The sequence below is a fragment of the Asterias rubens genome, chromosome 3 (genome assembly GCF_902459465.1).
Source record: "Asterias rubens chromosome 3, eAstRub1.3, whole genome shotgun sequence".
Lineage (NCBI taxonomy): Eukaryota > Metazoa > Echinodermata > Asteroidea > Forcipulatida > Asteriidae > Asterias > Asterias rubens.
This window is the reverse complement of record NC_047064.1, coordinates 4,549,339-4,621,427: the sequence shown is the minus strand read 5'-3', so window position 1 is coordinate 4,621,427 and position 72,089 is coordinate 4,549,339. Positions and strand designations below refer to the sequence as shown.

At 38.3% G+C, this 72,089-nt stretch overlaps 1 protein-coding gene and 1 long non-coding RNA gene across 3 annotated transcripts; one reads left to right on the top strand and one right to left on the bottom strand.

Moving 5' to 3' along the window:
• Positions 1 to 6,309: 6,309 nt before the first annotated feature.
• LOC117287779 lies at positions 6,310 to 8,616 on the bottom strand. Of its 2 annotated transcripts, none has more exons than XR_004518842.1 (3): positions 8,136 to 8,616; positions 7,476 to 7,568; positions 6,310 to 6,553 (listed from the first exon to the last, which is right to left on the bottom strand). It is a non-coding gene; the product is annotated as an uncharacterized LOC117287779 (long non-coding RNA). The 2 variants fall into 2 exon arrangements; XR_004518841.1 differs by having other exon boundaries at positions 8,434 to 8,616.
• Positions 8,617 to 38,710: 30,094 nt separating this feature from the next.
• On the top strand, positions 38,711 to 69,083 carry LOC117288367. Its single transcript, XM_033769205.1, has 3 exons — positions 38,711 to 38,888; positions 41,355 to 41,591; positions 66,521 to 69,083. Exons 1-3 carry the CDS (start codon positions 38,876 to 38,878, stop codon positions 66,616 to 66,618), a joined length of 348 nt encoding a protein of 115 aa, XP_033625096.1. The 5' UTR covers positions 38,711 to 38,875; the 3' UTR covers positions 66,619 to 69,083.
• The last annotated feature ends 3,006 nt before the right edge of the window (positions 69,084 to 72,089 follow it).

Here is a 72,089-nt window from a genome sequence, read left to right as displayed (position 1 = left end):
GCCAAGCTGTTCTCGTGCGGAAAGATGTATTATTAATTCTGAGCGCGCTTTCCGCCACCCCGGGGAACCCACAACAATCGGGCAAACCACGATCGGTCAATGACAACTGGATATGTGTATTCCTGATTTGATATTTCCTAGATGAAGAATGAAGAAATACATAAAACACATCATAAATTTAGTGAGTTGAACACCTGTGTCGCGTCAGTAAGAAGTTGTCACGTAGTTAATTGACTGAATTCTTAAACTGAGTTTATTGACTCTGAACAGTTATGACTCATGATTGTTTTTTCTGTCTCGGTTTACAGTATTATGCTTGTGTGATTTGTGTTCTGTCCGTAGTTCTAGTAAGGGGAAGTTGTGGGTAGTTTCTTTTTCTTTTATTTTCAAGGATTCCCTATTTATAAAGTGTTACCAAATGCAAGACGTAATAGACGATCTTTTTCAGAAGCCTCATCATTTCATTTGAACGAATGTTAACGTTTATATCAAAGCATTATACAACAGTGGACATAACAGACAACAATATTTACAAATAGGAATGTCTTCAGAACACACAACCCAAGTATTAGTATAGTGATAGGACAAAACAAGTCATCTTTTTACTGGATTAACAAATGTGGATGGGCTTAATGGGAGGGTCATTGTGGGGTCTTAGACCCAACAATTTATTTATTTGTTCAACTTGGACCCCATGCATAAAACTAGTTAGAAAAGCAAATAATATAATTTAACGCTACATGCTAAGTGTGGACATAAGAACAAAAGAGGACAACCAAATGTAGGGACTTGAAACTAGGTCCAAACAGTGTTTGTTTTTTTACAGTATTGAAGAATAGCATGTTTCTTCCGGTGTACAGAACAAAGGAGTGGCCACATGATGGCTGAAACACTGATCTCCTCGTGTGTCGGTTCGTGGGCTTACGGGAGTGAGTGTCCTTGTGGGGTCCTTTACATAGTGTAACAATTGCCAATATACCCGCAGGAGAATTATATGTTCATCCTGGACCCCTCAAGTTAGGGAGTTCCTTAAAAAAATTAATACAAAGTATGAAGAACTTGATCAGAAATCTGTAACCCTTTTTTGTTGATTGTGACACTATTACAAAACACAAACCCCTAGTGGCCTCGTCACCAAAGTATCCCTCCGATTGACTTACGACACGCATGTGTGCAACATCACTAATTAAATATCATAAGTGTTGATTTCTCACACGCCACTGCAAAAAAATGAGAATCCATGCAGATGAAAAATGATGGGAAAAATTCCCACAGGTGTGGACGATAGGCGTTGATGAATCAAATACTTGGCGCCAATAATTTACCAACCTGACTGAGGTTTAGACCTGGTTCTGTGGTGGAAGTATTGGGATAAAATCAAACTGATTTCGTTGAATCGAAATCCGAGTTCACGCCATTTTGTGAAGTCAAGTTTTGGACTCCGTAAAATTCTACAGAGGTGAAAGGCAGGGTGAAAGGACAGAACCCACTCTGCATACTTAATTGATGTAAACTATGGTGTTCGATATGTGCCACCTTTATTCAAATTTTTTTTACCGTCGCATAATTTTTTTTTTTCCCGTCGCATTTTTTTTCCGTCGCAATTGTTTTCCGTCGAGGTGACCTGGGTTGTTTTAAGTCAGAGGAAATGGTTCAATGAGCTGTTTATACGTCAGCCTATAAAGGGTCGCTGGTTTCAGCCAAGCGCATGGACCAAGCGAAGTTAGTTCCAAAACCTTTTTAGAACAACAGAGGGCGTACATCATGGAATTGAAAAACTTGACGGCTGAATTCGATGGCATTTTTACGAGTAAGTTGCGTGGTGCTCTAATCAAAACTAGAGGGCGCTAATTATTTGACTCTTCAATTAATGCTAAGACTACACAATTATTATCGCTTTAAAAGAAATCACGGTCACAATTTCATAATTTTCTCGAGTTTAGGGACATGCATTAAGTGAATTTTTAATACTGTGAAGAAACTGTGATGCTATTGAGGACTGCAAAAAATAGTTAAAGGCCTGACGTTTCGACCCTAGCAGAATCTTTCTCGAAGGCTAAATGACAACACAACAAACATGACCAGGTAACTAAGTGCAGTGAAGTGGGGAGGACTGGCCATAAACCATGTGTGGGTTACAAAATGGGTGGGTCCGTTTAGCTTCCCTGGGTCGACCCCGGTGTGTGGCGGTTTTTTTTCCAGGACGAACGTGGGTAATTATCTGCACAAGTTCGTCCTGGAAAAAGAAAACGCCACACACCGGGGTCGACCCGGGAAGCTAATCGAACGCACCAAATGAATAAAGTCTTGTACAATACTCACAAGTTTTGAGTTCATTAAGGTACCGAGACAGTATCTATATCAACGGTTTAAGGTAATCTGTTCTGTTATTGCAACGTCCAGATGAGCAAACCCATATGCCAAACAAGTTAACTCAATATAGTAAATCCAACGTCGATAAATCAGAAATATACAGGTGCCCAGTTTAGGTTTTACTTAGCCTGAACCGCTGACGTCACAATTCGAGGCTCGTGAATAACGCCAGAGACCGGCCTCCAGCGCTGCCGGCGTTTACATGCACCTTTGACCTACAATTATTTCACTGTCACCCCGGTGTGTGGCGGTTGTTTTTTCCAGGACGAACGTGTGAAGATGATTATCCGCGTTCGTCATGTGAAAAAAAAACGCCACGCACCGAGGTCGACCCAGTGAAGCTAAACGAACGCACCCAGTACGCAGTCAAAATTCTATGGCGGACGTAATAGCCTTCTGTTCGGGCATCTATGGGTGCGTTCGTTCGGTGCGGACGCACCCTATATGTAAAGCTCGTCATGTCATTGCACGTTTATCAAAATGATAGATATCATTGTATCCAATGGAGTCACTGGATCTGAATAGCAGGGACCTGTCTTTATCATTGCGGATAAAGACAGGGGCCAAGTCTACGCGAGTACAGATCTGCAAAAAGGAAATGTAGCAGGGCTAAATATCTGCAAGAGGGCGCTGTTACAAATTACAGTGTGGTTTCATCGCCCGCAATTTTGGCAGCCGCAACACACGCCTAAAGACTTTTTAAAGTTTTCAGTATGTAGACTTCGCCAATGAGACGGAATTTTCACTCTTCCTTGATACAGTTCAGTCACAACATCACGTTTTACTTCTCCAGTGTTTATCCTCTATTCAGATTCATAAACATTGGGTGCGTTCGTTTAGCTTCCCAGGGTCGACCCCGTCGTGTGGCGTTTTTTCTTTCCAGGACGAACGTGTGCAGATAATTACCCACGTTCGTCCTGTAAAAAAAACCCCGTTACACACCGGGGTAGACCCAGGGCAGCTAAACGTACGCACCCAATGCCACACTGTCCTTTTTTTCTTCTTTTGGGACAGCACCTGATAGTAACATTCCCTGCAATCGGCAAGAGCGCCCTCTACTGCGTTCGTTGGTCCATCCACCTGATATCATTTCTCAGTTTGGAGTTCAGGTCCGTTATCTACGGTAGGCTATTCACAACCTTGGTAAAACAATGAATCACACAAAGTAACAATAATCCATAGTATATTCCCAAAGTTGTACTGCAATATTGTGAATCGACGAGTGAGTTGGCAGCCAGTACCGTAAATAAGATGCGACTAGTTTCCTGCTTATTTCTGTTAAATTGTGGAGCAAAATTTTCTGATTAAGCAGCTCTATGAAATTTGGCCCATGTGTGAACAGAACTATTTTGAGTTTTGACTTACAATCACCCTTCTACCGCGGTCACAAAAGGTGAATTTTCCAGGTAACAAAAGGCCGTAAGCAACATGGCTCTTCTCCCCCAAAAAATGAAATTTAAAGGCACACGTTGCCTTGGATCGGTCGAGTCGGTCTTTGAAAGGCGTTTGTAACCGTTTGTTATAAATGCATATGGTAAGAAAGAGGTTTTAAAAGTAGAATACAATGATCATGATCCACATACATCTGCCTCGAAATTGCGTGGTTTTTCATTTACTTTGCGAACTAACACAGTCGGCCATTTATGGGATTCAACAATTTGACTCCCATAAATGGCAAACCATGTTTGTCGACGAGGTAAAAGGAAAACCACGCAGTCTCGAGTGATACTTGTGTGGATCAATTTTCTACTTTCTAACCATATGCATTTTATAATAAACGGTTACAAACGCATTTCAAAGACTAACTCGACCGATCCAAGGCAACGTGTTCCTTTAACCTTCCTATGATAATGAATGGCATAAAACCGATCAAACTTTTACACTCAGTTATCTTGAGGCATTATTTTGGACATGAATTGCTTACGCCTTTTTAAAACTGGTAACTATTTGATACTCCCTAGAAAGAAAGATAGATAGATATTTATTTATTTTCCACAATTTGTTTTGGCAAAAGTGTTCAAAACTTTCAACATTTTATAATGTAGGCATAGACCACAATGAACAATGCAATACTTGCATTCAAATATGAAAGTACAATAATGTGACATCAAAATACTACGTCATAATAACAATCAAATGAAACTTAAAGTCAATAAATAATGCTTACTTGACCTTTGCTACAGTATTAGGGCATTTGTACCTGATAAAATACATTAAGTAATACACAAATGACAATACTTTATACTTAAATTTCTAATAATTAAAATCGTTTTGAGCGCTAATGGACAAAATTCACTTTATTTTTATTTTTATAAACACGCTTTCAATTAAATTTTAATTAGGCCTAAACGCGGTTTGAACACTGTGTGGAGAGAGTGAGGTGCATGTTGGTATTAATGGCAATAATTAGTATTAGTATTGTGAGTGATTTTGTGTATGGTTAAAGTGCAAGGAGGGTTAAGAGCACGACGTGAGAGGACGGGAGTGCAGGGGGCTCGATTTCACAAAACACCAAGATTCATCGCAAGATGAGTTGTCACGATTACCAAAGTGATGTGTATTGTGACATCACACTTTGATAAGTATTAAGAATATGATCGATCTTTGCTTCTTGTGAAACCGAGCCCTGGTGTTGGGATTGTGGCCATTGTCTTTGCATTGCAACATCGTGAGTCTTTTCAATTAGATAAATATATGTATTCTGTCTATTTGCGCTCAAGAGAACAGTATTCGAGTTTCCCCAAACGAAATATTTTGGTTACGGGGTCTACTTGTTGATCAATAGTAAAAATTGCATCACTAGAATAGTAGGCTCCTATAGATGAAGGGCCCCTTAAACTTAATAACTGAACAATATACATTTGCAAACATCATTGTATAAATATCATTGATTTTTTGAGAAAAAAATCACTTAGTCAAAGGGCAGGTCCAAAAACTAGTAAGTTATTCTAAAAACCCTTTTTTCCATAACTGAAAATTATTTAAACACTTTATAAAGTTAAAATACATTGACATTTCCTTTGGTGAACTTCTCAGAAAAAATATGGTAATTGTCAAAGACAAGAAGGGAATTCTAAACCCAGAGTTCCATAGTCTTTGACAATAATTGTTTGTACATGTTTTTTTCAGCTTTAGTTTTGCTGAAGACCATGTTTTGTATAGGCATAATACATATTTGTTTCCATTTTTAAAGATTGAGATAAATCTTACTCCATATTTAACTTTTAATCACTTTTTTTTGGTATACCACTCATTTCAAGCCATTTTTCGGCAGCAATACAACAGACTCAAAAATGTCATCTAAAACAATAGGGCCACATTTTTTAGAGCTTTTAAGCATAACAAATTGTGCTCACCAGAATAATGGTTACCTGTTGAAGTACAATTTCAACATGTAACTATTATGGGTATCCAGCTTATTGTTTAGTATCCAGCTTTTTAGCTAAGCAACAAGTTGATAAGCAAAACTAGTTGCATCTGACATTAGGCCAAGTGTTTTGGGTGACCTCATCTTTTGGTTGATTGTTTCTATTCACAAAAGTTGTACCATCTCTGGCTGGTAATCCTGTTTTTATCAAGGCAAACATTTCATGCTATCAGCAAATGTTTGTGCCTCGCAGCGTTATGAAATTGGGCCCAGGATATATGGTACGACTAAACAGAGTAGACTTTCGGTAATTGTCAAAGACCAGTATTCTCACTTGGTGTATCCCATTGCTTAAAATATTACATTATTCTGTGGACATTTTGGCTCAATTTGGTCATCGAAGTTGCAAGTAATTAATTAAAAAACAAGAACACTTTCCCTGCATACAATTTTGAGATTTCGGATGCTCATAGATTTGTTTTTGCGAATCATTTACCCTTCGGTAGAAAATTACATGACTTCAAAAAATATCATTTCTAACACAAAATATAAATCAATAGCTTCATAGTGCCTCCTTTTGTTTACCAAGTGGGTTTTTATGGTCTTTCATTTTTGGAATAACTACCAAAAGTGTACTCTTCATTTAAGTGTTGTAGTTACAAAATCTAGCCCGTATATCTTTACGTCACTTCAACAGTTGAACTTGTAGAGTCGTCTGGCTAGACTTGACACAGTCCTTCAGCTGGTGGTACCAGTCCAAGCGTTGATTATCCTAAAGTTTGGGATGTCATCTCCAAGGTCATCGTCTCAAATCTGTGGTAGAAAAGTAGCAAACCATTTTCAACAGATTGTCATAATAAGTTGTTTTAAAGACACTGTACACTATTGGTAATTGTCAAAAAACAGTCTTTTCACTGGGTTATCTCAACATAAAATAACAAACATGTGAAAATTTGAGCTCAATTGGTCGTCGAAGTTGAGAGATAATAATGAATGAAAAAACAACACGCTTGTCACACGAAGTTGTTGATTTCGAGACCTCAAAATCTAATGCTGAGGTGTTGAAATTAAATTCGTGGAAAATTACTTCTTTCTCGAAAACTACGTTATTTCAGAGGGAGCCGCTTGTCACAATGTTTTATACTATCAACAGCTCCCCATTACTCGTTACCAAGTAAGTTTTTATAATAACAGTTATTTTGACTAATTACCAATAGTGTCCACTGCCTTTAATATTTTGTTCTGAGAAAAGTTTGAATGCTATCATAAGCAAGAAAAATTCTCCTCGAACTCAACAGTTGAATAGAGACGCACCCAAAGCATGACACATCATTCCAGGTTTGTTTGTGTTTTTTTGCGGGTTTATGGAGTTTTTTTCTGAAAAACATGACCATAAATTTATATGAAGCTTTCCACCAGTTGGTTGTATGGTTTGTGTGTGTTGCAAACTAAAGGATGGAGATGAATATTCTTTCATTTAAACGATTTGAAACTGTCAAAGGTGCTGATTCTGTAACATTAACTCCTTTGCTAAATTTGTGGGATGAATCTTTTCGCCAGAAGACGATCAGAGCATGCTGATCGAAACGTCGAGTTGACACAAACGGTTCGTTTGAGAACCACCCAACTCATAGAGAAAATCATTACATGGTGTTACCGCAAACCTTTCCATGTTATATGGGATGAATCTCCTTATATCAAAGAAAAAGGCTCAGATTGTTTTGTTCAAACTTACCAAGCGATCTGTTGTTTGCTCTTTGCATCCTGTATCCTCAATCACCGACTCACATCGCAGCGGGTCCGGTTGAAGTCACAACGGCGCAAGAAACTGTGGAATAGAATAGTAAGGCACAGAACAATAATTTTTCAAACTGAACTCATACAATTTGTTTTACAAAATGTTGCACTGCAACAGTCGACTTCTATTGCTTCAGGGAGGATTGCAAATTTGATTGATTGCGTGCAAGCATCTTTTATGACGGGTTGTAGATTCGGATTTGTTTTACCTCGGTGGTTGGCAGGTCGTTCATGCTAATTATAGACTTGCTGTTGTGAATCTCAAATAGTGTTTTGGCTGCATGTTACAACTGTTTCGTCTTCTAAGGATATATTTTGTTTGAAAATTTAAACACCTGGATTTGTGACAACTGGAGTATCCACATGCATGAGGGGCATGGAGATCCGGAGACAACTCAGTCGTAACATCATAGACCGAGGACACCACTCGAAATATATGAAGACTGTTGATGAATGTGTATTTTTTTGTCTCCTCAATATGGATAAACTAACGTTTAGAGTAGATGACGATCCTCCCAAGTTTATTGATCGAGTTGTTGACCCAATACGGTACAGTTTCTTCACCTAAAACGTAAATCTTACACAGGCGAACCATTACCAAATATTTCCAAGACCACTGTCCCTGTTCATAGACATCAATATCAGCTCAGCGAAGATTTTAGAACAACCTTCTTCGTCATCTTCAAGAAGAAAACTTGATCTGCATTTTGGAAGAAAACTATCATCTAGAAGAAAGGTTACCATTTTGGGTCACAGCAATTAGCCAAAGTCTAGACTTGACTCAAATCCCTGTCCAGTGCTATCAAATATGCTTAGGGACCTCTCGCAAGAGAACGGGACTCGAGTCAAGTCTAGCCAAAGTAAGGTTCACCATACCGGTACAACTCCAATTTTACCATTGTTGTTATCTACGGTGTCCCAGTGCTGCCATCCATGTCTAAGTCGCCTGACACAACATCAGTTTGAGACAGAACAATTTTCTGTTGGAAAACATATGCAAGGTTAGCATGTGGTGGGAAAAGTTTGTTTTCTTTCAAAATAAAAAATTAACAAAAAGTGTTGTTTATGCCATAATACACTTTCGGTACAGACAAAACAAAGTTCACAGATTTACAAATAATTTACAGGGTTTACAGAAGGTAATGGTGAAAGACTTCTCTTGAAATATTGGTCCATGAAATACTTTACTTTTTGAGAAAACATTAAAACAATATCAATTCTCGATAGCGAGAATTACGGATTTATTTTAAACACATGTCATGACACGGCGAAACGTGCAAAAACAAGAGTGGGTTTTCCCGTTATTTTCCCCCGACTCCGATGACCGATTGAGCCTAAATTTTCATCAGTTGTTATTTTATATATAAGTTGTGATACACGAAGTGTGGGACTTGGACAATACTGTTTACCGAAAGTGTACAATGGCTTTAAATGGAGAGAATATTTTTTACACAAAAACCAGGGAGGGGAAAAGTAACTTTTCGTTCGCATACTTTTGCCTCACATTTCTACCAAAATACGTAACCTTTCATAAAGAGCAGGTTACCAGACTCTGAAAACAAACACAACAAGGAACTTGTTGAAGAGAAATGTTTTACAAAAAAGCGGAGATGGAAAAGTAAGTTTTCTTTCAGACTTTGCCCTCACATACTTGACCCAATACTTAACCTTCATCAGAGAGCAAGTTACCATGCATACATGGTAGTCTGGAAAACAAACACACAAAAGGAGACTTGTTGAGAGATTTTCTTTTACAAAAAAACCGGGGATGGAAAAGTAAGTTTTCTTTCAGACTTTTCTCACAAACTTTACCCAATACTTAACCTTTCATAAAGAGCAGGTTACTGTGCATAGTCTGGAAAACAAACACACAAAAGGAGACTTGTTATACATGAGGAGAAATGTTTTACAAAAAACCGGGGATGGAAAAGTAAGTTTTTCAGACTTTGCCCTCACAAACTTAACCCAATACCAAACCTTTCATAAACAGCAGTTTTTCAGAATCTGGAAAACAAACACAAAAAAGGACTTGTTAAATGGAGAGAAATATTGCGAAATAGAGAGAAAGAGCTTTTGCTGTAAAAGCTCAACCTCATTAGTTTATGTTGTAAGGAACAGATAAAAAGTAGCCTGAAGAGGCTAGGGTAGGCTGTGGAAAAAATGGTGGTTATTTAATGATGTATGTCTCACTTACCCCTGAGACTTGACCTGATATACTTGACCTTTGGATGCAAATACTTGACCTCACTTAACCTCCAGTCACTCATCGGTGACATCAAAGGGGGAGCATCTTCATCGTCTATTCGGGTTCTGGCTTTACTGGTGACGGCGTAGTTCTTAGTTTTGTTTCAAGACATTATCTTTTATACATTTATGAACTTGTTTCTACGGTCCTTAGAGTTGTAAAGTAAACATGCCATCCAAACGGACATGCGATTGAGCATCCTTGAAACAAGACTAAGTAGTACGCCAGTCACGCCATACTTTACCCATTGCCAGCTTAAAGAGTGGTTATATAGTCTTATCTCTATAGGCCAACACTAATACTCTAGGCCTTTACTGTCTTACCACCCATACATACCAAGACGACACTGATGTCACTCCTCCAAGAAAATACTGATCTTGTTCTCCTTTCTTCCTCCTTTTTCTTGTCTTTTTTTTTCTTTTCTTCTTCTTGTGTATAGACCATCCGAAGCGCACTGGGCACCGCGCGCCATTTGCTGCGGTGTCTTTTCAGTGCCTAGTGTATGCACAAAAAGACACCACAGCTGTTACAATTTCACCAGAGGGCGCTACCGATTTTGTTTCCTCGGGTTGGTCGATTTTTTATTTTTATTTATTTTTTTTATTTTTTTGGGGGGGAGCTTTTTGTTTATTTTACTTTGATTTAAAACGAGCAAGTTGGTTCTTTGTATAGCTATTATTTTCCATAACTCATTTGAAAAATGCCTGTATTCAGGGTTGATGTGTTGCTGATACTAGGAATATATATTTAGCAATTTAGCCGATTTAAATTATCTATTAACAACTCCCAAATCAACCTTCATCATACGAAGAGCTTTGTTCTTTATTAACTAACTGTTGATAGTCATACTACAAAAACAATAATTAGTTGAAGATGGCAACATTAAATATAGAGTAATGCTGATATTAGGAATGTGTAAATATTATTTAGCAGATCTAAATTGTATATTTACTACTAACTCCTAAATCAATCATTAATCATAACAATTATTATACAGTCAAATCTGATTTAATATCAATTTTTTACTTTAAAACACTTCTGTGCGTAGACTTTTGTTAAAACTCAGAATCTATGTTGCTGTGTTGTGATAAGATTTTGCTCTAAGCAAATTCTTGAAAGAAATATTGAAGTTTAATTTGACCTTAATTTTTAAGATGTATCTAAAACTACCTACATTCAGAATTGATGTAATGCTGATATTTGGAGTTTGTAAATATTAATTTAGTTGATCTAAATTATTTATTTACTAGTCCCAAATCAAACATTAATCATCAAATGAATGGTGACTCTGCACTGTTAAATTTGGCTACATAATTTACTTCATAAAGACTGATATTCGTAGGTTAAAGGTCATCATTAAAAAGTAAAGGGGGAAATATTGGAAATGTATTTAGTTGTTATTTGTTTTTCTCAAAAAAAATTATTTGTATTTTTAGAGGATTGTATACTCTTCATTTGTAAACATTACGATATTAGGAAACAATACAAACTTATGACAATAAAATATAAACGACTTGAAGTATCAATCCTGACAGAAATTTCCAGTAAGACCAGTCTCCTAATAAAAAAGCATCATTGGCTTCGACCAATATGCAGCTCAAGAAATGCCAAGAAAGTGGTGACGTCACCTGGAAAGCTGCACAAGCAAGGACAACATCAACAAGATCGTAGAGCATCTTTAAGGGGAAAGGGGTGGTACGAGGGGTGGGACTCTGCAAGAGAACGGGTTAGATCTTCTCTTACACTTCGAAGTCTTCGTCTTGTCTTGATCTTGATTTTAGGACAACTTGCGTTATCCGACCTCCACTATTGTACTTTACAAAGGAGTTATCTTCATTGTATCTTCATTTTAAATTTTGTACTCTAGCAGTAATCTTTCGATTTTTTATGTTTGTTTTCAAGAAAGGTGAATAATAGTCGAAAGATTTACAAAAAGGAGAACATGAAGGAAATTAGTATGAAGTAACATCAAGTACTGAAAAGAACTGACTAGATTTTTAACTAATTCGGGGGATTTCTCAGTTCTGAAAAGAACTGTCCTGATTTTTACATAATTCGGGAGACTTCTTAGTTAAAAAAAAAAAAAAAAAACAGTTCTTCTTTCTAACTAACTCTGGGGACTTGCAAGTTCTCAAAAGAACTGTTCTGATTTTTAACTAATTCGGGAGACTTCTCAGTTCTGAAAAGATTTTTTTCTACTTTCTACCCAGTTCTAAAAAGAACTGCCCTGCTTTTGAAATCAGTTCTCAAAAGAACTGTTCTACTTATATAACTTCTGAAAAGAACTGCTTTTTAACTAACTCGGGAGACTTCTCGGTTCTGAAAAGAACCATTCTGCTTTTCAACTCAGTTCTGAAAAGAACTGCAGCTCTGCTTTTTAACTATATTCGGGAAACTTCTCAGTTCTGAAAAGAACTGTTCTACTTATATAACTTCTGAAAAGAACTGCCCTTCTTTTTAACTAACTCGGGAGACTTCTCGGTTCTGAAAAGAACTGCCCTGCTTTTTAACTAACTCGGGAGACTTCTCAGTTCTGAAAAGAAACATTCTGCTTTTCAACTCAGTTCTGAAAAGAACTGCAGCTCTGCTTTTTAACTATATTCGGGAGACTTTTCAGTTCTGAAAAGAACTGTTCTACTTATATAAGTTTTAAAACAACTGCCCTGCTTTCTAACTAACTCGGGAGACTTCTCAGTTCTGAAAAGAAACATTCTGCTTTTCAACTCAGTTCTGAAAAGAACTGCAGCTCTGCTTTTGTACCAATTCGGGAGATTCTCAGTTCTAAAAAAAACTGTTCTGCTTTTCAACTCAGTTCTGAAAAGAACTGCAGCTCTGCTTTTGAACTAACTCTCGAACCTTCTCAGTTCTGAAAAGAACCATTCTGCTTTTCAACTCAGTTCTGAAAAGAACTGTTCTACTTATATAACTTCTAAAAAGAACTGCCCTGCTTTTTTACTAACTCGGGAGACTTCTCGGTTCTGAAAAGAACTGCCCTGCTTTTAAACTAATTCGGGAGACGTCTCGGTTTTTATAGATTTTTTCTACTTATAAACTCAGTTCTGAAAAGAACTGCAGCTCTGTTTTTGAACTAATTCGGGAGATTTCTCAGTTCTAAAAAGAACTGATCTGCTTCTTAACTCAGTTCTGAAAAGAACTGTTCTACTCATAAACTAAGTTCTGAAAAGAACTGCCCTGCTTTTAAACTAATCTCTTTTGCTGTAGTGGATTTAGGGGACTTCAAGGGGGAAATATAGTCCACAATTCAACTAGTTGAATCCGCAGGAGGGAACTTTTAAAGTGGAACGGATGCTGCCAAGTTTTCCTTACCTGAATCCGGCGATGACTCCAGCGATGACTCCAATGTTCGTCCACAAACCACATATCCATAGACATTCAACATTTCCATAGACATCCTGCAGCTCCCATCCGTCTAGTCGCATTTCTTAAGAGCAGCACAAAGCTGCTCCATCGTCCTGCATCTCACGCAACAGTCACATGGTGCAATGATGAGGGGTGATAGATGATTCAACGTAACTTTGGGGCCTGAAAATATAGAAAATAGCACATTAGAAATAATATGTTTATAATAAAGAACAATATAATGTTTAAACACCTTAAACGGACTGAAAACACAAAATCAATGATGGCCGAAACAAACTCCGGAAAAATACCTTAAAAAGAAACAAATCCTAAAAATTATTGCAATTGCATAAATTTCCACCCCCCCCCCCCCAACTCCTGATTGACATAAATTAATCCAGGAGCGAGATATCACCAAGGGTGCTTGGAAAGACAACAACAAATAACACGCACCATGCAGGGAACACATTCAAAAAAAAGTGAACATTTTGTGGAACAAAAATTTAATTTACCAGATCAATGTTGACCCCCCCCCCCGATTGAACAACTGTCACATCAGCGAGGTATAATCAATTTTGTTACGAACAAAAATTAAACCAACGACCAACTCCGCTAATAATTAGTGTGAGCTTTGCTACTTTGCCAACAATGAACTATTCGCGAGTAAGTAAGAGTTGATTTATGTGTGGCATAATTACTTTCATGCCAACAAATTACGTCTGAACTCGAATTCCTCAGCTTATAAGATGCAGTTGCCTGTCACATGATTCTGGGGCAAGTGTTTTGCGTAGTTACGTAAGAGATGACAAACACCCATTCACAAATCTGAATGAATGTTTCAAGACACACAATGGTACCAGGGTTTGCTCATCTTGTGGCTTTATACAAAAGCTTGACCCGAACCATTTGACCTAGTAACTGTCACAATAGTCCGAGCTGTGGAATTCAACTCCTAATCCCGTAACTTGGGCAAAGCAAGTCATTGTATCAGATTCTAAACAAATCTAACTCGCAAAAGGCTTATTTGAAGTAGAGTTTAGCCAACAATGCCATCGTGCAACCAAACATTTGAATCATATCTAAATGGCGGTTTTGTCCATGGTCTATTTTCTATTTTGTCCAATTACGCAAGATGAAATAACTGTCGCCAGAACAGAACACATTGAGGCCCCCTGGTATATTGCAATACAGTTTTGCAAAACTTTTTTATCTTGTAATAATAAATATTCAATTAATACTGGGGTTGCCGTTGGTTTCGCATTTTGTGGAAAGCCAGTAGTCTGGTTGTCACCCATTGAAAAATAAATAATAAATTAATCAAATTTACAATGAAACCGTGTGTAATGGTGAGGCCTGATGACAGACTCTTATAGTACTTCATGGCATGACGAGTTGGAACCTGTCATGTTTATCAAAAGTAAAGTTTCAACCTCTAAATGCGGGCTAAAAACACAAAATCTAAGATGGTCGCCTGTATATGGCGGTTCTTTTGAATTCCCACAATGCACTTATCACCAACACGTGGGACACATGATAAATGGGCTATAAACCGAAAACAAGTGCTTTAAGACAGGATTTTTTTTAAACATTGAAATCATTTGACCAATGGTAACCATTAAAAGCCGACACCAGATACTCACGACTTTTTTGTTAATAATGATTCCGAGTCAGATAAAAAATGGTATTAGGAAAGTCAGAAAATTTTGTTGTGATCGGATATTTTACAAAAACAAAGAACCATAAAAAGGCGCAGAATTGTGCCCCCACACCGGTCCTAACAGGGTTGAGGCCCCAATTCTAGAGTAGTGTCAGACCAACTAGACCACCGAGATTTCCCGGTAGAATTGCAAAGGTTGTGGGTTCGAAACCCACCTGAGTGATGCGTCTGTTATTTTTCTTTTACAGAGCTCGGATTAAAGTCACGAGTATACAGTGCTAACACACATCGGTGTATATGGGTAAAAACCAAACTGAATATTCTTTATTCCCGATGCAAACTGAACATCTATTAAAATTATATACTGTTCCAAAGTCTTACCTGACGCCGTTGAAGAGATGTCTTCGGCTTTGGTCGTGAAGTGTAACAGCGCAACATCTTTTTGTAAGCCTATTTCAAGTTGTTGGCAAAGCATTCGGTTCTAAAAAATTTAAAAGTTACCGTCGAATTATCTCTGAATGCACATCATTATGTACAAAATAATGGCAATTTTGTGAGTTTTTTTTACCAGTAAAAGTTCATCCGAAAACGCGACTTCGAGATCCCACGTTGAAGCGGAGCGGTCGGCTATGGCTGCCATCCCAGTCAACGACGAGGTCTAGAATGAATGAAGGCTGGTTATTGGCTGGTTATTGACCACAACTGGTATTTTAAAAACATGTGCAAAAGGCGAACAACTTGGTATAACCATGATTTAAGTAGGTACAACTTGGTATATAACCTATACGTCTAATGGGAAAGGGTATGTAGTTACACATATCAAGTTGTGTACAGCCTTCCTCCCTGCGGAATGGGAAAAGGCAAACAACTTGGTATAACCATGATTTAAGTAGGTACAACTTGGTATATAACCTATACGTCTAATGGGAAAGGGTATGTAGTTACACATATCAAGTTGTGTACAGCCTCCCTACCCCCTCTTTGGGAAAAGACGGACAATTCTGCATAAACCATAATTGACTTAGGTATAACTTGGTATATAGGCTACACGTCTGTGGAAAGGGTGTGTAGTAAACAAATCAAGTTGTGTACGGCTTCTCTCCCTCCGGAATGGGAAAAGGCGAACAATTTGGTGTAACCATGATTTAAGTAGGTACAACTTGGTATATAGCCTATACGTCATATCAAGTTGTGTACAGCCTTCCTCCCTCCGGAATGGGAAAAGGCAAACAACTTGGTGTAACCATGACTTAAGTAGGCCTATACGTCTAATGGGAAAGGGTATGTAGTTACACATATCAAGTTGTGTACAGCCTCCCTACCCCCTCTTTGGGAAAAGGCGGACAATTCTGCATAAACTATAATTGAGTTAGGTATAACTTGGTTAATAGGCTACACGTCTGTGGAAAAGGTATGTAGTAAACAAATCAAGTTGTGTACAGCCTTCCTCCCTCCGGAATGGGAAAAGGCGAACAACTTGGTGTAACCATGATTTAAGTAGGTACAACTTGGTATATAACCTATACGTCATATCAAGTTGTGTACAGCCTTCCTCCCTCCGGAATGGGAAAAGGCAAACAACTTGGTATAACCATGATTTAAGTAGGTACAACTTGGTATATAACCTATACGTCTAATGGGAAAGGGTATGTAGTTACACATATCAAGTTGTGTACAGCCTTCCTCCCTCCGGAATGGGAAAAGGCGAACAACTTGGTGTAACCATGATTTAAGTATGTACAACTTGGTATATAACCTATACGTCTAATGGGAAAGGGTATGTAGTTACACATATCAAGTTGTGTACAGCCTTCCTCCCTCCGGAATGGGAAAAGGCGAACAACTTGGTGTAACCATGATTTAAGTATGTACAACTTGGTATACAGCCTATACGTCTAATGGGAAAGGGTATGTAGTTACACATATCAAGTTGTGTACAGCCTTCCTCTGTCCGGAATGGGAAAAGGCGAACAACTTGGTGTAACCATGATTTAAGTAGGTACAACTTGGTATATAACCTATACGTCTAATGGGAAAGGGTATGTAGTTACACATATCAAGTTGTGTACAGCCTTCCTCCCTGCGGAATGGGAAAAGGCGAACAACTTGGTGTAACCATGATTTAAGTAGGTACAACTTGGTATATAACCTATACGTCTAATGGGAAAGGGTATGTAGTTACACATATCAAGTTGTGTACAGCCTCCCCTCATTGGGAAAAGGCGGACAATTCTGCATAAACTATAATTGAGTTAGGTATAACTTGGTTTATAGGCTACACGTCTGTGGAAAGGGTATGTAGTAAACAAATCAAGTTGTGTACGTCTTCTCTCCCTCCGGAATGGGAAAAGGCGAACAATTTGGTGTAACCATGATTTAAGTAGGCCTATACGTCTAATGGGAAAGGGTATGTAGTTACACATATCAAGTTGTGTACAGCCTTCCTCCCTGCGGAATGGGAAAAGGCGAACAACTTGGTGTAACCATGATTTAAGTAAGTACAACTTGGTATATAGCCTATACGTCATATCAAGTTGTGTACAGCCTTCCTCCCTCCGGAATGGCAAAAGGCGAACAATTTGGTGTAACCATGATTTAAGTAGGTACAACTTGGTATATAGCCTATACGTCTGATGGGAAAGGGTATGTAGTTACACATATCAAGTTGTGTACAGCCTTCCTCCCTGCGGAATGGGAAAAGGCAAACAACTTGGTATAACCATGATTTAAGTATGTACAATTTGGTATATAACCTATACGTCTAATGGGAAAGGGTATGTAGTTACACATATCAAGTTGTGTACAGCCTTCCTCCCTCCGGAATGGGAAAAGGCGAACAACTTGGTGTAACCATGATTTAAGTATGTACAACTTGGTATATAGCCTATACGTCATATCAAGTTGTGTACAGCCTTCCTCTGTCCGGAATGGGAAAAGGCGAACAACTTGGTGTAACCATGATTTAAGTAGGTACAACTTGGTATATAACCTTTACGTCTAATGGGAAAGGGTATGTAGTTACACATATCAAGTTGTGTACAGCCTTCCTCCCTGCGGAATGGGAAAAGGCGAACAACTTGGTGTAACCATGATTCAAGTATGTACAACTTGGTATATAGCCTATACGTCATATCAAGTTGTGTACAGCCTTCCTCTGTCCGGAATGGGAAAAGGCGAACAACTTGGTGTAACCATGATTTAAGTAGGTACAACTTGGTATATAACCTATACGTCTAATGGGAAAGGGTATGTAGTTACACATATCAAGTTGTGTACAGCCTTCCTCCCTGCGGAATGGGAAAAGGCAAACAACTTGGTATAACCATGATTTAAGTAGGTACAACTTGGTATATAACCTATACGTCTAATGGGAAAGGGTATGTAGTTACACATATCAAGTTGTGTACAGCCTTCCTCCCTGCGGAATGGGAAAAGGCAAACAACTTGGTATAACCATGATTTAAGTAGGTACAACTTGGTATATAGCCCATACGTCATATCATTGTGTACAGCCTTCCTCCCTCCGGAATGGGAAAGGGCGAACAACTTGGCGTAACCATGATTTAAGTAGGTACAACTTGGTATATAACCTATACGTCTAATGGGAAAGGGTATGTAGATGGGAAAAGGCGAACAACTTGGTGTAACCATGACTTAAGTAGGCCTATACGTCTAATGGGAAAGGGTATGTAGTTACACATATCAAGTTGTGTACAGCCTCCGTACCCCCTCTTTGGGAAAAGGCGGACAATTCTGCATAAACTATAATTGAGTTAGGTATAACTTGGTTTATAGGCTACACGTCTGTGGAAAAGGTATGTAGTAAACAAATCAAGTTGTGTACAGCCTTCCTCCCTCCGGAATGGGAAAAGGCGAACAACTTGGTGTAACCATGATTTAAGTATGTACAACTTGGTATATAGCCTATACGTCATATCAAGTTGTGTACAGCCTTCCTCTGTCCGGAATGGGAAAAGGCGAACAACTTGGTGTAACCATGATTTAAGTAGGTACAACTTGGTATATAACCTATACGTCTAATGGGAAAGGGTATGTAGTTACACATATCAAGTTGTGTACAGCCTTCCTCCCTGCGGAATGGGAAAAGGCGAACAACTTGGTGTAACCATGATTCAAGTATGTACAACTTGGTATATAGCCTATACGTCATATCAAGTTGTGTACAGCCTTCCTCTGTCCGGAATGGGAAAAGGCGAACAACTTGGTGTAACCATGATTTAAGTAGGTACAACTTGGTATATAACCTATACGTCTAATGGGAAAGGGTATGTAGTTACACATATCAAGTTGTGTACAGCCTTCCTCCCTGCGGAATGGGAAAAGGCAAACAACTTGGTATAACCATGATTTAAGTAGGTACAACTTGGTATATAACCTATACGTCTAATGGGAAAGGGTATGTAGTTACACATATCAAGTTGTGTACAGCCTTCCTCCCTGCGGAATGGGAAAAGGCAAACAACTTGGTATAACCATGATTTAAGTAGGTACAACTTGGTATATAGCCCATACTTCATATCATTGTGTACAGCCTTCCTCCCTCCGGAATGGGAAAGGGCGAACAACTTGGCGTAACCATGATTTAAGTAGGTACAACTTGGTATATAACCTATACGTCTAATGGGAAAGGGTATGTAGATGGGAAAAGGCGAACAACTTGGTGTAACCATGACTTAAGTAGGCCTATACGTCTAATGGGAAAGGGTATGTAGTTACACATATCAAGTTGTGTACAGCCTCCCTACCCCCTCTTTGGGAAAAGGCGGACAATTCTGCATAAACTATAATTGAGTTAGGTATAACTTGGTTTATAGGCTACACGTCTGTGGAAAAGGTATGTAGTAAACAAATCAAGTTGTGTACAGCCTTCCTCTGTCCGGAATGGGAAAAGGCGAACAACTTGGTGTAACCATGATTTAAGTAGGTACAACTTGGTATATAACCTATACGTCTAATGGGAAAGGGTATGTAGTTACACATGTCAAGTTGTGTACAGCCTTCCTCCCTGCGGAATGGGAAAAGGCGAACAACTTGGTGTAACCATGATTTAAGTAGGTACAACTTGGTATATAACCTATACGTCATATCAAGTTGTGTACAGCCTTCCTCCCTCCGGAATGGGAAAAGGCAAACAACTTGGTGTTACCATGATTTAAGTATGTACAACTTGGTATATAACCTATACGTCTAATGGGAAAGGGTATGTAGTTACACATATCAAGTTGTGTACAGCCTTCCTCCCTCCGGAATGGGAAAAGGCGAACAACTTGGTGTAACCATGATTTAAGTATGTACAACTTGGTATATAGCCTATATGTCATATCAAGTTGTGTACAGCCTTCCTCTGTCCGGAATGGGAAAAGGCGAACAACTTGGTGTAACCATGATTTAAGTAGGTACAACTTGGTATATAACCTATACGTCTAATGGGAAAGGGTATGTAGTTACACATGTCAAGTTGTGTACAGCCTTCCTCCCTGCGGAATGGGAAAAGGCGAACAACTTGGTGTAACCATGATTTAAGTAGGTACAACTTGGTATATAACCTATACGTCTAATGGGAAAGGGTATGTAGTTACACATATCAAGTTGTGTACAGCCTCCCCTCATTGGGAAAAGGCGGACAATTCTGCATAAACTATAATTGAGTTAGGTATAACTTGGTTTATAGGCTACACGTCTGTGGAAAGGGTATGTAGTAAACAAATCAAGTTGTGTACGTCTTCTCTCCCTCCGGAATGGGAAAAGGCGAACAATTTGGTGTAACCATGATTTAAGTAGGCCTATACGTCTAATGGGAAAGGGTATGTAGTTACACATATCAAGTTGTGTACAGCCTTCCTCCCTGCGGAATGGGAAAAGGCGAACAACTTGGTGTTACCATGATTTAAGTAGGTACAACTTGGTATATAACCTATACGTCTAATGGGAAAGGGTATGTAGTTACACATATCACGTTGTGTACAGCCTTCCTCCCTCCGGAATGGGAAAAGGCAAACAACTTGGTGTAACCATGATTTAAGTAGGTACAACTTGGTATATAGCCCATACGTCATATCATTGTGTACAGCCTTCCTCCCTCCGGAATGGGAAAGGGCGAACAACTTGGCGTAACCATGATTTAAGTAGGTACAACTTGGTATATAACCTATACGTCTAATGGGAAAGGGTATGTAGATGGGAAAAGGCGAACAACTTGGTGTAACCATGACTTAAGTAGGCCTATACGTCTAATGGGAAAGGGTATGTAGTTACACATATCAAGTTGTGTACAGCCTTCCTCCCTGCGGAATGGGAAAAGGCGAACAACTTGGTGTAACCATGATTTAAGTAGGTACAACTTGGTATATAGCCTATACGTCTGATGGGAAAGGGTATGTAGTTACACATATCAAGTTGTGTACAGCCTTCCTCCCTGCGGAATGGGAAAAGGCGAACAACTTGGTGTAACCATGATTTAAGTAGGTACAACTTGGTATATAGCCTATACGTCATATCAAGTTGTGTACAGCCTTCCTCTGTCCGGAATGGGAAAAGGCGAACAACTTGGTGTAACCATGATTTAAGTAGGTACAACTTAGTATATAACCTATACGTCTAATGGGAAAGGGTATGTAGTTACACATATCAAGTTGTGTACAGCCTTCCTCCCTGCGGAATGGGAAAAGGCGAACAACTTGGTGTAACCATGATTTAAGTATGTACAACTTGGTATATAGCCTATACGTCATATCAAGTTGTGTACAGCCTTCCTCTGTCCGGAATGGGAAAAGGCGAACAACTTGGTGTAACCATGATTTAAGTAGGTACAACTTGGTATATTATAACCTATACGTCTAATGGGAAAGGGTATGTAGTTACACATATCAAGTTGTGTACAGCCTTCCTCCCTGCGGAATGGCAAAAGGCGAACAACTTGGTGTAACCATTATTTAAGTAGGTACAACTTGGTATATAACCTATACGTCTAATGGGAAAGGGTATGTAGTTACACATATCAAGTTGTGTACAGCCTCCCCTCATTGGGAAAAGGCGGACAATTCTGCATAAACTATAATTGAGTTAGGTATAACTTGGTTTATAGGCTACACGTCTGTGGAAAGGGTATGTAGTAAACAAATCAAGTTGTGTACAGCCTCCCCTCATTGGGAAAAGGCGGACAATTCTGCATAAACTATAATTGAGTTAGGTATAACTTGGTTTATAGGCTACACGTCTGTGGAAAGGGTATGTAGTAAACAAATCAAATTGTGTACGTCTTCTCTCCCTCCGGAATGGGAAAAGGCGAACAATTTGGTGTAACCATGATTTAAGTAGGCCTATACGTCTAATGGGAAAGGGTATGTAGTTACACATATCAAGTTGTGTACAGCCTTCCTCCCTGCGGAATGGGAAAAGGCGAACAACTTGGTGTAACCATGATTTAAGTAGGTACAACTTGGTATATAGCCTATACGTCTGATGGGAAAGGGTATGTAGTTACACATATCAAGTTGTGTACAGCCTTCCTCCCTGCGGAATGGGAAAAGGCGAACAACTTGGTGTTACCATGATTTAAGTAGGTACAACTTGGTATATAACCTATACGTCTAATGGGAAAGGGTATGTAGTTACACATATCACGTTGTGTACAGCCTTCCTCCCTCCGGAATGGGAAAAGGCAAACAACTTGGTGTAACCATGATTTAAGTAGGTACAACTTGGTATATAGCCCATACGTCATATCATTGTGTACAGCCTTCCTCCCTCCGGAATGGGAAAGGGCGAACAACTTGGCGTAACCATGATTTAAGTAGGTACAACTTGGTATATAACCTATACGTCTAATGGGAAAGGGTATGTAGATGGGAAAAGGCGAACAATTTGGTGTAACCATGATTTAAGTAGGCCTATACGTCTAATGGGAAAGGGTATGTAGTTACACATATCAAGTTGTGTACAGCCTTCCTCCCTGCGGAATGGGAAAAGGCGAACAACTTGGTGTAACCATGATTTAAGTAGGTACAACTTGGTATATAACCTATACGTCATATCGAGTTGTGTACAGCCTTCCTCCCTCCGGAATGGGAAAAGGCGAACAATTTGGTGTAACCATGATTTAAGTAGGTACAACTTGGTATATAGCCTATACGTCTAATGGGAAAGGGTATGTAGTTACACATATCACGTTGTGTACAGCCTTCCTCCCTCCGGAATGGGAAAAGGCAAACAACTTGGTGTAACCATGATTTAAGTAGGTACAACTTGGTATATAGCCCATACGTCATATCATTGTGTACAGCCTTCCTCCCTCCGGAATGGGAAAGGGCGAACAACTTGGCGTAACCATGATTTAAGTAGGTACAACTTGGTATATAACCTATACGTCTAATGGGAAAGGGTATGTAGATGGGAAAAGGCGAACAACTTGGTGTAACCATGACTTAAGTAGGCCTATACGTCTAATGGGAAAGGGTATGTAGTTACACATATCAAGTTGTGTACAGCCTTCCTCCCTCCGGAATGGGAAAAGGCAAACAACTTGGTATAACCATGATTTAAGTAGGTACAACTTGGTATATAACCTATACGTCATATCAAGTTGTGTACAGCCTTCCTCTGTCCGGAATGGGAAAAGGCGAACAACTTGGTGTAACCATGATTTAAGTAGGTACAACTTGGTATATAACCTATACGTCTAATGGGAAAGGGTATGTAGTTACACATATCAAGTTGTGTACAGCCTTCCTCCCTCCGGAATGGGAAAAGGCGAACAACTTGGTGTAACCATGATTTAAGTATGTACAACTTGGTATATAACCTATACGTCTAATGGGAAAGGGTATGTAGTTACACATATCAAGTTGTGTACAGCCTTCCTCCCTCCGGAATGGGAAAAGGTGAACAACTTGGTGTAACCATGATTTAAGTATGTACAACTTGGTATATAGCCTATATGTCATATCAAGTTGTGTACAGCCTTCCTCTGTCCGGAATGGGAAAAGGCGAACAACTTGGTGTAACCATGATTTAAGTAGGTACAACTTGGTATATAACCTATACGTCTAATGGGAAAGGGTATGTAGTTACACATGTCAAGTTGTGTACAGCCTTCCTCCCTGCGGAATGGGAAAAGGCGAACAACTTGGTGTAACCATGATTTAAGTAGGTACAACTTGGTATATAACCTATACGTCTAATGGGAAAGGGTATGTAGTTACACATATCAAGTTGTGTACAGCCTCCCCTCATTGGGAAAAGGCGGACAATTCTGCATAAACTATAATTGAGTTAGGTATAACTTGGTTTATAGGCTACACGTCTGTGGAAAGGGTATGTAGTAAACAAATCAAGTTGTGTACAGCCTCCCCTCATTGGGAAAAGGCGGACAATTCTGCATAAACTATAATTGAGTTAGGTATAACTTGGTTTATAGGCTACACGTCTGTGGAAAGGGTATGTAGTAAACAAATCAAGTTGTGTACGTCTTCTCTCCCTCCGGAATGGGAAAAGGCGAACAATTTGGTGTAACCATGATTTAAGTAGGCCTATACGTCTAATGGGAAGGGTATGTAGTTACACATATCAAATTGTGTACAGCCTTCCTCCCTGCGGAATGGGAAAAGGCGAACAACTTGGTGTAACCATGATTTAAGTAAGTACAACTTGGTATATAGCCTATACGTCATATCGAGTTGTGTACAGCCTTCCTCCCTCCGGAATGGGAAAAGGCAAACAATTTGGTGTAACCATGATTTAAGTAGGTACAACTTGGTATACAGCCTATACGTCTGATGGGAAAGGGTATGTAGTTACACATATCAAGTTGTGTACAGCCTTCCTCCCTGCGGAATGGGAAAAGGCGAACAACTTGGTGTAACCATGATTTAAGTAGGTACAACTTGGTATATAACCTATACGTCTAATGGGAAAGGGTATGTAGTTACACATATCACGTTGTGTACAGCCTTCCTCCCTCCGGAATGGGAAAAGGCAAACAACTTGGTGTAACCATGATTTAAGTAGGTACAACTTGGTATATAACCTATACGTCTAATGGGAAAGGGTATGTAGATGGGAAAAGGCGAACAACTTGGTGTAACCATGACTTAAGTAGGCCTATACGTCTAATGGGAAAGGGTATGTAGTTACACATATCAAGTTGTGTACAGCCTCCCTACCCCCTCTTTGGGAAAAGGCGGACAATTCTGCATAAACCATAATTGAGTTAGGTATAACTTGGTTTATAGGCTACACGTCTGTGGAAAAGGTATGTAGTAAACAAATCAAGTTGTGTACAGCCTTCCTCCCTCCGGAATGGGAAAAGGCGAACAACTTGGTGTAACCATGATTTAAGTAGGTACAACTTGGTATATAACCTATACGTCTAATTGGAAAGGGTATGTAGTTACACATATCAAGTTGTGTACAGCCTTCCTCCCTCCGGAATGGGAAAAGGCAAACAACTTGGTATAACCATGATTTAAGTAGGTACAACTTGGTATATAACCTATACGTCATATCAAGTTGTGTACAACCTTCCTCTGTCCGGAATGGGAAAAGGCGAACAACTTGGTGTAACCATGATTTAAGTAGGTACAACTTGGTATATAACCTATACGTCTAATGGGAAAGGGTATGTAGTTACACATATCAAGTTGTGTACAGCCTCCCTACCCCCTCTTTGGGAAAAGGCGGACAATTCTGCATAAACCATAATTGAGTTAGGTATAACTTGGTATATAGGCTACACGTCTGTGGAAAGGGTATGTAGTAAACAAATCAAGTTGTGTACGGCTTCTCTCCCTCCGGAATGGGAAAAGGCGAACAATTTGGTGTAACCATGATTTAAGTAGGTACAACTTGGTATTAGCCTATACGTCTAATGGCAAAGTGTATGTAGTTATACGAATCAAGTTGTGTACAGCCTCCCTACCCCTCTTTGGGAAAAGGCGAACAATTTGGTTTTACCATGATTTAATTAGGTTCAACTTGACTTTTTAGCCTATACGTCATGGGAAAGGGTATGTAGTCATACACATCAAGTTGTGTACAGCCTCCCTACCCCCTCTTTGGGAAAAGGCGAACAACCTGGTATAACCATGATTGAGTTAGGTACAACTTGGTGTATAGCCTATACGTCATGGGAAAGGGTATGTAGTTATACAAATCAAGTTGTGCACAGCCTTCCTCCCTGCGGAATGGGAAAAGGCGAACAACTTGGTATAACCATGATTTAAGTAGGTACAACTTGGTATATAGACTATACGTCTAATGGGAAAGGGTATGTAGTTATACAAATCAAACTGTGTACAGCCTCACTACCCCCTCTTTGGGGAAAAGCGGACAACTTTGCATAACCATGATTGAGTTAGGTACAACTTGGTATATTGCTATACAACAATGGAGACATGGCACACGATAGATGCATTCCGCTACGGGTCTGTACACACAAAGTACAATGACGCCACATGAAACTGCATGATAGGCTTACGTGCCCAAATATTATTCATTGAAATATTGGTTAACAGTTGTCTATTATTTATTATTATATCTACTATAATTTTTACTAGTCATTATCTTTATCTTCTTCTGCTCCTTATTTTAAAAACGGATGTATAGTTTTTGTAAAAATTGATCATTAAGATATCAAACAGTACGCTCCCTGTTCGTACGCAAAATAAACCGGTCAACTCGTAGGTCTCAGAGTTGCCACTTCAACATTACAACCATGGAAAGATCACAACCGGCACGGCACGCAGTCGTTTCAGATTAAACCGATACAAAATCAGATTCCAGACACATGAATCACGCACTTTAATTAAATTAGAAGCTCCGCAATAGGAGACTTTCCAACGCTAGGCGGCAGCAGACATACCGGGTAAATTTCCATTGTTTACGTAGTTCTGAACATGCGCATAATTCTGAGAACAATGGATTTACCCGGTAAGTCTGCTGCCCTCTATCGTCCCAGAAAGTCTCCCATTGACACTACACACAAGTGGCGTGCGCATCATGTTCGACGCTCACGCCCGTGTACGTCATAGATGGCTTCAGCCAATGGGAACCGGTAATCTGTAGCGGCCAGGCAGCACGTGACTCAAGGTTGTGCGCAGTGAGAGTTACGTCGTGTGATGTCATCGTGTGTAGCTTTTCTGTGAAAAGGAAGGGGTATGAGGTGGTGCTGGTGGGTGTGTGTGTGTGGGGGGGGGGGGGGGGGTCTGCGTAATGCCGAAGGGAAAACACAACTGGTGTTGGACATCACCAAACACATACACGTCATGTCATCATAACGGCACATAGTCTGTATCAGAAATACATGAAAGACATAAATCCCTGTCGTTTGTGTAGGCATCTGATGGCACTTCCGTTGTCACTAGCAGCAGGAACTTCAAATGATCAAGCTCTATAAGCCAGAGTCGCCTGATTAATTTATCCTTGCTTTCAAGACGGACACAAGTACTGTCTTATCTCTCGAAAAAATGGGTGAGGAGACGGGGAAAACACTTTTATTTTTCAGCTACGACACAGCGAGGCTATCATGACTCTTTTAATATAAATATTACAGTTGTAATCGAATTACACTAGATTTGAGAAGTCTCCTTTAAAGCCATTATACACTTTCGGAACAGAAACAAAATCTATAAAAAAAAAACACAGATTTACAAATAACTTACAGGGTTTACAGAAGGTAATGGTGAAAGACTTCTCTTGAAATATTATTCCATGAAATGCTTTACTTAATGAAAAAACAATTATCAATTCTCGATAGCGAGAACTACGGATTTGTTTAAAACACATGTCATGACACGGCGAAACGTGCGGAAACAAGGGTGGGTTTTCCCGTTATTTTCTCCCGACTCCGATGACCGATTGAGCCTAAATTTTCACAGGTTTGTTATTTCATATATAAGTTGTGATACACGAAATGTGGGCCTTTGGACTAAACTGTTTACCGAAAGTGTCTATTAAGTGAGTGTTATCCTCATTATTTTGTATAGGAGATCGTCGTTCTAGCCTTTTTGCGAGTCTCCCAAAAATATTGGAACACCCGCAACGCTTAATGGTCTTTATGGTTTAACATACAACAACTTTGAAGAATGTTGCGAGGCGTCCAATAGTTACACATAATAGGACGCCAATATACAAATTGTGAAGCGTTGCTGTATTGCAAATCGAAATGATGACATAAGACATGTGTTCCTTATAGCAACATCTACAATGATCCGTTCGTGTGTTATAAATGAAAAATAACAATTTTCGGTCTGAATTTTCTTTGTACAGTAGTGATCTGAGATGTAAGTGGGGAATAACACGATGTAATAGGCCCATAGAATATGAAAGATGAAGAAAACAAAAACAAATTCAGGATAAAACACGGTCCATTCTTTGTTGTTTTCGCTCGATCTTAATAACTTAATTTGACGAGAATTTCCACTGAAGGTTTGCTTATTCTCCACCAGCAAGTGCTGCGTCTTTTAGTCAGTTAGAGAGGAACTTTGTGAACTTGACCGCCTTTCGATTTATCATGCGGTTTTATTTATTGAGCACTCGGTCAAAATCTGTGAAAACAAGATTTGTGAAGAAAGGTAATTTCCCCAAGTGCCGTGATTTGCTTTTTATGAGACTAATTTTCGACAATAACGTCTCGAAAATCCGTAAGAGTTACCGGATTTTGCCATGCGTTTGCATAAACGCAAGAACAGTACAGTACATTCAAACAGGATAGAAAACAGACAGCAAAACTTTTTTGTGGCTCAGACCACAAAAAACAAGTTCTACTAATTAACGCTAGTTTCGGCGCTCTGTCACACTGGATATTTTAGTACAGTCAACTTGGAGGCAACTTAAAGTGCATCTAGATCAGTATAAAATTCAGTAGCTGTTGTATAAAACATTGCAAGAAACGGCTCCATCTGAAGTGCCGTAGTTTTCGAGAAAGAAGTAATCTTCCACGAATGTGAATTCGAAACCTCAGAATTAGATTTTGAGGTCCCGAAATCAAGCATCTGAAAGCACACAACTTCGTGTGACAAAGGTGTTTTTTTCTTCCATTATTATCTCGCAACTTCGGCGACCGACTGAACTCAAATTTGTACAGGTTTGTTATTGTATGCGTGTGTTGGGATACACCAAGTGGGAAGACTGGTCTTTGAGAATTATCGAAGGTGTCCACTGCCTTGAATACATTTAGCAATGTCAGTTTCTCGACTTTCCATATATCGGATGTGATGTTTTCTGAAACTCGTGAATCGAACACTACACTGAGTTTAAAGGATCACATTGCCTTGGATCGGGCTAGTTGGTCTTTGAAAGGCGTTTAAAACCGTTTGTTGTTTAATGCATATGGGTAGAAAGATGTTGTAAAAGTAGAATACAATGATCCACACAAACATGCCTCGAAATTGCATGATTTTTCTTTTACCTCGTCGACAATGGCAGACCGTGTTAGTTCCGCAAAGTCAACGGAAAACCACGCAATTTCGAGGCAAATTTGTGTCTACCATTGTATTCTTTTTTAAAACATCTTTCCAACCATGTGCATTTTATAACAAATGGTTGCAAACGCTTTTTTTTGTTAGAACAACTCGTTCGATTCAAGGCAACGTGTTCCTTTAATGTACACTTTTAAAAGATATAGTGTCATTGCGAAATCGAAGAGATTTTTTTGTAGGAAAAACCTTACATAAATTGTTTTTGTTTAATATCATTTATATATTTTTTTTCATTATTTTTAAGTGGGTATCGATTCATCAATGACAAAGCTAGCTCGGTCGTGGGTAAAGAGAAAAGGAAAAAAAAACAAAAACACACACACACACTTTTTGGAAGTCCTTGTCTACCATTTGAACAGCTGCCAGAAATAATGGCACTTCCGACCAGTAATTTCAGTTTACAGAAAGGGGGAAAAAACAGTTCTTAAAGGAAACTGCAAACTAAATCAGTAGTCGTGTGAGTTAAAAAGAACACACTCGAAGTTTAAATAAACACAATAAAAAGATCATTCTCTGTATATTTTTGACTCCCATAAAAGGCCGACCGTGTTAGTTCGCAAAGTAAAGGGAAAACAACGCAATTTCGAGGAAAATTTGTGTGGATCATTGTATTCCTCTTTCTACCCATATATGCATTTTATAACAAACGGTTGAAAACGCCATTCAAAGACCAACTCGACCGATCCAAGGCAACGTGTTCCTTTCAACCCAACTGAAAGTGATATTGAGACAGATGAAGAAGAGGGACGAATGAACCCCGGTCAAGTCAGAAAACAACCTTTTAGGTCTTCATGAAACGTCAGATTGTGGGCGTCAAAGTACCCCGTAGCGACAGTACATACAAAGGACACACACACAAACACAAAATACAGCTTGATAAATATTATAGTCAGTCACGAAGTCAACGATTTCCTTTTCTCTTTCATTCCAAAGGACATCACAAAACGATCTGGAGAGTGGGAATTTATTGTATTTTAGTTACAAAAATTGTAAATGTACTTCTGTTATCTGAATAATAAGCATACGTGACGACAGGCATCGGCAATTAATTATCCTTTGTGTGTTGAATCTTGCATTGTTGACAGTAATTCTAAGAAAGTGATTTGCGGCTTTCTCACGACAATTAAAATTCTTATGCAACGAAATGTAATTAAATTATATGATATTACGTGTACAAAGGCACTCTGTAAAAACTGTGCAGGGGTCAACAATCTGAGATTTGAAGAATTATATAAAACAAGGTCAGAAGTTGCATTCAAGTTAAAAAATACATAATGTGTCTTCCGTGGAAACGTACACGGGTACCCCCCCCCCCCCCCCAAATTACGAAACACTGACGGTTTTCAATGTTGAGGGCGTTTAGTCCCCCGCTGGGGTAGAGGTTTTGACAAAAGGCCCTTTTCGAAACCACGAGCTTCGGCTCCAGCTTCGCCTCAGGCTAGCTTGGCCCCGCGGTTGTTTTGACAACTTGCGTGTGCTTTGCGTACGCGCTCAGCAGGGCTTCAGACGAGAGAGCGGAGGCTGAAGCCGAGAATCCAAACCCAAAGCCGTGGATTCGGAACCAAGCCATAGACACCTGTACTTTATCCACAAAATTGATCGCAGTATTCAATGGGTTTAATAAGAAAATCTGAAATAGTAAGCTTCAGAACTGCCATTTATCACATTTTTTAAACAATTCTTAGTAAGTCAATTAGATAAATTAATTACAATTAATGTACATTGTGTGATTACCACCGTATTCGATTTTATCGCATATCTGGTATGATTGACATTTTGAGAAACGTAACTGTCAGTAACACTTTAACTGATTTTTTTTTTTTAATTCCATTACCACATTAGTTCAAAGTGCTGATTCTCGAAATGTTTTATAACAAAAGCTGCTGTATTTCTAATCATTGGTAAGTTTTATTTCCATTAACTTTACGAGTGGTCCAGAAACGGATACCTTCCATCTAGTAGCTCAATGAACTAAAACAAATAAACCCCGATTTACGTTCAGTGTATTAGGATACAAGCTGTTAAAATCTATTAGATAGTTCGAGAAGGGTGGTTTGAATAGATGAGTGTTTACTTTCCTCGGTGGATAAGAGGGGCTCGAACTAAATGTAAGCGATAGTTAACCTGTACTTTCCCCACACAAAAGAAATTCAATAGCTCAGCTCATTATTGGTTGTGAATCCATGCCCTTTACAAACTCAGCTAATACCGCTGAAAATTAGAGCAGGAAAAGACATCCATACATAAAGTAAAATTCCTTTGTCAATACGCTGATGCTGTGATGCAAATACCCCACCCGGATACTGCACATCACGAAATGAATAGGTGGACCTGTATACAGTAGCCTGTTAGCAAAAAGCAAGATTGTGTGTTTGTCACACACTGGAAATCTAAAATAGGGCTACGAAAAAAGGGGATGGGTAGTTGAGAATTAAGGACCTGTTTTTAATCAGTGTTTGATTGTCGGTGTCTTCTTTGTCTTCAATCAGGTATTGACGTTTAGAGGGAACTGAAAATGAAACAAAAAGGGCTCTCCAAATGTCAATGGGAAAGGTGAAGGAAGTGAGATAACATTTAAAAGAAGGGTTTCACATTATATGAACAAGTTAAATAATAAAACAAATGCTGGGTTGAACTTAAGATCTGTAGTCTGTAAGACAACACCCACCTCCCCTCTCTGGGTGACGAATTCTCAATATGTTATGTAAATTGATTGTGATATTTTTTTTTTTTTTTGAAAGAGCACATTCCGCAATTAGTTTGAATCATCCAGTTGTCTTAAAAAAATATGCCATATTTGGTCATGTCTTCATTTTCCTCGGTGGTCTTGGGTTGGTGAAAACAATGACTAACGACTGAAGAGATTCAACAGATGCGTACTTTATGTGATCGCTGTAAATTAATAAGCAACGATGACTTTGAGGTTTGTTCAGACGCAGTTTGTCTCGATCTCACTGATTGATTGTTGGTTATTGGTATGAAGATAAAAATAAATGGGCTCTCAGACTTGAGGCTGCATGGCCGGATTTTCGCCGAAAGAATAATTACTTCAATAGAGAGATGTTTCTTTTTTTTTTTTTTTTTTCCCCTCTCTCTGAACGCGTTTCGTCAAATTGTGTTGTATAAAAAATAAAAAATAAATCGCACAGTTTACGGACAATGTACATCAAATCTATTGGGCCAAAGTTTTTATTTAAAGAAAATTATGGTTAAGGCGATTTTGTCGACATACCTTTATTGACTCCCGATCTACAGCCTCTGGGGCTTTTTCAGACGAAAACATTTTAGGGGATTCAAACTACCATTACCATTTTATCAAGTAAGCTTCTGCCCCTTCCCATGTTGTATTGTAAATGTGTATGTGATCCATGGCTATCACGTCAATAAACGGTTGTAGAGCTTTAAATAGCACCCGAACAGATACACTGGCTGGTAGGGAGACCGCTGATACCATAGGGGCTAGAAACCTCTGTCGGTAGAGCACCGGCACGTTAAACCGTTGGTCGTTGGTTAACATCCCGTTCTAGTCAATTTGTCTTTGTTCAACCCTAAAATAAAATAACATGCCAGCTTCTTTGGTTTCATTACAAAAGTGTAATGTAAAAAATAATATGAAATTGTATTAACCATTGCAAACTGCTCACCAACCAAAGGACCTATGGTATAAATGCAATCAATAATTATTGGTCTGACGTTTCGACCCTATTAGAGTCTTTCTCGACCCCAGCAGAATCATTTCATATAAAGACTCTGCTAGGGTAGAAACGTCAGGCCATTAACTATTTGTTTTAGATAACATGTAGCATTTATTGACAACTAAGATATGACGATTATCACCGCATCAGTCACTACACCCCCTCTCCCCCCTCTTACTATCCAACCAACCCACGTGAAACGGCTGAGTAACTTCCGCAAATCGATGAGAGCCAGCACTTCGCCCACTCGCTCTGATGTGAAGAAGCTTTCCCCACACATTCCAGTTTGGCAAAATGAATGCTTGAAATTGATACATCGGGGTTTAGGGAATGTCAATTTACACAAACCTTGCCATTGCTAACTAATATACCATCAATTTCTCTATCAGGCATATTAATTATTTATGACACTTTTTTTCAAAACGCACTGCAAGCGTTTTAAAAAACCGTCGGACACAGTAGGTCAGCCATAAATGTTTGTCGGACACATTGAGTTTGTATCAATGATGGTTTTCGAACAGAGTGGTTCGGCAACAATGGTTTTGTCGTACACATTGGATCACCAATGATGGTTTTCGATCCCAGTGAGTCAGCCATGATGTTTTGTCGGACACATTGGATGAGCAGTGATGGTTGTCGATCACAGTTGGTCAGCCATCATGTTTTTTTTTTTTTTTTTTTTTTTTTTTGGGGGGGGGGCGTAATGAGTCAGCAATGTCAGTTTTTCGGATACAGTGCAGGGTCAGCAAATTGGTTTGCTAGACAAGATAGCTGTCGGACACAGTGGGTCGACCATGAATTTGTCGGTCACAGTGGGTTAGCTATGATTATTTGTCGGAAACGGTCGATCGTTCATTATGTTTTTGTTGACTAAATGGGACTGACATATTACTGTCTAGACGTATTGCACAATACAGATGGTCTTAATATGCATAAACAGACGAAATTAAGTGCATATGAAAGTTGTCGTGGTAAATTGTATACTCACCAAATTAACACGGACCGGTTAGTTGTACAACATGTCGAGTCTGAGCAATTCATTTTACTTTTAAAATCATCACTATTATGAATGTTCATTGCTTTAAAAGAAAGTTTATTATATTCGGTACCTCCTAAGGCAAAAAGAAATGGTTACTCAACCCGTATAATTGAAAAAGAATTGTGATTTTTCTTTTCTGGGACCGCACGGGAGAAAGATTCGTGATTACATCAGACAATCTACGACTAAATTTGCAAATTATGGCTTCCTTTTAAAACTAACAAAAGAACAATAAAGACCCCCGTTAAAAACAAAACGGTAACTCTTGTATGTTGTTCGCAGAGAGGGGGTTGACCTAACCTGAAGGTACCGCTGGTCCGGCAAAGTCGGCTCCGTTCGACCTCGAGCTCCGGGGGGAGAGTACGGGGACGCCACATTTTAACCCTTCGGCAAGGAAGAAACCCCCGATAACAAAACCGAGAAAGGGGGCCTCTTCCGTAATGAAGCCCTTTCTGTATTGATGACCAAACCATCGTTTACCTTCTGAAAGGACTCGTGGTTATGATTCAACCGGACACCTGCAAAGGTGGCCGCGTTGGTCCGGCCGTCACAGCCAGGCATTCCACGGTATCCCGGCACGATTTACCCAGTAATTTATTGACATTGTGTTTTTGTCTTGAGTGACTCCGGGGCTTGGTTCCCAGCTTCAACATCTAAATTGTAGCGTTCTGATTTGGCCAGAGCGGAATTCGGTTACACATTAAAGATAATTGAAACAATTTCTCGGGCTATACGCGGAGTGGATTGTATTACGTTATGAAAGTGTTGCTTTAAATTTAAAGAGGTGTAGTATAGTTGGTTTACGGAAAAGCAAAGGTTAAACTGTTTCGAAATTGCACTGACTTCGTTGGCAACACAATCTGATTAGGCCTGGGTCTTGTTTTCGATACATCAGTTGAGATAAAAGTAATTGTTAATTTAAGCATCAATAGTAGTGCAAATTATCGCTATCAGAAGCTTGAAGTAATGTATTAATCTTTAACTCACCGTCGTTAAAGATATTCATTGGAACACTGCTGATGTGCTGTGTTAGGAAAAGACTCTTCAAATATTATATGAATCAATAAAGATGTTCACATACGTTGGAAAGTTAGTATTACAAAAAGAGTAAATTATTACCTATCACTTTGCATTTCAAGGATTGCAGATAATTAAAAGAAAATAGACTTGCTTATATAGTCTGTTTAAAAATTTGGTTGAGGTTTTCACATCGATGGGTTAGACTAGTCGTGATTTAAGTGATATCAATAAGAGAGAAACATGAGTTTTATAAAGGAGTGATTACCTATTTAGATAGGCTAGTCGAGACCAGAAAAACGGCATCAGAAATACTTCAAATTGTGAGATTTGTTCCCGCCAACTCTTAAACTCATTTCACAGAATCTCGATCTTGCAGATCGATGCAGGCATAGTAAGTTTACAACATCGAATCTTGATAAATACGATTTACATCCTGACTCAATTCAATAACATCTGGCTATTTTGTTATCGAGTTTGATTATGTGACAATACCCAAGTTTTTTGTTCTTCTTCTTTTTAAAACAACTACAGTCGGGGGTAACCATGATACAGGATTGGGGTACATTTTTGGGACAGGAACCAGGCTACATTTAGGGACAGGATTGGGGTTACGTTTAGGGACAGGGTTGGGGATACATTCAGGGACAAGAACGGGGCTACATTTTGGGACAGGAACCAGGCTACATTTAGGGACAGGATTGGGGTTACGTTTAGGGGACAGGGTTTGGGCTACATTTAAAAACTTACATCTATTTAAATAAAAACAATAATGTGTAGTAAAATTAATTGCTCGTCCATAAACGAATCATGAATTATTCCTCTCCAGTTAAACACACAACGTGTTTGGTCAACGAACACAAGAAGTAGCGAGTGAGATGTCCTTTTTCGATGTGTCATGACACTTAGTTTTGAGCCAAAATGTAGAATGCTACAAAGGTATGGGTAGGCTACGGAATAGCTTATGTAGTAGCATTCTAATAGGTCATGTTACCATAATGTTGTCAGCTAGACAAGCGTGCATATAGAGAGGGGCATACCGCATCCTTATTCATTTATGACCTAACTCCAAAACTCCCAAGTTGCCGGTGAAAAATGTGTGGCTTTTTGTTGTTGGCGTGTGTTTTACACAAATCGACTGTAGTGTAATAACGGCTTGCTGAGAGCTCTCGAGAGCCTATCAAACAGCGACTCGAGTGGCGGGGCCTCGTTCAAAAGGTCAATCCACTCCCGGTATATACAGTGTACTTCGATTTGGCCCGCGGGAATATTGGACAAAATCAGCGAGCAATTTCCACCAGGAAAGCTGTGTGTAACTCTTGGCTATACATTGGACCTCAATTTAGTGGCTTTGGCGAGTTATTTGCAGTAGAGGGATAACGGTTTGGGTTTCTCTGGGATTTAGTTTGTTTCCTAAAATTATTTACTCTAAGGGTATATATATTTTAACTAGTTGATTGAACAAACACGTTTGTACACCGGTGTGCCGTGGTCTGGTCTGGTCTTACATTTACATGTAGATAATTCTGCAATTTTACAAATTAAAATGTCACAATAAGTTTTAGTTACATTCCTGCAACTATTATGTTGGGTAAGTAGGTCCTAAACACGTACGTCACTTAATGAAAATGAAAATTTTAGTTTGCCTGCAGGGCGCTGGTGTACAAAACAATGCATATGTGAGACCTATGCGATAGGTCACTTCGTCAAATAAGCTTCATATCAATAGGTCGAACGTAATAGTTATAGGTCACTTTGTGTAAACGCAGAATGCGTACACGAGCGCTTGAATTATGTTTTGTGTGTCATTAATATAGTGACAGATTAATGCGATTAATATAGGTCACTTCATGGAAACATCAAAATGGCAAATATAATACGTCGTTTATACTAAGGTGTAATTACCAAACTATGGCTTGTGCTCTGGCTTTGGCTCTGTCTTACGATCTGGTTTCTGGATTTGGCTTGATTAGTTCTTTTGTAAACGTGGGCTTTCGGTAGAGCGCGTAAATACGTGGGCGGAGCCTAAGCTAGAGTCAAAAGCCGTAAAGAGGTTCTCGTAATGAAACATTGTGCATGGAAGATAGGGCCAAGTTATTTCCTTTGTCCCATATGTATCATGTTTTTCTATTTTGTTTTGGTTTTTTGTCAGCATTGTTTTTTTTCCCGAACCACGTGATTCCCGAGTCACGCTAAATTGTAGATATTTGTATATATAATATTAATAGAGGTATTCATTTAACTATTTAATTATTTTGTTTATTATTATTATTATTGTTATTTTCTGAGCTTCTGTTGCGTACTGTGCCTGTGATATAATTATTAGAAGTATTTACTGGAGTGTCGTTTGATAGTGTGTTTATTTGATTTATGCCTTTGCTGATGAATGTTGAATAAACGAATTAATATAACTCCACATCAAGAGACAAAAAAATATAAATACATGGACAAAAGAGGGACAAAACTAACAAATATACATACAAGGACACCACGTCAAGGCGGCCAAGAAAGAGATAGAGGGCGTTATTTACACGCATAGCAGAAGATTTTCACAACCATTATGTGAGACTTTCACTACTTAAAAAAATAAATAAAATCAAGATGGCCAAGAGAGGAAGAGGGTTTATCGCAATATTTTCAACACATTTAGTTGCACCTCTTGAGAAAACATGCATAAAAACTACAGTTTGAGCTGGCTTTAAGTGCCCTTTTCAGAATTAACTGTGTACCCCTCCTGTACCCCTTAAATGTTACAGATGCATGTCATGTTTGGCTTATTTCAATTGTGGCACCTGTATAAATAGGCAATATTGTTTCCACTGGCTGACGGGGTGGGGTGCTAAGATATTATTTCCTTGGCTTTGTCACCACTAATTTTCAGTCGGAACTGATCTGGTGTGACTTTTCTAAAATAGGTTAGATTTTAGATTTCAAAGAAGAACATTAAACTCACTTCCCTTCAGGACCTTGTTTTGATGTCTGCTTTTAATTTGTAACAGTTTGTCGTTATTAAATAATCTCGATCGCGCCAATTTATTTGCCGATCAATCACGTGACACGGGACAGGTTGCTCCTGTTTGCTCCTGTTTAATTGAGTTCGTGCTTCCGTGTTAGTTTGTTTTGGGGGTGTATTCACGAGCGATTGCTGGAAATTTACCAACCTAATTTTTCTTAAAACATTCACGCTTTTCCGTTTTGACATGTAGTAATCCGTCAACTGATTATAGAGAAAATATATTTAAAAACCTAACCAAAATTAGTGATAAATACCAAAAGTACTACTCTATTCCCCACGATGTTCTAAAAAATTGCGCTAAATGTTTTGATTGATTCATCTAGTTCAACTCGTCCGCCCTATTTTCTCTCCCAAAGTCAACAACCAGAAAGTGAGAAAACCACAAGCAAGCCATAACCTCTTTCCATTTATGTACAATCAATTAATCAAACGTCAGTCGTTGAGTAGGCGGAAGAGACAACAAACAAACAGGAGAAATATTGAAATCAAAGACTGAGAAAGATCAATGAACAAAATTCCAACCAATTAGATGACTAGGATTGCGTACACACCGACGCAAAATTCTTCCGCAGATGTAGACTGGTTTTACGATCCGTGACGCGCAGTGGATATTCAAGTCTGCGAGCAAAACCTTTATATTAGAGCAAGACAGCGCAACTGCGGTTATAAGCGAGTACGGGTGCGTGTTTAGAGGACGGCGAAGTATAACGTGTTTTATTTTTTACTCAAGAGCGTATTTTAGTTGTCTGTGTGTGTATATCGACAAGAGGAGTGCATTCTGATAGAGGTGTCCAGGCCCCGGGTTGAAGTCATCATGGAAAGAACAGGTATGTGGTGGAAGAGTAAAGTCGTTCAGCTTATAGGAAACAATAGTTATAAGTACTATTTGAATAAATGATAGTATTGACTACATCGCAGGGAGTCTGACTGGTACTACTAAATGGCTTTTGAATTCTAAGTGCTATACGTGGAACTAATGATGTAAAGATAATTCATTTTATGTCAAGATGTTATAAGTTATTCTGGAAGGACATACACGTTTCTGAAAGTAATTACTGACTGCTACGGGTGTGTATCGTTTTGTCACTCGAAAAAAATCAAATAGATTATTAGGATCCTTTGTGATGCCTTAAGTTTCATACCAACTGTTTCATATCGACAATGTTGTAGTGAATACACCAACCGTCAATCTTCTTTTGACTTGAAGCTAAGATTCGACTTGAAGAACAAACCAAATAATGGGGGATTAGACTGACTTAATGAGCTTCGGAAATTTCATCCAATATTAAAATCAATATTGGATGCTGTAATTGGGGCAAATATTCGCCATTATAAAAAAAACTGCATTGTTTGCCTTGCTCTGGCCATTTGCTATCGTGTTTTATAGTTTGTTCGATATGTTGGGCTTCGGGAGACCGTGTCTCTTATGAATGCTTTTTTTGGTGAATATTGCTGGTATTTCTCAAACGAACAGTTGTTACCTTAAAAGTGTATGTAAAGTTCGACATTTGTTCTGAGATAAGAGTCACTTACAAAATAGTTGCAATTATTTTATTAATATTGACGAGAACCTGTCTAGTGAATACGAAGTAGTGTGATATATTTGTCCTTGTTGCTTCAGAGATATTGAAAAAAGAAAGGAAAAAAATACAAAAAAAAACATTCGCGTTGTATTGTTTATATTTTCGTTTTCGTTGCTACTCACTCCGTGTGAAAGTGCACAATGCAAACGATCTTTCCTCTTTATCTCTTTTCTCCCTCGTTCCGCGGCACTCTAAAGTCGGATTGTCTTTGCCAGCAAGAGTGTAAAACGATATGTCTTGTTATGGCACTGTACGTAATGGAACCTTTTTATCGGTTCCGTGTATATAATATGCCAATATTGAACTTGACTTGTTGGTTCAGCTTCACCGATGGTTGGCAGTCCCTTTTCGTGGAGGATAAATGGGGTTTCCACGGCCGAATGGAAGTCTGTGTAAACACCCTGCAAGGATCATGGCCCGTGTTATTTGCTTGATTGTGTGTAACTCATTTGATCGTAATTGAAATGTTTCCGATTGGATCACAAAAGCTTTTATACACCGTTTTTTTTCAGCTCACTCTGTTTTACCTTTTTCCTTTTGAGAGAGAGAGGGGGAAGTACTTTCCACCCTGAGTTCGATGTTCAGAGGAATTCTATAGTGTCCTAAACATTGCCAAGTTTAGTTAATGGCCGAATTTTCGCATTATTTGTTGTGCATTCTAAATCCTTTAATATAATTGAGTAAAAAAAAAAAATTATCTCTTTTTTTTTACTTCCTTAATAACCAAACCTTTCTTATTTAGTGAGATTTCTTCCCAACTACTCCCAAATAGAAAATACATAAATTCCTTTGAAGTCTTTTAACAACTGAAACTGATTACGAAACTATACCGTAAAATTGCCTTTCACGTTTGAGTTAAAACAATAGCCTTTTTTTCAAGCACGCAGACAAAGACCAGTATCCACACTCTGCGCGTGTCACGCATACATAAGGCGATAAGCTTGTACAAAATTAAAGAAAAAATAAGTCTTCATAAAATAAATATTATCGCATTTCAAGCATTCCTTTTTCGATAAAAACAAAGCTTTTCGCCAGGACCAATCTGCATATCATGTAAGTTCGTCGCTTATCTGTAAATAATATAAATTTCCTGGTTTATCATTTTTGACTATTTTCATTCTGATGACTTGCACCCCTAACTTTTACTAATAGACTTGATCAAAACTTGTGAACAATCCTTTTTGAGAGGTGTATTGGTCCTAAAAAAAAAAAACCTGTCTAAATATATGTTTTGTCTGGGATTCTGCGCACGTTCATACTCAATCTTATTTCGATTGCTGCGATCGAAATCGGCAACGATGATCAATCTTTGGGGGTCTTCAGACGCTAGTTGGTCGACCTCAGACGATAGTTCCGAAGAAACATATTATTTGAATTGAGTTATTTCTAATGCTTTTTTGTTTTGTTTTTATCTCGCCCAATTCAGGAATTTTGTTTTGTTCTTCTGTCCCTACTGACTATAGTCTCAATTCGCACGTGTATATAATTTATATTTGAATATCTAGTAGTGAACTCAAACTTCATTTGCACGACAATAAAAAGCAGTAAAACGTTCAATAAACATTCAAACAGTACTTGTAAATGTTGACTAAATTTGTGCTACATAGTTTGATCTAGCCTGTTTCAAGAGAAATTAAAAGTCCAGTTTTCCGTATGTTTCTCCTTTTGCTTTTAATAACATTTGTCTTTCTTTTATCTCGCCCTATCCAGGAATTTATTGTGTTCTTCTGTCGCTACTCGTCATAGTCACAATTCACACGTGTATAGCACAGAAACCAGACCTTATAATACGTTATGGCAAATCCTTCCCCTCGCGGCCAAGGCAAATGCCGCGATCTCCCTTCTATGCCAAACGGAATGAGGTGTTTCTCCAATCAGGCAACAATGACTTCCCATCGGACTTTGCTAGAGATGAGCAAATGGACACAGACAAGGCAGCAATTGATGGTAAGTCAGTTTGGATAACAACCCCTTGGGGGACGTTAAAGGCACTGGACACCTGCGGTAATAATTGGCATTCTCACGTGGTGTATCCCAATACATACGTTAAATAAGATATCTGTGGAAATTTTGACTCAATTGGTCATCGAAGTTGCAAGAGAATAGTGATAGGAAAAAAACACCATTGTTGCACAAAAACGTGTGCTTTCAGATGCAGGAGTCGTTTCTCAATATGTCATACTATCAACAACCCTCCATTGCTTCTTGCCTAACGATAATGCTAAATTTTATGTTGAGTATTTTACCAAGAGTGTCCAGTGGCTTTAGAAGGGGATATGCCATACAAAAACATTACAACTCCTTTTATATGATTACACAAAACCAGGCTAATTACTTAAGTTTCCTTGAGATGGTGTACACAAATAAACATTGTCATTAATTATGTTTCAATACTGGATTTTGCAATCAATGTTCAAAGTCATCACCACAGTTTGCTAGTCATATAGTTAAAGGGAAGGTACACGTTTGATAACCACTCTTAAAATCAATGGCAACAAAAACCTTTCATAGAATAAATCATATTGAACCAATTCAACTCGAAATAATGTAAACATATAACGGTTTTTAATCCGAGAAGCGTTATCGCGTCCATGTTCATGCAGACATATGGGAGGTTCAGCTGCACATTCTGCTTGAACGTGAACGTGAACGTGAACGTCAGAAAATTGCGTTGCTGGAATCCCACGTTTTTAGCAGACGTGAAGTTACCCTTTCTCACGTCAGGTACGTGTATGTGCATACGCCATAGGTGAGCATGAAATAAGCCCAACGTGGCGACGCGTCATCTAGAAACAACACAATTATTTTGACGTTCACGTTCACGTTCACGTTCACGTTCACGTTCACGTTCACCACGTGTTTGCTCGCGTACCGTGCAGCTAAACCTCGCTATTATTCACTCAGGATTAACGGCGATATCTCTTAAACGCGACCACATTTTGAAATGAATTTCCCAGATAAGGTTATGAATCTACATTTATAAAAGCAAACCGGACGGTTTAAAAAGCCATGGTTAAGACTTTGCCTTTATAGGTTTAAAGGCAACGATTTGGTTTGGCCGAGTTTTGTCTGCCACACTCATGCAGTCGATGAACTGCAGCTTTTGAGAGTTCCGTTCGACAACAAAAAGCCCCTCTGCACGCCCATGCAGCTTTTTTGACCAAGTAAACAAAAGAATTATCTTTGTGCCACTGTTAGTTTTATACAGTGCTAGCCTGAACATCTGACGTGACACTTCGAGGCTCGTGAATAACGCCAGAGACCGGTGTCGCATGCAAATATGTCCTCTATGCAATACTATCCGGAGGAAATTTTTGCATATGCAATAATGTCCGCCGGACGGTTTTCCATATGCAATCGTGTCCGCCGGGACGCTGCTGCATTTCGCAATTGTGTCCGCCAAGACACATCTGCATATCATGTGCATGTCATGAATGACATATTCGACCGTTGGGTATTCGCTTCAATCATAATTAATAGGTGAATATTCATGCTGCATATACGTAGGTTGAGTGCATGCACGCTCGCTTACGCGCGCACATACATAAACAGTCATGTACATGTCCACCCATGTACATGTCCATTCATGTACATGTCCACCTATGTACATGTCCACCGGACGGTTTTTGCATAGCCCCGGACCCGATTGCATATGCAAAAGTGTCCGGAGCGGACAGTATTGCATGGCAGACAAAATTGCATCTGACACCGGTATCAAAAACTGGCGTTTGGTTTAACCTTTGACCTCAGTCATGTCGCATAGAGATACGCAGTCAAATTCTATTGCGGACTTGAAAGCAAGTGTACTGTTTGGGCATATTGAGTGCACGTTTTCCCAATATCATTGTATCTAATGGAATCACTGGATCTGAGAAGCTGGGACAGGGGCCCAGTCTAATACAGTGCCAACAAAGAGTTACGTCGGAAGATTCAAAATAAGTAAATAAAATACACGAAAGCTACAGGCAAGGATGTCTTCACTTTGTCGGCCCACCTAGATTTTGTTTAAGTCCTCTGTTTCAATGGGAAGCTAAACCATGAAGTTGTGATTAACCAACTGGAGTATTTTAATGGATCGCCAGGACAAAATATCAGCTCTCAAAACAATTTCTAATGGAAAATGGAAACGCTTTTAAAGCGAATGTAATTTTTTTCTTATGTATACACTGAGCCGTGAAACGACCGTGGCGATAATGTAGGATTGTTACAGCGGAGTACTGACGTTAACCGCCATGTGTTTACAAGGTTACTTCCATTGGTGTGTACATCCATTTTCTTAGAACTTCCTTCTTCATTATTTCATCTGAAATCTGACTCTGTTTTACGTTGTGTCTTATTAAACTCTGTCAGGTGGTTAGAGAAGAAACAGAGCTCTGTTGTTTTCTTAAAAGGTGGAATTGTTATCATTTTAAACAAAGTCCGGGAATCCGGTTCCTATGTTTCAGTTGTCACCAACGTTGCTGAAGCAAATGTGTGGAAAATTTTCTACAAATGTGGAAATGTCACAATTTAAAACTAAATCCCAAAATCCAGATCTTAGTTTCAGAGACTTTTGTTGGTAGTTATCACCAACGGTTCTCATCCCTGTGATATGCAAGCTCACTTACGCCTACACACGCAAATCAATGCTTCACGGTAGGGCCTGATGTGAGTTTTCCAAAAATTGGACCGGATCAGTTCAGACCTTTTCTGTAGTCATCACTAACGGTTCTCAAACCTATGCAAGCTTCCGTATACACGTCATTCCTTGCATAACGGCACCACTGGAAGGCACCTGGAAATAGATTTTTCGTTTTCCTCAAACATTAGAGTATAATATTTATGTTCCTGAACAATAAAATAATTTTTTGAGTAATTGTTTTTAACGATTTATATGTTTAACAAATTAAATAAAGTTGTGTGGGGGTGACTCCGCCTACCCCTTTTGTGACGTCAATCGGGGAAGACTTTGCCTCGATCGAACATCGAACACACGTACGTGCAAGTACATTCAAGTCCTAGTCGTGAGTTTGTACGTTTTGAAAAGGGTTTTTCTTGCATTTTTCCGGCAATGTCGACCAGGTGTATTACTGCTGGATGCAGCAAAACAACTAAAGATGGTGTCAGTTTGCAAAGTGGTCCGGTCTTATGTCTTTTCCAGCGCTGTGCACCAAACACACCGTCGTGCTTCGAGAATCCGGAATACACTACACATTTTGACATGAACAGAACAGTTCTTTTATAAAACATGACGCCATCCCAATAATTTGTCCATCTAGTGGGGAAGTCGAAGAAGGTACCTGAAAGACCTAACGAACCTAACGGAGCATTTGCCTAAAGTGAAAAAAAATCAGGTATTGTTTCAACTTTGAGGGCATGTTTTTAGCTTGCGCCAAGTGTCACTGTGTTGTGTTGGCACTGGATGCGATTCATAACATGAAAACTAATTTTTTGAAACCTTAGTTAATTGTTTATTCACATTCCACTCATCAAAACACATATTTTAGTGACAAAAAACTTTATTTTGACAAAATACCACTTCCAGGTGACTTGAAGCAAAATGGGGAACATTTTCTCAAAATGTGGAAATGTCGCCATTTCAAACTTAGTCCCGAAATCCGGTTCCAAGTTTACACCTTTTTATGTAAATGTCACCAACAGTTCTATGTGATATGCAAGCTCACTTACACGCGCGTCACGGTACAAAAACGAAATGGGGACAACAATTAAAGCACCTCGCACATAGTTTTTACACTTCGCGTTCATTTCCCTGAAGGCTATGCTCTCTGGTTTCAACTTCCGACCTCTTTCCATCTTCCTCTCATTTCCTCCTCCCTCTAAGTACACTCTGTGCGCGGCAATCTTCCCGCTAAAATGGCTCCTTCGTTTCCAGTTAAAGGTAGGGTCATAGATTGGTTTTTGTCAGGGTGATGCTGACTTTTAGCCAACATGATGAAAGAACGATACAACAAAAGTCACATAGTTGCAGTTGATTGCAGTGTCTACTTGTTGAGAACACAGCCAAACAAGTTACGGTATGTTCACAAAGAACGTCGAAATCATCTACCTTTAGAGAAATAACACCTGGTAGCTCTACCATCCGCATCTCTGGCCGCTGTACGTCCCAATCTTTTAAAGACGAGCCAATGGTTTATAGAGGAACAAGTTCACTTCTAGTATTCAATCAACACATCAGGCAAATCCAATCCGTACCACAAATAATTTATTAAGAATAAGGTGTTTTGGCTGGAAACTGTCTGTGTGGTAAACCGACTGTATGCTGTGTTCCGCACCGTTTTGTGCTTATAGATAGCTGTAAATTTAGCACAAAATGTGTTTGTTTTGTTTTCTCTTGTTTAACTGCACAAGAAATCCTCAAAGAAAGCCCAACTTGACTATTAAAAAGTCAGAGGTACTAAAATATGTTCATAAAAAAGGGTGGGAGCAGAACAAAATAACCGAAATATTATTTTTTTTTTTTTGGGGGGGACACACATATTTTTCAAATGCTGCGGATACTTTTGTTAGTTGTGATAGCAAATGGACACCGAGGAAATACAGAATCAGTTTTCGAGTCGCTAACCTAGCCTTAAAATTGATTCGAACTCGTAAAAAGACTCTAATGGCACTTTCTGAGGAAGACTTGGTTGGGGGATATATTAATTTTGCGTTAGAAAGTAGCCATATCGAATGCTTTTAAGGTCTTCAATGTCACCACTCTGCACTCCAATCATCATATACAAACATGGTGTTTGTTGTCTCTTTATTGAAGGTTGTCAATTTCCATTCACACGTTGAAGATCAAGGGTTGTTCACGAGAACGTGTTGTTTTAAAACCTCCCTTCTCATATACCTTTATTTTATCTCATTTACCGGGGCTCAAGATCGCTCTGCTGTTTTTTCTTCAGCCAAACTTAATCCAGAAGAGCGGATGCTGCTTGATTTACGGGCACCCCTGAAAAATACACGTCAATAAAACCTTGCTCTATAGACTAAAAACATAGCTGCTTCTTGTCACGCTGGATTATGCTTGCGTCCCGTCAAAACAACCCGATGGTCATCCACTTCCCGACATTTTGTCTTTGGGGGGCTTTGCGGATAGATAACTATGTTCTTTAATTAAGAAGTCAAACGAGAAAATATCAAACAAAATTATCAGCGAGACCAATGGTAATGGTTAATAGCCATGAAACGGTCTCGACAAAGAGCAGGTGTTCTTAGATTGTCTTGCCGTGGTTTCGCTGCCGTCAACGGCGTCTACGAACCTTCAAATGTGCCAGCATCCGGACTCGTTTTGTAATTTACTCAAAACAAAAGAAAACAACAAAACTGCCGGGATTATTACATACCGGTAAATATTGACTGTGTGCAATTGAGTGCCGTACATTTGCTTAACCTAAATAATGAGTCAGGACTGTGGGGAGAAAAACACAGTTCCGGCTCTACCCGTGATTTAATAGTGCGCCGTCCCCCACTGATATCAATGGTATTAGGCTTTGATTACTTCTGATGACGTCAGTGTCTGATACCCAATCTCCACACACCACAAAATACACATACTGCTGGATCACCGCGTCCCAAGGGTGGGGACTAGTTTCATGGGCGTGGCCGTCCGATTCCAGGAAGGGCAAGGAGAAAGACTCAGCTATTTTTGATGCAATTTGCTTTTAAATAATAGGGACTACTTTAATGGAATCCCACGCCCTAATTGTGTAAATAACTGTACACACAAAATAAAAGCACATTGGATTCATTAGGCGATAACCAACTATAAAACAGCCTTGACTGACTTTGTATCTTCAAATTATACAGCTTAATTAGGTCCATACTATTTATCCAGGTGACAAGTCATTGTTCATCTCGCCATGTCCAAGTAATGAATTGAGTCTTTGATTTTGTGGTTGACGTGGCCGGATATAAACTAATATTATCAAAAGAAGTCGACACTTTTGTTGTTTAGTAAGTCGACATCCTAGATCCACGTTTAGTAGGCATTGGGAGATACATCTTCACGGCAAGTCGACACATCAGTTTCAAATCATGGCCAGATGTAATATCACATTGAGACGATATCTCATCTCAGTCAGTCGATAGAAAGTCGAAGATACATTGTCGCGGAGAGTCGACATAGCAGTTTCATTAATAAGTCATTTTTGCCGAGTGACACTTTCAAGGCAAGTCGTGGTGTTAGATTTAGGAAGTCACCTCAGGCTCGTGAAAAATAATAATTACATTTTTTGGGGGATTCATCATCAAAAAAGTTGATTTCTGAATTTCTGTTAAGTCGACTTGGCGCGTTCAACTACCACTTTATCTAAATAGGTGTCTTCGTCTTCGCAGCTTCTGGAGCTCCGGACGCCGATGCCTTAGGTTGTGTTTAGCGAGATGGAGATTTAAATTGTATTTCCTTATTCATTAGATTTTAAGATGTTCAATTTGCATCGGGATGATGAATATTCATGTTGGTATTACCCATATACACCGATGTATTTTAACAATGTATACTCAGTACTTTCCCGTGAAAAAAATAAGTGGAAAAAAACCCATACATTTATAACTGTTGAAATATTTAATCGACGTTTCCTCCTTACAAGTTGAGTAGCTACAGTTGAGCCAAACTCCGGGTATAGATTAATTTTGTACAAAAAAGAGGGGGAGGATGATGGGAGAAACTTTAGCGTGGGAATCATCGACCCATCTCTTTGCACACCGATCAATATGAAAATGAGTTAAGCCAACACAGTAACAAAACATAACACAAACTGCTAACTTGGCTTCAAAGGCACTGGACACTATTGGTTATTACTCAAATTAATTATTAGCAGAAAAACTTACTTAGTAATAACGAGCAGTGAAAAGCTGTTGACAGTTTAACTTATTGTGAGAAACGGCTCCCTCTGAAGTAGTTTTTGAAGTAGTTTTTGAAATAGATGTAATTTCACACTCAACTATTAAAAGCCTTTTTAAGGCATCTGAAAGCACACAATCTATTGTGTAACAATGGTGTTTTTTCTGTCACTATTCCATTGCAATTCCAATGACCAATTGCGCCCAAAATTTCACAGATGTATATGCTATGCATATGTTGGGATACACCAAGAGAGAATACTGGTCTTGGAATATTACCAAAGGTTGTCCGGTGCCTTCAAAACACTGGCAATCAGGGTCCAATTTCATAGAGCTGCTAAGCAAAACAGGTTGCTTAACATGAAATGTTTGCCTTGGTAAAAACAGGACTTCCCAACCAAATTTCTATGTGATTTTCAAGATAAGCAAACAATAACTGAATACCAGTAACAAGGAAATGCAACAAAATGGAAATTCGGTTGATAATCCTGTTTTTATCAAGGAAGAAAATTCATGCTAAGCAAGTTTTCGTGTCTAGCAGCTCTATGAAATTGGGCCCTGATTGTTTTGATAACATTGGGTTTTCTGCTTGTTATTCTCCAACATCTTGAAGCGCAGGGCGAGTGTTTAACCAGTATTGATATGGCATTCGTTATTACTGTAATGGCCAATTTTACCTGGATGGGAAGTCGCATTTTCCCTTCAGACCTGCGTCCATGCGGGTCATGTTTCACCAGGGAGCACCCACTTAAGTCAAGCCGGCGTTCGTTTGGTCCTTATTATCGTTGACGCTCAGGGAGAGCAGCGTATACGGTCGAACCGCAAAGTGAAAACGGTGGTTTGAAGTGTACACCAGCATTATTCCAAAAGACAACATTACAAATGTATCAATACTGTCTTGTGGATCTTGCAATGCCCTTGGGACCCCCTCCCCCCACCCCCACTCCAACGAGTGCCCCCGTAGCCTGCCATGACTTGCGGTATTCCTTCTCGAAACGTGTTTATGATACATGAACGATTGTGTACATTTTTACCACAAGTATGAGTACAAACTAAATTAATGCTTATAAAATAGGCAATTGAGAACATAATCTGTAGACTATTGTTTTATTTACCTAAATAGTAACATTAAAAATCTCACTGACTCATACTAAATGATAAATGAAAGCAACAACCATTTTCACACAGCAGCATCGATTTCCAGTTGTTCAAAATTAACATTACCCAAAAGATTAAAACAAAGTTGCTCAGAATGAGTTTTTTTTTACTGATAACGGTGAGTATTGTCATCAATTCACTTTCTTTTAAAAATGTTATATGTATCTAACAACTTTCTTCAAAGCGTAAAATTGTCCCTTCAGTTTAAATATTTCTTGAAGGTGACAAAATTCACATGTTTTATTTGCAAAATAATTTAGCTTCAAATTCAACCAAAAACTACTACTTACGAATTTGTATCACTTGTAGTTTTAAGAAATAGTAAAATCCCAGTTACCCCTAAATAGATTCGATTGTTTAGTTCCTTTTTCTCGTAGGTAATTGAATGCTTCAAGCAAGGCCCGTTGCTCTGCAGGGTTTATGCGTGGCTAAGTAATTCCATGTTGTTTGGGGTGTTAGATCTCCAGCTATCCAGAAAAGTTCAAAGGTATCTGTACAATAATCTCATGGCAAATTGTCAAACCAAGCCATGTCAATGCACAATGGCGCATTCTGGACTTTATATTGTTTGTCTCCACTTCAAAAATGTTTTCCCTGTCAGATGTAACTCGTTTATCTATCCGAGCAAAAGTAGAAACATGTCTCAAGGAAAATAAGAGAAAAACGCAAACATGTCTCAAAGATGCAGGAGTTATCTTTGGGTCTGAAATTGGATTTAAGAAGATTCAACATCCGGTTAGTCTAAGAAAATATGGTGTTTATATTTAGAGAAGGTGTGTGAAGGTTCTGTGATCTCGGGGCTTAGGCTTGTCAGTGTTCCCCGTGGGTGACCTGCTGCACCCTGAAGCATAACTTCTAACAACGTAGCATCTTAGCCCCGTTCATACGAGAGTGTTGTAGCAAGGTTCCTTGCTAAATTGTGGCCTGAAAATTGTATTCTATAACACAAAAGCCAGACAGATATTTCATCTCTGACCTTGTGCCAAATTCCAGGCATGTTAGATCAAAGCCACGATCACATCATCTATACCTGCTTTACAATAAAATGTTATTCCCTAAAGATGTACTATAATTGACAAAAATATGAAAGTTACAGATATAATTTAATAGTCGAATATGTATAATTATGTTTGACAACAAAGGATGGAAATGAACGAGTACTAGACTCCTAGGAGGTATGTAGGACGGTCTGTAATGTCTTACTCTTAAAAAAGGGAATCATTTTTATAACTAAATTCTCTGTGGTCACTGTTTCATTTATGTTCGAAGGTGAACCATGTGCATGATTAATGCTTGATTCAATTGCCGATTCGCGCATCGGAGGAAAATAAAAGAAAGTAAAATTGCGACGTATTTCAAAAGATTGGGAATTCAGTTAATGCAATAACATCTTTATTCTGATTTCAGTGGAAGATAATAAAAATGCTTCTTTTGTCCTGATGTTATAGGGTTTTTCAACAAAAATGAAAGTTTCGTCAAAATACACGTCTGGTTGTTCTTTTCGTCTTTTTTTGTTGTTGTCAGTTTTGAACGATGAATAAAAGATACAGTTATCTTTCCTTTTTGCCGAAATGGAACAAATGGAACATATAATTTCGTTTTTTTTTTAACGCAACCACCGATTTGAATGACAGACACTTGTCGAAATTTTTTCTTTTTACACATATACCTACAATAGGAGTTTTACTCTGATCAGCTGTTCAATATGTAATGATATATATTTGATATGATGTGAAGTTTTGATGTGAAAAGTTTTTGATGTACCATTTGTCTAAGAAATACTACGCACTACTTGAAATAGTACACCGTGTTTACAAGAATGAAACATGACGGGTACGAAAATGACCCCCCCCCCCACACTCACACACACAGACGATTCTCAGTCTGAAACCATTTCCTTTTCAAAGCTCTTCAATGACTATTAATATTATCTGATCTTCTGGATCCAACTCATATTCTTCCTTGCAAACTTGTATGTCGATCATACCTCTTGAACAAATGGTGAGTGAGTCCCAATGTTCAGTTCGCAAATCGTCAAAACTCAAAGGTTGCGTAGCGCCCAAAGTCCCAGACAAAACACTTAAACATGGTTGTTTCCTGACTCCATAGCAAATGTGATATTATGTGATATCTTGTGATAATATTGTTTTGACGAAGTGCTTTGTTGCATGAACTGAAACTGATGGAGGAATGTACTCTTGGCACAACCCATCGAAGAGTCGTTGCTCTTAAGTCACACGTCACTGTTTCTCAAGCACACGGCAGTCATGGTGGCTTGATAAAAATAATGGTCATCACCGATGGTCAAACAAACAAATTCCCACATCAAACAAGCAGCGATCAAACAAGTACATTGGTTTGCGTAAAAGGAAATTAAGTGAAATCACAAACCACTCAGGAGAATCGCAGCAAACACGGATTAATCACCGCCCGTTTAATAACAGTTTGACGCCCTGTGTAATAGTAATGCATGCACGTCGTGCCCGAAGAGCAACAACAACGGGCTCTTATGGAAAAACACTAGTAAATCCAGTCAAATTTGAGGATATCAAATATTGGTATCCTACCTTAAGGTGAGAGTTTTTTTTAACCGCAAATCAACCCAGATTGTTGACCGTCAACAGTAACCACGTAAAAAACACTTCTTGTTGCAACAGATAATTATTTTGAGCGTGACTATACATTTCCGTTCTTACGTTGCCATTCAGAGTGCGGTGGAAAGTTCGAGAGAAAAAATACTACAGGTCAATGGTTGTTTGAAGGGTACATTCATTCATATTGCTCTCAACAGCCAGAGGCGGATCCAGGGATTTTTAGATTGGGGGGGGGGGGGATTTGAACGACCAATTTTCTAAGTTGATAATTTTCAGCAATCTCAAAGTATAAATTGCAGGTGACCTATAATTTATTTTGACTGATGACGGGGTGAGGAACTGGGAGGCAATGAAAACCAGCCTGGTTATGAAGCTCCAATTTATAAATCAGTACCAATCTCAGAAGCGGTTTCAGCGCGAAGCACTGATGGCGTGGGGCTCGGGCCGCTTAAAGGCAGTATACACTATTGGTAACTGTCAAAGACTAGCCTTCATAGTTGGTGCTCAACAAATGCATAAAATAACAGACCTGTATAAATTTTAGCTCAATCGGTCATCGAAGTTGCGAGATATTAATGAAAAAACAAACATCCTTAACACACGAAGTTGTGTGCGTTTAGATGGTTGATTTCGAGACCTCAAGTTCTAAATCTGAGGTCTCGAAATCGAATTCGTGGAAAATTACTTCTTTCTCGAAAACTGTGGCACTTCAGAGGGAGCCGTTTCTCACAATGTTTTATACCATCAACCTTTCCCCATTACTTGTCACCAAGAAAGGTTTTAGGCTAATAATTGTTTTGAGTAATTACCAATAGTGTCCACTGCCTTTAAGGGCCAGGAAACATTTGGGTTGTAGCTGCTCTCTGGTAAAATCTGGCCACTTTCTCCTCGAATTTCAATAAAAAGAGTACACAGAGAATTTCATGCTATTGATTATAAAGTCTTGTAGTATTGAACATTTTCTCATTATATTCATATTTTCAACTCCAAAATGAGTGGCGCTAACTGGACATTTACTGAAGTACATGATTGGTTGCTTGGATGCACTATTACACATCTTTTTTTTTCAGACCACTTCTCAATGACTTTTAACTTCGGGATGAACTTTTATTTGTTCGCCAAAAATTCAGAGATGTAACGTGCTTGTCACTTTCGGTTTGTTCTCAAGACGGAGCGAAATATAATAAAGGGTGGATATTCATAACAGTTAAAAGAACGAAAACACTTACAGAGAACTCATCTGTCTTGAAGCGTATAGTTTCTGGCCTACTTAGGGTTTGGGCCAACAGAGTGACCCAAATGAATTTTTTTTTTTTTTTTTTTTTGGGGGGGGGTGCATTGTCGTCATATTAATTTGTTAAGATTTTGAGATTTGCGATTTATTCCAATTATTTCTTCAGTGCCAAGGGAACTTTAGAATTAGATGGTCTATAATTGAATAAAAAAAATATATACAAGACCAATCTTTTTGCTCTCAACCGTGGTTTTTAAACAAGCACGGCGTAGACTCTTTTCAAGACGTGACCATCCGGAGTCAAGGTCAAACGTGACCACTAAAATGGACTCTAGCAATCAGTATATGACCCTTAAAGATAGGACACTACTGTACTCTTACACAACAGTGCTACCTGGTTGTCATTGGGAATAAGACAATCAAATATTGTCCTTCAATATATCCACAGATCGTTAAAGACAAAGTTAACCCATTGAGGCTCGCAGCATCAAACGTCTCTTTATAGACGGAGTTCAGCACTTTCCGTGAACAGTAAATTATATATTTTATTTTGAAAGCTCGATGAAAGTTCATTACATATCAACATACCTGACGTGACCGACCGAAATACTGCCAATGTTGGTGAATAATATTTTAAGACGCCCAAAACCACCGTTGCTTAATTAAAGCATTCTTACATTTATTCATTGACAATGAGAGGATGTTAATTGTGGTAATAATGATTTCAAACGAAACAACAACGGCGACGATGACAAAAAACAACTACAACAGCAACAACAACAGAAAAAAACACACACAACAACAACAGCAAAACAATAATACCAACAACAATAACAAAAGCAACAACAAAAACAAAATCAACAGCAGCAACAACAACAAGAACATCAACAATAGCAACATCATCATCAACACTTTCCCTTTAAGGGAAGTGTTATGAACAATATAAAGGGGCCTTGGGCATTATAAACATCATCTTAAAGTCTCCATCTTGTATCCATCTCACCAATTCAAAGGTGTAACAGTTCCTTCTTAGCTTTTGTCGGCATTTAATTAATCCTGAAGATAGTCGTCTAATGTTGGATTGTAAATCGAGGCAAAGAAATCTTTGATATGAAACATTGAGTGATGGACAGATTGACGGTGGGGGAGACTGGTTTACCACAGAGCTGGACGTCACAATTAACAAAATAACAAAACAAAGTTGGTCGGCTGTCGTCGAGTTGAAATATTTCAGCGAACTAATCAGAGCCCCATGCGGATTTGTATTCATCTGGCAAAGCTCAAAATATCAAGTTTAAAGGGGAATACTTATAAGAAATGGATATAAATAGAACTGATCAGTTTGGGGCTTGGTTATTCGGTGTAAAGCTTTTGTTGTGGATGGACACTAGTTATAAATCTACACAAAACAGAAATTTCCCCTGGGCCAAACGGAGTCTGTTTAACACTTACTTTTGTCGTATATAGGTCGAATAAACCAGGCAATTAGAAAACGGTCTATGTTAGAAATGTAACAAGTGCATTGCCACCCTTACCGTGCTGTCGTTATAAACAATGCTTTTTGAAAGAAAGACAGACCCAGATATCTGATGACATTTTCTTGGTTCATATTTCATATAATTACGTTCTTGAATATGTTAAGAATGCTGTACAAAGAAAATGCAACAATTTCTGCACAAATGACCATAAAACTAATCTGGCAAAGATGAAGCGCTGTAATGACATTATAAAACAGTGTTCGAAACTTCTGAAGTAATGTAGATAATATGTAACTTCTCACACCAAATTTTCTATGCTATATTTTTTCCCCTTTTTTTTTCTTGCAATATTTTATCGCAACTTCGATAATCAATTAAGCCAAAAATTGTCGCAGGTTTGTAGTTGCATGCATATTATGGGAAACACCAGGTGATGGTGATGGTCTTTGACATCTACCACAAGTTGAACACCCTGCCTATAAGGAGTGAAATATTCACACGGTGTATACAAAGTATGAATCCGGCTAATAAATCAGTTGCAATGTTTCACCTTGCATTTTTAAAATAGACCATCCTCGCTCTAAAGTGGCAAACTTCTTTTCAAATTTTAACATTCATGTGGCTCGAATCCATTATCCATTTGAAATCGACTCACTTGGAATATTGTTAGCACTTTAGGTGATTTGTTTGGGGTGTGCCTGACAATCAGTTTAAGGTTTTCATTTGGTTAAATCGAGGGTTTTATTCTTCCCCTTTTCTTTCGCTAAAAAGCTTTGTGACAAGAGTTGTGTTCTGATCCTAAAATATTCCGATCGATCGTAGTTTTTTTTTTTTTTTTTTTTACGAGTTTGTTCGTTTGGGGTGAGCAGCCGAGGTGACTGAACCCATTGACACGAGCCCCTTTTATGTATTGTGCAACAGCTGAAGGAGCGGAAATGTCGAGTTTTTGAATCTCACATTACTCACATTGCCTGTTTCTAAATGCAGATATTATTGGCTGATACATATCGCATTTCAATTGATCAATTATGAATTTGGGGCATTGGGCAGGACTCAGAATGACGACTTGAGTTCAAAAGCTAATTCTTTTGGTAAGGTTCAACGCTTGGTTAATCAGTCATAATACGACTGCCATTTAAAGGCAGTGGACACTATTGGTAATTGCTCAAAATAATTATTAGCATAAAACCTTACTTGGGAACGAGTAATGGGTAGAGAGGTTGATAGTATAAAACATTGTGAGAAACGGCTTCCTCTGAAGTGACGTAGTTTTCGAGAAAGAAGTAATTTGAGGTCTCGAAATCCAGCATCTGGAAGCTTACAACTTCGTGTGACAAGGGTGTTTTTTCTTTCATTATTATCTCGCAACTTCGACGACCAATTGAGCTCAAGTTTTCACTTTGTTGTTGTTGTTATTTTATGCATATGTTGAGATACACCAAGTGTGAAGACTGGTCTGTGACAATTACCAAAAGTTACAACTTATTGTAATCAAAATGAGGGTGAGAGGAAGAAGTAGCCTGGCCCCGTTGACACATTATACAACCGAAAAGGAATGGAAATTAGCATCACGTTGTGTTAAAATAACACTGACTTCTTAACATACCTACACTGGTGTTATCTTAAAACCCTATTTTGTGTTATTTATCTATATGTGACAATACCCGTTGTGTCAATTTTAACACCATATTTGGAGTGTATAATTCCGTTCTAGTTCTGCCGTCGATTTCACAAAGAGTTAGGACTCGTCTTATCTCGACGGCAGTATTCGTAATGGAAATTGCAGACTTAACAAAAGTGGCTGTTAATATTAACACCATTGGTGTTGTCACATAATAGGCACTATGGAGTCAATTTTAACACCCACACTTTTTGCAGTGTTATGAACATTCATCATAAAGACTAGATCATTATAGACGTATTCGCTCTAAGTCAAATGTCTCAACGAGGCTGGAACTACATAAGAGTCGGGTAGTAACCATTTTAATATAAAGGGAACCAGATTCCATTATTCCTACTGCACACAAGTGGACAGCCGTCTTACAACCGTCATGACGGTTGCAAAGTCTGTAATCAATGCGATCGACCGTTTCCTAGGGTTGTTTCTCGCAGTCATATATGCTTTACTGTAAGATCGTATACCGACTGTGGGTCTCAAAATTGATGCAATAAAAGTTGAGAGATTTGGCGATGGTTGTGGATTTAATAATAAAATTATTCGGGGCATTATTTTATGTGTGTGGTTAAGTACATGTTAATTGCATTAGTCCGCAGTGGGAATTGAGCTGAATGTTTTTACAATCCAACTTAACTGATCGATTTTCATAGGAAAGTTGTCAATGGAGTACGATCATAAGCGCGAGTTGATATTTTTTTGCCCGAATCTTCATCTGAGCGCTTCACAAATAGCTTTAATAAAAATTGATTTAACCTTTTTTTCGGAAATGTGCCGACTTGGGGAGGAAACTGCAAACTGTATATAAGGACAATTTAACAAAAAGTGTACACCAAATTGAGCGCCTCACAAGATAGCTTTATAAAATAATTGATTTTTTTATTTATTTATTTATTTATTTATTTTTATTTATTTATTTTTTTTTTTTTTTTGGGGGGGGGCATGTGCAGACTCAGGTGTGGACTGCAAATGTAAATTAGGTTTATCTTTAAAAAGTGTATACTAAATAAAGCACCTCACAAGATAGTTTCAAAAAGAATTGATTTGAGTTTTTCGGAAATGTGCAGACTTAAGGAACTAAATGCAAATGTATATTAGTAGGGATATCTATAAAAAGTGGGTGCTACACTAGATTGAGCGCCTCCAAAATAGCTTTAAAAACAAGCTAAATTTAAAACGATTGATTTTACCTTTTCGGAAATGTGCGACTTGGGGAGTAAACTGCAAAATGTAAATCAACAAAAAACGGAAATATGTTACATTCTGAATTGAGCGTTACTGGTCGGAGTCTGCACCTGCTGCCTGCCTTATGCCACTATTGGTTTTAAAATGGAAAAACGGAAAAATGCAATAACAGGAATTCGATACGCACAGCAAACAACGCGGGCTTATCTGAATTGACAATTCTGATGAAACAATCATCCATTTGAAAGCATTTTATATCAACTCGTAGAAACATGATCTTTTGCAAAAACAAACAAATAGGGGAAACAAGTTCAGGTTGTACACGTTTCGAGCGAACTAACGACCCATAATCTTTGATAAGTCGTTTTCAAATTCGGATTTATTTTTTGTATTTGGCTTTTGGGAGTCAAGTGTATGAACTTTGCGTTTATTGCAGGCCTGCACATAATGCGTTTTCACGTCAATTTTATTCTTAAGGTAATGAAGTTCAAAGATGCTAATATTGGGTAAAATATTTTAAGTGTACACTTTTCATAATGAGATACCTTGTCATAGAAAAATTATATCCGAAATACTTCCGAATCTATGGAATATTATTCCCCTTGCCCAGATGTTGTTACTTTGTTTGTGTGATGCAGTTCATTCAACACACATACAAACTTGCACAGAATCACTGGACACACTTACAAACAAATAATCGCGGCTTTCTCAAAAACTTAATGGAACTTGATGACGTTTGTGACAGTGAGGTGTATGATATGATTTGTGGAGAAGACGGGTATATAATTGAAGGTAGACGCTTTCAGAAAGCTGGCATTTAACTCCACTAATATGATTTATTTTGTCTTGGGAGTAAAGAATCCCACCCAAGATTGCCTTTGCCTCAACTGTTTCGAATATTTTGTCAAAGCTATTCCCCTATCCATTTAACAGTTTTATTATTTGAAATGTCAAACACTTTCTTATGTGCGAGATTGCTGAAAAATATTGATATTATGGGATTGAAAATTGATTATTAGCTATATTTTATTTATTTTATTGTTCATGTACCCTCTAAATGTAAAAGAGTGGAAAACACCACTCTTTACATTTCGAGTTGTTCCTCATATGGCTCTATAAAAAGAGTGGTGGTTATTTCACTCTTTTAAAGGGGTTTCACTCCAGGACAGAGTGAAAAATCACTCAAAAAGATGCAAACTTCAATCTAAAAGAGTGGAAGACCACTCGAAAAAGAGTTGTCCCTCATATGGCTCTTGGAAGAGTGCCTTTTCACTATTTTGCATTAAGAGAGTAGTTTAAAAAACATAACGGTAGCCACCATTTGTTGTCCTGAATTACTGTGAATTACTTCTGTGTGTTATAGTTCTCTGGGGCTTAACAACAATCACATTTCGCTTTGCCCGCTGTGTGTTTAAACCGGAGTGACCGGAGAACCCATCACGGTCGGGTTGGCGCTTTGTTTCATAAGACGCAGATAGGGCAAGGATGTGATTGAAAATTACTGGGATAAAAATGATAGCGTATTTTTAAGTTTTGTCCAGTTTTCTTGGGAAAGGACAAAAGCTTTGCTTCATCTTGTTTCCTATACATGTTGGAATATAAAGTGTTTTTGTTTACAGTCAAGATGTCAATATGAAACAAAAGCCTTATTAAATATCATTCTGTGAGCTCAACACTCCATAAAATTATCCCCAACTGAGGGGCCGTCAAATAAAAGAAAACAATTTAAAAGTGAATCAAAAAACCAGGCTGGAAAATTACCACTTGGAGAGTCCGAAATCACCAACTTTTCAATTCCACATATTTTATGCAGAAAAAGGTCGGTTACATTGCTCCGATTCCCTGACCCAAAAAAAGCTGACTGACAAAAATAATTCGAACAAACCAACATTTGATAAGAGGTTCATAAAAGAACACGTGATACTACAAAAACAAAGAAATCAGTTTAATGTGACCCCCTAATTTGGTGGAATTTTGTACATGTCGATTGAATGAATGCTTTCTGTATTGAAGACTACTTGATTTAATTTAACAACATTGATCTATTTTCCTTGAACGTTTATCGCGTACAGCTCATACATCGTGGTGTATCCCACTTGAGCTAATCCACTTTCAACATATATAGGTCTAATAATATATGATGTACTGTAGGGTTTCTTGGCTGTGACAGACCTATATGTTTAATGAAGTGTACGTACATCCGTATAAAAGTTGTATTTGAGTGCATTTCGAAACGTGTACGGGTAAAATTGGAACACGTGTATAGAGTACGGACATAGTAAGGCACTATCCCGCGTTTACTTTTGTAAAATAAACAAATAGCAATTACATTTGCCCTGTTTCGAAAAAATATATACAGCTTAAGGTATTTCTGTGGTTTTTTTTTTATTGGAGGGTTTTCTTCTTCTTAAAGCAAGTGAGTGATCTAGAACGAGTCGATTTGCTCCGATTCCCTGACCCCCCCAAAAAGCTGACTGACAAAAATAATTCAAACAAACCAATATTTGATGAGAGGTTCATAAAAGAACAAGTGATGATACAAAACAAAGAAATCCATGAAATGTATATTCGAACATAAAGTGAATGTGTGTTTTGACTCCACAAAATGGCCGACCGTCTTTCTTTGCGACGAGGAAAACCGTGCATTTTCGAGTCATACTTGTGTGGAGCAATATATCCTATACTTTTAAATTAGCTATCTAACCATTTGCTTTTCCTAACAAATGGTTCCAAACGCTTTTCAGTAGACCAACTCAACCGATCCAAGGCAACGTGTTCCTTTAAAGTCAGTGGGCACTAATGGTAGTTGTTATTATTATTATTTTATTAGCATAAAACCTTTCTTGGTAACGATTATCGGGTAGAGGTTGGTGGTATAAACAGTGTGAGAAACAGCTCCCTCTGAAGTAAAGTGGTTTCCGAGAAAGAAGTAATGTTCAACGAATTTGATTTCAAGACCTCAGATTTAGAATTTGAGGTCTCGAAATCAAGCATCTGGAAGCACACAACTTCTTGTGACAAGGGTGTTTTTTTCTTTTTTCATTATTATCTCGCAACTTCGATGACCGATTGAGCTCAACTTTTCTCAGGTTTGTTATTTTTTACTAATAGCATCCAGTGTCTTTAATCATACAACTTCCCCTATAAACTGATCAAACCAAAAGTATCCGCTAAGGGTAAACATCACAAGGATCAACGCATGACACGAACATTCAAGCCAAGAACCTTGTTTGGCAAGAGAATTAGCGACCCCCCCCCAACCAACCAACCAATTCCCCCCCCCCCCTACATGTACTGTAACCGATTTAAGGGTCTCTGTGCCCGGTGTCGGCCCGCTGTCGATTACGAGACCTGCCAAGGCGTGATTTAATTTCCAACCCCTTCCCTCTCGGGAACTTACCTCCAATTAAACGGAGGATTGGGTTCAGCCATGTCAACCGTGAATAAATGATTGTACGTGTTGGGGGGGGGGGGCTTAGAAAGTTGACCTGGAAAGAAAGAAACCTTTCACAACTTTTTTGCAAGAAAATGGAATTGAAATATCTCTCCTTTGTATTGTAGCATTTGGTCGTTGTTTAGTGATATTTCTGTGGTTTCGAAAGAGTAATTACTTACTGCATACATTATACATAAAGTATAGCTTTAAAGATAGAAGAACAACATAGACAACAAAAACCTGCAACATAACAGGAATAATAAATGTTTTGAATGTCAGTAGTTTGTTAGAAGTTAATAGGGATTGGTGTTGCTGACTAAAATAGTCGCAGACAGTGTTAAGATTAACCAACCATGAAATTAAGGAACCCATGGAAATTTGTGCTTTCTATTGGTAATTACTCAAAATAATTATAAGCATAAAACCTTACTTGGTAACGAGTAACGGGGAGAGGTTGATGGTATAAAACATTGTGAGAAACGGCTCCCTCTGAAGTGACGTAGTTTTTGAGGAAGAAGTAATTTTCCACGAATTTGATTTCGAGACCTCAGATTCAGAATTTGAGATTTCGAAACCAAGCATCTGAAGTACACAACTTTGTGTGACCATGGTGTGACAAGGGTGTTTTTCCTTTCATTAATATCTCGCAACTTCGACGACCAGTTGAGCTCAAAGGTTTGTTATTTTTATCCATATGTTTAGATACACCTGCCAACTGTGAAGACTAATCTTTGACAGTGTATCTAAGATAGTGGACACTATTGGTAATTACTCAAAATAATTATTAGCATAAAACCTTACTGGGTGACGAGTCATGGGGAGAGGTTAGTAGTATAAAACATTGTGAGAAACGGCTCCCTCTGAAGTGACGTAGTTTTCGAGAAAGAAGTAATTGTCCACCAATTTGATTTCGAGACCTCAGATTTAGAATTTGAGGCTTCGAAGTCAAGCATCTGAAAGCACACAATTTCGTGGGGACAAGGGTGGTTTTTCTTTTACAGTAATTACGCAACTTCGACCACCAATTGAGCTAAAATTTTCACACTTCTTGCTTTATGCTTATGTTGAGATACACCAAGTGGGAAGACTGGTCTTTGACAATTACCAATAGTATCCACTGACTTCAATCCACATGTGTGTTTCAGAAGAAGAAAAAAATCACTAAAAACCATGCACTGTTTTCATCATGTTCTAGTTTTCTCGACTATGACTTTATTTTCAGAGAGAAATATTTCAGACACAAAAATTGATCTAGAATGAACTTTATACTCAGTAAGCTTTCAGACAGAAATTAAACAATTACCAATGTTTGTCTATCATAACCGTTCCTGTAATATAAGCTACATTTAAAGGCCTTAGTGTCGACTGGTTTGTAGTCAGGGTAAAGCCTGTAGGTATCAATGCGTCTAGATAAACGAATTTGAATTTGAGAAGTCTACACGCTTATTGCCAGTAGAGTTGCCAGAGCATGCAGGAACTATCTCCTCAGTATGCAAGATGGAAAAAGGATCGCAGCGCTCTCATTAGCGCGTGGACTGTGTTGATGATGGGTTAAAAAGTGCAACAACCGCGCTTGGTTCCTATAACTGGTTTACTCACGCTAAAGCGGTCATGCCGATTGACCCTCTCTACCTGGGCCACGCAGGATGTTAAGAAGAAAAGGGAAATAGTAAAGTGAAAATAACAAGAGCGGTGGACGCATGTATGGCCCGGTGAACGAACGGGACCCGTTCAGGCATGCCGCGCCTATTTCCCCTGAGATCCCGTGAGAAGTCACGACTTCCCAAAAGTGGCCGAATTAAGGGAAGCCGGACGGGTTACGACATAGTTAAAATGTCAACCAATCACGGCACTACATCAAAGGGAGAACTCATTTAGAAAGGGGAAATGTCCAAATTTAGGACTACTTTAATAGACTGTAATACCTATGTGTATGTTAATCATGCGTGTATGATAAGGGTAGGGTTCTATCAACGGACAGGTTTTATGAGGCATCGTCGGAATTTGTTCACTCCAATAATCCCAACCTCCCTAAGTGTCGTATATTTTCATAAACAACAAACCAATAATTTTATTCCGGTTTTTTTTTTAAGGGTAAAAGTACTTTCACATTTGCAAGAGGGGGACTAGTTTTTAATGAAGTGAATCATTCACGGACTGAATCTGCTGCTATGCCTCGAGGGGTCAAAATAAACACAAAATGAGGGTAAATGGCAAGAATCCAAAACTCTCTTATTAGTGTGGACATTTCTTTCAAATAAAGCACAGTTATTACTGTTTCACCCCTCCGAACATTTGTTTGTGTTGTTTACATTTCGATGGTTTTTATCCAGATTGAAGAATCCTCGTCATATTTCATAAAACCTAGAAATTGTATTTGCATTATTGAGTGTGTGGGTCTTGTTGTTGTTGTTGTTGTTGTTGTTGTTGTTGTTGTTGTTGTTGTTGTTGTTGTTGTTGTTGTTGTTGTTGTTGTTGTTGTTGTTGTTGTTGTTGTTGTTGTTGTTGTTGTTGTTGTTGTTGTTGTTGTTTTTTGTGTGTTTAGTTAATATTTAATAAAGTATTTTCAACCATGATGATTATTATTATTTTGTTTTCCAAAGGAGACTCTGTTCAAAATTATAGAGAAATACTTTTATCGGGCAAAATGTATTGACGAGAATAATATGCACTATTTCTCCAACAACAACATGCTTGCTACGGGCTGATGCGAGCGGAATAAATTTGGCTGTGCCTGCAATTAGTCTGTTTGAATGTATACTTTAGCGATCTTAAATTGAACTCCGAGAAAACGTCTCAATTTTGCTCTGTGTACGGTAGCCTTAGACCGGTTTGTATATATTTTTTTATTGAACACTTCTACAGCAGTTAAGTTTCACTACTTAAAATGAAGCAAACAAATGGATTGTAATCTGAACTTTGAGTGGAATCACTACCGTAAATCATTTGCTGCGTCTCGTTAAGACTGCGCCTTAGTGGCGATCACAAGACTGCGGTTTACCATCTTTCTCTGCTCCTTAAAGGAACACGTTGCCCTGGATCGGTCGAGTTTGTCTATACAAGGCGTTTGTATTAACCGTTTGTTATTAAAATCATATGGGTAGAAGGATGTTGTAAAAGTTGAATACAATATTGATCCACACAAACATGTCTCTAAATTGCACGGTTTTTCTTTTCCCTCGTCGACGTACACTGTCGGCCAATTATGAGAGTCAAATTGTTGACTCCCATAAATGGCCATAAAAGGACAACCATGCAATTTCGAGGCACATTTGTGTTGATCATTTTATTATACTTTAAAAACATTTTTCTAACTATATACATTTTATAACAACGGCTACAAACGTTTTTTATAGACCAGCTCGACCAATCCAATGCAACGTGTTCCTTTAGAGAAACATTACAGTTTGTTTTGTTTTTTCTTCTTTTTTTTTCTTCTAAAAAAATCAGTTGCACCCAGTGTAAGCACTTTATTTGATCCACCATATTTATACATAAACTGACACACCTGTAGAAGTTTGAGATCGATCGGCAATCTGGGTCACAAGAAAATAGTTAGAAACCGATTACACATTTTGCTCGACATCAATTACAAAATGAATGAATACAAAATGTTCACTGAGCGATAAATTTCAAACGGAAGACAAGTTTGTACTATTTCATCAAAGATGATATTTCAGATAAAAATATTTTAAGGGATGTTTTCTACTATTATCATTAGACCGTGTAAGTTTGATGTAAATCTTTGATCTTAGACGAGTATTTTTCTTATACCAATTCTGTAATGTTCCTTTAAGCTGTTTCCCCCCAAACAGTTGAGACACGTAGCCATATAGTTTGCCCGGGTCATTTATAATATAGACCGGTAATTTGTGGCCTGTTTTGCCATTGTCGATACATCTGGGCCTTGCCAACGTATTCTTTTATTTATTTTTTATTTTTTAAAGAACTGAGAAAGCAATGCCACAATTTATGACAAACATGGTCATTCTTCGTATTCAACATTCAACATTCTGAATTGTTAATTAACCACAATATATGGTTGATGCGTCTTTTTGACAATTCTTAAACTTGGGAGTGGCCAACTCACCAGCGATGACGTCAGTTCATTTGTTGACCCAAACAACACGGCGGCAATTTTGTTTATGTATTTATCTTTTAGTTACTCATAATATAATTCGGTTTATTATGAAATAATTTCATTTATGTTTAACCGATTATTGTCAAACACTACGCTAAAGGGACACTGGTCGTCATTTGCTGACGTCAACCTCCATAGAATTCTGTGCATTTTTCTGCGTGTTGTGACTCAAAAAGCAATATATTTTTTTTAGGGATCTCTTTGTTTTGGAAAAATTGTAGCCCATCAGTGAAGGCATGACGTTGCACTGCTGATTTCCTAATCTTGATGTTTTTATGGTTGGTCATTCTTCATAAAAAAAAATGACTGACAACATGTTTACCGGAAGGTGAACAATAGTTGTAACCCACTTTGCATCTCCATCAGACGATGCTTCGGTTTCAAGGATTTCAAATCGAGTAACTCAAAATACATGGTCCTAACAGTTTGCCCTTTGAGTCCGAGTCAGTTGAACAACATTGCACACAAATGAAATTTACAATATGAAGTTCACACTTGGAAAAAAAGAAAACAAATTTAAATTTGTTAGAAGTTTGTTTGTCTCCCACTTTACTGTGTACATTATGGTGTGGGTGACAGGTAATGTCAAACGATTTAACAGATGTTTTACACAGTCAGCTTTATACAACTCTTGGTGGCGCACTTTATGTTTGGCCCCGTTGTTTGTTTTGCAAGTTCCTTATACATTTTAATTACCTTTTAGAACAAACTTTTTCCCATAATCTACAAATCACTACTAAAAATAACTCGGCTGTTGTAAAAGCACCTATAATTTTAAAACTGTTACTCATTAAATTATAAAAATGAGAATGCCAGGAGACGGAACATTTTATTACGGTGATGTTGACACCTTGTTTGTTATAATCGGTCGAGTATTGTAGGTGCGGTATAAAGTGCTTTCAGGTGAAAAAGTGTCCATTTCCATTGTTGCAGTAACTCCTATTGACATGATTGATCTCTCCGATCCTCTGATTCAGCGTGAAGCTAACGGCGGGAATTTTGAAAAGCTATTCTTGTCTAGCGTCCTGGAACAAGTTTCTTGGATGGACGTTATATAAATTATCGTTGTTATTTATTTATTCAATTTGTCTTCGATTTTGTATTTATTTCATTTATATCATTTTGTTTTCTTTTTTTTTTCTTTTACAGATGCAGCGTTTATCGAGAGACCGCTTGACTTCGATCCTTTCTCAAGGTGGCGATCACAAAGACAGCGAATAATGAGGGCGAAATTCCTTCAGGATTGATGATGACTCCAGACCACGTATTTCATATCCTCCTCCCCCATCAACTAAAATGGACAACCAACTTCAGGACTTTTAAGAATGTAGATTTTAATTCTACCATGAGAACCAGACTCTGTGTATAAACTTCTATATGAACAACAATAGAAAGTTACTCGAAGATTTCGAGACAATCATTTACGAGGGACTTTAAAGACAAACTTACTTTGTTATTAATCAAATTTCAGATTTTACCACGAAAAAAAAAATGACTACGACTGAGTATCTACAAATAAACTGTTTACTAAAGACCTAAACATAATTTTAAAAAGCTATTAAGTAAACAATCTTTGCTCAGCAAAGTTCTTGAGTAAGCCACAACTAGTAGCGGGGGCTCCAGTCGCAATGCTGTCAACTTAATGTCAACTCAGCTGGTTAACATTTTCTGCTGATAAGTTTTTATTTGTTTGTTTGCTTAGCAATTTTGTGTGCTTAAAATCTTTTTAAAATGAACTCTAGGCCGAATGTCATTGAGCTATTGGTTGGACAGGGAGAAAGAAAAAACTGAAAGTCAATAAGCATAACCTTATTTGTTGTGGCAGGTACTTTTACTAAAATGTAGAGCTTTTAAAGATTACGGTTTTCCAATGTAGGTAAACGGACCCAGTTAAAGAGAAGGGTGTTCGCCCGGTGTTACAGCTGCTGACAGCACTGCAGCACCCTTAAAACTCTTTATTATACAGTGCGACACCAAAAATCGGTCCCACATTTCAAAAGTTTCGAACCTTTCTTTATCAAATGTGTCCTTTTGTCAAGCGCTTATTTGTAGATACGTGCATTATATAACAACAGAGAAGGTACGCAGGTATTGTATTTACAAATGCCTTACACAGTTGTCTATCGAGTGGTTTTAAAATCCACTTCAAGCTACTATGGTAAATATTGTCTGAGGAAAGCTCAGCTGTCAGTTTTCAAACATGATTGAGCTTGGTACACCGTTGTACTTAAGAGTTTAATTATATGCCTAAATCCTTCTTAATCACCACATCTACAATTTCTATTAACAACCCTTTGGAAATGCTATGTTTAATTTATTGAGGGGAGAAGGGGGTGTAAGCGTTTTCAAACTGCTTGCCAAACTCAATTACCTGTGGTTATTGCCGACATGGTCAATGGCCCCACGTTTTGACCGTAAGCAGAGTTTTTCTCAAAGGCGATTTAAAAGCTAAAAAATAATGGTAAAGTATTTCATTAGAAAGCAGTAACGAGGACCGCAGGGTCATCGTTTTGGGGCTATTAGAATAAAAGTAGTTGTAAAATCATAATTAGTAGCAGACTAAAGTTGTGGACTGACCTTAGATGTCATTTCCCCTTAACATGTCATATTTTTGAAAGAAAAAAAGAACGTATTGAGTCTATAGTCTTGCAATGAGCAATCGCATATCATGCTTCGTAAAGCAATGCTTAGCAAACTATAACCCGCGTACCAATGGAAAGTAAGAAGACTGCAATCTACAACTAATCTGTCTCGGCCAAAAGCCCCAAATGTTTCCGCTTACCCTAATTATTTGGGTGCTAATTATTCGCCTCTAGCAACAACTATGGCATTCCCCCCATGAAAGCGTAATGGGTCTATTTCATACTTTGGACAAAGCGTTTAACATAAATTGCTCGCTGTTTCTTCTGGCACCTTTCCAGATAAATTTCCCCTTCGTGGTTAAACTGCCTACAGGGGTGACAAGTATATACACTGAATGGTTTTTAAATGATGAATGAGTTTTATACTAAACTGTAATCGAATAGAAATGTGGTTAATTCATACGACACGGCACCTATATACAGTTATGCGCCATTAATGGCAGAGTTGTGGCGCCATTTTGTTTTGGGCTGTTCTTGCTGGATAAGCTTGTCACGAATCTCTTGGTTTTCAATCAATTGTCCGTCGAAAGTAAACTACTGCAATGTATGTAATGTCCCCTTCAAAATGGACTGCTTTTATCCTATAAAAGTAGATTGAAATTATTATAAATTAAGTATCCCTTTATTGAAAACGACGTATATTTATGAATTTATTAATTTGCTTAAAATATGTTGTGTAAAAAATACAGTAATGGTATACATCATGTGGTCCATGTGAAAGACTGCAGTGTTTCCGACAAAGTATTACGTTTCGCCTAATGCGTCTGGCATTGTGCCCGACAAAGCAAGAAGTTCGACAAATATTGTCGACAAACCACTATGCTTGTCCTGGTGTGTCTGGAATACCTTTTCTGGACGCAGTGGCGTATGCTGGATTCATTGGCCTCAACTAACATCGATCCCCTTGACAACGTTAGGATCTTCAGAATCCAAAGCACGTTGCCCGAAAGGTATACAGGTATTCCTCTTGCAACAAATCGTATTTCAAAAAAGAAAAACAAAGATCAACCTTATCCAAAATACATTGGGGAAACAAATGGTATCCAAGCATTGGGAAGGTACAAACTAAATAGTTTGAAAACGAAGCTTAAAGGAACACGTTGCCATGGATCGGTCGAGTTGGTCTTTGAAAAGTATTTGTAACCGTTTGTTATAAAATGCATATGGTTGGAAAGATGTTTTAAAAGCAGGGTACAATGATCCACACACATTTGCCTCGAAATTGCGTGGTTTTCCCTTTACTTTGCAAACTAACACAGTCGGCCATTTATGGGAGTCAACAATTTGACTCCCATAAATGGCCGACCGTGTTTGTCGACGAGGTAAAAGGAAAACCACGCAATTTCGAGTGATACTTGTGTGGATCATTATATTTTACTTTTAAAATGTCTTTGCATTTTACAACAAACGGTTACAAACGCTTTTCAAAGACCAACTGGACCGATCCAAGGCAACGTGGTCCTTCAAGGTGCTATAGTAGATCTTCTGACGAATCTTTGTAAATATTATTGCAACGTGATGTGTTTTTGCTTAAAGAGGTTTGCTGTACACTCAGACAACTTTGCAAGTTCTCACTGTAAAAAATACTGTTATAAGTCTGTTTATTGTGTCGTGATAATTAAGCATTTCAAAGCGGCATCCCATAATAAGATTAATGGTATGTATATTGTCCGTAGAATCAAGAACATTTAAAAAATATAATTGTCAAATATTTTGAAAAAGTTTTTATTTTGTTTTGGGGGTTTTTAATTGTTTTGAGAAATTGTCAATGTGTATTCCTCAATGTAGCCTATTCATTGTTTCCAAAAAAATTTAGACGACTATTCGAAATAAACCCGCGCAGATGATTTCTAAAACTACGAAAAAATGTTTTTAGAAGAAGTGTGTTTCTTATTAACATTATATAGTGTATTCATTCAATCCCCTGGCCAATTTTAACACAGAAATGCATTCACTGTCTTTTTCAATTTCGCTTGGAAATTAATACTCCGTTGAATCAGCATTCAAAAGTCAAAGCAGAGGGAGTGTTTTTAAGTTTTGCATTCATTTGTCAAAAAATAAGGTCATTCAATTTCATTATGCCGCAAGATTCATTCAATTTCGTAAAAAGCCGGCAGCAAGAGGCTGGTCAACCATTCAATTCAATTAAGAGAAAAATGGGTTGTAGAAATACACGTTAAGAGTGTAGTCTTGAATACCTATAAAAGAAACATAATGACTGATAAAACGAAACTGAAATCGTGTGTGCATTAAGACGAAATTGAACGTATTAGGCCTAACAGCTAAAACTATTGATGAATCCATTTGAGTGGATTTGTTAAAATGCGTGAATTTGAATGAGTGTTAATGACATTGTATGATGTTTTACTTGGCTGGGGTTGGCTGGGAAAATCTAGGCCTACAAAGTTATAAGGCCTGTGGTGGAAGTTTTTTTTTTTTTTTTTTTTTTTTTGGGGGGGGGGAGGGGGCGTCTTAGTATGGGATTGCGGGGGGGGGGTCTCCAGGAGGACCCATCCACCTGTGGCCAAATAAAAACAGCGTCTCTAAACACCTGATCCGCCTTGAGATAATCTTGCACCCCGGATTGTTATCCAGTAGTCATCGTCACGTAGCAAGCAACTGGAATAACAACGCCAAGGGTGCACAAAGAGTAGATGTAAACCCATGGAGGAGAGAGCGCAATGGGAAAAGGTGAGTTTGTCTGCTATCGTTTGTTTCAACGAGGATTGTAGCTTAAGGACTTCGGGAGGTTTGCAGATCGCAGATGAGTAACAAAAAAAAAAAAAATGTAAATAAATAAACGTCGTTTAAAGGCAGTGGACACTATTGGTTATTGTCAAAGACTAGCCTTCACGGTTGGTGTATCTCAACATATGCATAAAATAACTAACCTGTGAAAATTTGAGCTCGATCGGTCATCAAAGTTGCGAGATAATAATGAAAGAAGAAAACAATCTTGTCACACCAAGTTGTGTGCGTTTAGATGGTTTATTTCGAGACCTCAAGTTCTAAATCTGAGGTCTCGAAATCAAATTCGTGGAAAATTACTTCTTTCTTGAAAACTATGGCACTTCAGAGGGAGCTGTTTCTCACAATGTCTTATACCATCAACCTCTCCCCATTACTCGTCACCAAGAAAGGTTTTATGGCAATAATTATTTTGAGTAATTGCCAATAGTGTCCACGGCCTTTAAATGGCGTTAGCAGCAGAATCTTTTCAACACTGTTTTAGTATTTTATATGTTTAAAATAACTCCGATTGTTATGTAGGTCCCTACCAACCTATATTTGCTTTGGATCTTCTATACTTATATCTTGAACTTGGTCGTATAAAGATATAATTTACATTTAATTGACATTACCAAGGATTTTCAGAATAGAAAAAAGCCCTGTTTCCAACGAAATTGAGTCCAAAGTTCCCTGAGTGTTTCAGCCTTGTAACTGAAACAGAACAACAGCAACGCTTCCTATCAATTTGTTCACTTAACAGCTGACGTTTTGTTCTTCCCTCAGACTAGAAGTATCCAATCAATTGGAATTAATCTTGTGTCTTAAATTGACACCTTCTTAGAGTAAATCCGAACCAAGACATCCCTGACACTCATACACAAATGTCGCCATACCATAACCGTTCGTTGTTGTCTATAATAACAGTCTGTCTATGTGTTGAGAGACATTCGGCCAGCCTGACTTAAAACAGAAAGATAGAAATAAGAAGCCTGTAAATAAGCTTGGCGTTCTGTGAATTGTAACATTGGCTGTGTACTGGTTTCACTTAATTACAGCCGTTGACGAAAACCGTTCACATTTTACGCAACTAGCCTGCATCTACAACTCTTTATCCAATTCAAATTGGATTGGTTGCTCTAGAAAAGGACACAGAGAGAGAGGTGGGAGGAAAGAAAAAAAAACACGTTTCTAAGAGGCCACTCCAAAGTGGAATATTTTACTTGGATTCACTCAAGAAAGACGCGGTTCACTCAAACTCTCGAAACGAAAACCCGTGCGTGTAAAAATACCCTCGGTTTCCGGGCCCTTTGGGGAGTAGCACGCAAGTCGTTTAGCGACATGTACAG

Bases quoted from the DNA above. Each gene is read 5' to 3' on its own strand.
- LOC117288367 (XM_033769205.1), top strand. The intron at 41,592-66,520 runs GTAAGTCAGTTT...TTTCTTTTACAG, and splicing joins AGACAAGGCAGCAATTGATG to ATGCAGCGTTTATCGAGAGA.